This window comes from Telopea speciosissima, chromosome 7 (assembly GCF_018873765.1).
Source record: "Telopea speciosissima isolate NSW1024214 ecotype Mountain lineage chromosome 7, Tspe_v1, whole genome shotgun sequence".
NCBI classification, from domain to species: domain Eukaryota; kingdom Viridiplantae; phylum Streptophyta; class Magnoliopsida; order Proteales; family Proteaceae; genus Telopea; species Telopea speciosissima.
In genome coordinates, this window is record NC_057922.1 from 41,250,723 (window position 1) to 41,322,811 (window position 72,089).

General features: G+C 41.4%; 2 protein-coding genes across 2 annotated transcripts in view; one reads left to right on the top strand and one right to left on the bottom strand.

The window, feature by feature from the left end:
- Window positions 1-30, bottom strand: part of LOC122668570 — a 546-nt gene extending 516 nt beyond the window's left edge. The window contains exon 1 of the mRNA XM_043865114.1: window positions 1-30. This exon is cut by the window's left edge and continues 516 nt beyond it. Coding sequence (XP_043721049.1) covers window positions 1-30 — 30 coding nt within the window.
- A 28,731-nt stretch (window positions 31-28,761) lies between these two features.
- Window positions 28,762-29,656, top strand: LOC122668571 (FCS-Like Zinc finger 8-like). The gene is made up of 2 exons (XM_043865115.1): window positions 28,762-29,007; window positions 29,069-29,656. Exons 1-2 carry the CDS (start codon window positions 28,762-28,764, stop codon window positions 29,654-29,656), a joined length of 834 nt encoding a protein of 277 aa, XP_043721050.1.
- Window positions 29,657-72,089: the final 42,433 nt, after the last annotated feature.

The following is a 72,089-nucleotide window of genomic DNA, read 5'->3' on the forward strand; positions in this document are numbered from 1 at the left end:
ACATCCTAGAAAGTCAAAGGCTTTTTCCATCTCCTTGATCCATTTCACAGGCTACAACATATCCTTGGAAATTCCAGCAAAAGTAAGTGGTTGGATCTTTAGGAATCTCTCCAACAATCGCCCATTTGCATCATTGTTAGGTGTAGGAGGGGCTGTTGGCACTACTGGAGGAACAGGGGCAGCAGGGGCTGCTTGTGGAGGCTGCATTGCTCTTATGGCTGTTTGGAACTGATCAGCCATGGTGGTCATGAATTGTTGCATCTGTTGCTGCTGCCTATCCATAATGCTACCCACTAGATTGGTAACAACATTGATGGTGAGATTAGGAGGGTTTCCCTGTGCACCCTCCGCTGGTGGATCAATATTAGTAGGGTTGGAGGAAGAGGGTGCATTAACACGCCACGTAATATTCATCCTCTGGTAGGTGTTAGGATATTTGAAGCAACTGACAATATAGTTATACTTCATCATACATTGAAATGTCTTCAGGAAGACATTGGAGTATATCCGTCCATCGGTGGATGATACTTTCGATGTGGGTAGTATGGAATTGAAGGTATTCCACCTTTCGATCAATGACATAAAAATCCCTGGTCATCAAGGAGCTACCATCCCATAGAACGGATTGGAGGTACTTTCGATCATTGATGAGTAATTCGAGCTTCTGATTCAACTCATCAATATTTCCACCATTATAATTGTATTCCTCGATCGGCCTCAATATATAACTCATTATTGAGATGCAAAGGCATGACAAGCTGTCATCCCGAGTTCCTAAAAAGAAACATCATCACATATAATACATTCTTTATACTATTATTAGATAAGCAATTAAACACACAATTTATGCATCAATAACAATAATAATAACAAAGAACACATGCTTTAACATTATAATATATCTTAACTATATAAAGTTTTAATATGTGTACAAATTGATATATTATTTTCACGTTTAATCTTATGTTATATTCTATTTTATATTAATACATGCGCATATACATATATTCTAATTTATTACATTAATACATACTTATTTGCATTATTTTATATGATATTTTATATTATATAAGTATATATCATTAATGTATATTTATTGTATTTTTTTATTTTATGTTTTTTATTTTATTTTTTTTTTCTATTTTGATCCAGTCGGATGGAACTGCTGAATCGAGTCATCAAATGAGCCGGACGTCCACTTAGCTAATCAGTAGCTTCACAAGGATTTCGGACCAGCCAGATGGGACTGCCGGATTGAACCACCAACCCAGCCGGACGTCTGCCCGGTGGTAACTGGGTATATAAAACCCATTCGGGTCCCACTCCAAACACAACCAATATCATCCCTTTCTCTTCCCTAGCCCTTTCTAACTTCTCCTAAGACTATTCTATAGTTCTTTAACACATTTGAAGGGTTTAATCTCAAGATCTACCCATCTAATCACATGTAAGTGCTCTACACTCATAAATTTTTCCATTTTCTTCTTTCTTTCAAAAACCTAACTAAGGTTCCACTTTCTTCTTAGGTTTTTATGCAATGTATGTTCTATTATTCCCTTTATATATGTTTCTTTTGTTTCTTTGTTTTGTTTATGTATTTTGTTCATCTTCCTCTCTTCTTCTTAAGTTCTAATCTTGCCCTATGCTTTCCATTCTTGTCCTTTTTACCAAATGTGCATGCCAAACCTTTGTAAAATGTTCCAAAGATATTATTGGGGGTTCATTTTAAACATAAAGTTGTCCTAGAGCATTTTAGTTTCATTCCACTACTTTCCCTTCTATATTTCGATCAATCCTATTGTTTCCTTCTTAACTATTATTTCTACCACTAATGTTTACTAAACTATGTCTATTATGTAATTGTAAAAGAAATGCTTCTATAAGCATTTTTAATCTATTTTTTATTTATTTAAAACCAAATGGATCCTATGGTTTTCTATTTCATTCCTATCTAACTAGTACACATAAACTCATTAGTAAAAGCATGATACCTTACTATTTATTAAGGCTTAGTATTCTTTCCTTAAATTTTTATTTTTATTTTATTTTTTTTATTTCTGTTTTGGTTTTTACTTAACTAATTTTCTCCCTTAAAATTTGTAGCATTTGATCACAAATGGCTGCAACCCAAAGCCATGGAGGGAGAGGGAGAGGGAGAGGTGGACAGGGAAGAGGTGCAGTTGCACCTGCCACTGTGTTCAATCCTAGATTCTTCCAAAACGTGGAAGAAGAAGAAAGATACAACATATGGTTTATGGATAGGAAGGTGGAGGAAGAGCGTGATGTCGTTCTAGCTGATTTAATCCCTTTCAAGGTCCAAGAAAGGTTTGAGAATCTAGGATGGTTGCATATGCTTCAGCCGGAAAGATATTGTCACCCACGCTTGGTTCGGCTCTTCTTGAGCAAAACCTACCGGCATAAAGGGGGAGATTTCATCATAAACTCCTATGTGAAGGATATGCCAATTACCTTCAACACTTCCTACCTGGCTGAGATATTGGGGATTTCCAATGAGGGAGAGTGGAGATACTGTCCTCCAAGCTCAGATGCCTCAGAGTTCCTTGTCGACATTGAGCAGGAGTGGTTGTACTCGGTGCTTATAGATGAGAAGTTTTATGACTGGGTGAAGTCAGAGTTGGATCTCCTTCCTTCAGCTTGAGTACTGTCAATGATCTGAGGGCATAATGTTGTTCCCAAGTCAGGCCACCGCACAGAGCTCTCAACCATGCAGATCCTTACCACCTAGTGTCTCTATACCGGTTATCAGATCTGTCTGCCCTACGCTATTATGCATACTATGGCACATTTACATGACCACCCAGGGCGTGGGAACTTACTCTTCGAAAAGCTGCTCCCAAAGATCTTTCCTAGGTTTAGGGTTACCCTAAGGAATGAGGAACCTTCCACCAATAAGATTGTGAACATCAACCAGGTCACCTTGGTGAAGATAAGCATTAAGCTCAATTCCACCTTTCTCACCTGAGCTTGGTCATCCTGACTACACCGAGGTGGGGCAGCTCATTGATGCAGAGGGAGAGCATGTAGAGGTGCACAGAGACTTACCCATACCTCCTCGGCCTGCAGCATCTTTTGGACATGCTGGTGCTTCTTTATCTGCGGTCCCACCTATTCCAGCAGATGGTACGCCTTGGGGACAACTCTTCAGCCGGTTCGAGGACCTAGAGAGGTCTATGGCACAGGGGTTTGAAGGCATGAGAAGGGACTTTACTCAGGTTAGCGGCCGTGTGAAGGCCGTGGAGACTGAGTTGGGTCAGTTGAGATCCTTCTTCTCCGGGCAGGGAAGACCACCACCACAACAACAATGATGACTTCTCCTTAGTTTAGTCTTAACTTTTGGTTGTTTATTTGAAAGATCTTGTACTTTCCTTTAAGTATGTAAGAAAGGTTGTAACCCATTCAGCACTTGGTGCTAAAAATTTTATAATTAACAACTTGGTTATATATATAATGCTTTATCTTTTATTTCACTTTTCTTTGTGTTTTACAATCAAATTTTCTTTTACTTGTAGCTTTTAGTTGAAGTTTTTATTTCAACCTAGGTAGACTCACCTTTAGATCAATGAGTTAAGAAGCTATTGTACTCTGAATTTTGATTGTAAATAGGAGTAGAGCACGATCACTCTGATACCACTTCAATATCACACCCCGGCCCAGTTAATAAGGGCAAAGTGTGAGTGGATGTCTCTGACATCCACTCAATCGCAAGGATCGCAAGTGCACTACTCAATTTACAAACATATATCACAAGTACAGTTATCAGACGCAGCGGAAACAATTTAAATAATTGAGGTAACATCAGTAATAAGAGAAGTCTAAGTGATATTTCATTTATATAAGGATTTAACTTGTGTTGCAGCTATACAGTTCTCAAAAGTAACACAAGACAAGCTATACAAGAACTAAACTATATCTATACAAAAGTGTTATGAACAAAAAAAAAGTGGGGGAAGAAGCCTAGACTGCCAAGCCAGATTCAGGAGAAGGCACAATCATCACATGTGCACGAGGCCTCGTGCACCAAAAACAGCGGAGCCTCAACTCCAGCACCAGTAGGAAGATCCAGAGTGGAAGTAGCTCCTAGAGAAACACTAGTAGTAGTAGTAGAGTCATCTGAAAAATAAGGATATCCACAAGAGTGAGCTCCACTGAACCAAGCAAGGGAAACACACAAGCAAATGCATATAGTCCATGATGAATGACTTAAATCTAAGTATGCTTCTAGCATCAGATACTAAGTCTCATAAGGGTATAAGTGCTACTATAGTAGTTATGATATCCTCAGTCCTAGAAACACATAACCAGACGTCGGCCACCCGAGCCATACCACTCTACCATGGTGGGGACTAGCCAGCTCAAGTATTACGCATCATCTGATGCCAACAAACCCCCAAATGCTAACCCTACTGAATTACCCATTCCGAAATTACACATCGGACCTAGAACAGTGAATGGCATTCTGGTATTACGCATAGGACCTACCACGGGTTATCCAACATCTCAACCCCTGTTGGTAAGGGTCGTAGCCCTGGGTTCATTCCATAGTTATCAAGCCATCGCCCATGGCATCCAGGCAGTTTCACAAGGCCAAGGCAATAGGACGCCTTATGGTATGTCGCAAAATCGAGCACCAGGGTCTCCAAGGCATCGCCTTAGTCAGCTTAGGATGCCTATGCTTCTGGGCTGTCGCCTTATGTCTTTTTTTTAAAAAAATTTCTGTTTTTAATTTTTTTTTTATGTAATTTAAGATATTCTGATTGACATAATTTCATTGGTGTTATGGTTTTGGTTCCATGCTCTAAGAAGCATGGAATCATATGTTAAAAAAAATAAAAAAAATAAAACCTAAATCGATTCAACTCACCATCTCAAGACTCTCACCCCTAAGTCCTAACCCATTTGACCAAAAAGACAAAAAAGAAGAGGACTGCGATAGAGAAGCAGCGGTGACTTCCGACACCGACTCTGTCAGACCTCATTCCTCAGTCCCTCTCAGTCTCAATGCCCATCCTCCACCGACGTGTGACGAGGCAGCGACATCTCCAGCGGCAGCCTTGTAAGTATTGTTCTTTTTTTTTTTTTTTTGTTCTTTTTTCCTTCTAAAATCTAAACCCCTTCTAAGTTCTAACCTCTATTGTTCTTCTTCTTCTTCTCTTCTCCAACCTCAACCTCCACCGGTGACATCTTTGACTTCCACCGGCGTCCGGCGACATCTCCAGCGTTAAAGGTAAGTCCATGAGCCATCTTCTGCTTTTCTTCTTCTTCTCTTCTATTTTTCATTTTTTTTCTTATGCTACATTGTTGCTGCTGTTCCATGGCCCCCTTCTCCCTAGCAGCGGTGATTTATTCCATCTTCCACCACCTCTTTTGACTCCAATTAATATTCCTCTGGCTACCCCATTTCCAACAAGCAGCAAGGTGAGTAAGTAGTGATTTTTCTGTGTTTTTTTTTTTTTCCCTTATAAACTCTAAACCTCTATCTTCTATTCTTCTAAAGTCTAAAGACTCTAAACCCTTTCTCTAACCATCTCCAGCTTCCACCCCCAGTCTGACAGTCCCCATCGACGACATCCCCAGTCTCCACCCCCACCGGCGACATCTCCAGCTTCCACGGTAAGAGTTGTGCCATTTTTTTTTTTCTTTTCTTCTTCTAAAATCTAAAGTCTAAATCCTGTTCTTCTAAGTTCTAACCTTCTCTGTGACTCTGTGTTTCTTCCTTTTTGGCACCAGTGGCCTCTTACATCTTCCAGCACCGATTGTCTTCCTTTACTCTAGCATTCCACCAGCATTTTCTAGCCAGCAGTAACAGTAAGTGTCTTTTTTTTTTCCGGTCTCAGTTCTTCACTTCTTCTCCTCCTCATTAGTCTAACTCTAAATCTCTAATCAGTGATCATTTCCAAATTTCATTTTTTTCTGATTTTCTTTTCATTTTTTATGCTTCAATGCGTAGAGTTTCAAATTTCAGCAGTGTCTTATTATGTTACTGATTTCTTGCTTCTTATATGCCTTCGGTTGGACTAGCAAACACTTCAATTAATCAATTCTCTATTTTTATTCTCTCTTCTTCAGTTTTTCTCCTCTTCCTCTTCGGTTCTTTTTTCCATTTTTTTTTAAAGCTTCCATGATTGATTGATTCTATCATTGGCTCATTGCTGAATGCTGATTTACTGATTTTAGTATTTTACTCTATTGTGAATCTGTGATAGTTTGATTACACTTTCTTTTGTTATGTTGTTTTTTTCTTTAGATTTTAAGTTTTTATACACTTTAATTCTCTATATTTTTTATTTTTTTCTATTTTTTGTCATTGTAGACAACTAGACATCAGACAAAGGGAGTACAATGGCCAATGTTGATGGTAGTAGTGGGATTGAAAATATAAGTATAGCGGGGTTAGAGATTGATCTAAGCAAGGATCAAAAAAGAAAGGCTAAGTCTAATGATCCGGGATGGAAGTATGGATATTGGCCTAATTTAGAAGACAAAAATTATGTTAAGTGTATCCTTTGTGGGGTGGATACCAAGGGAGGAATAAAAAGATTGAAGCAACACTTGATTGGTGGCTATGGAGATGTAGCCAAGTGCTTAAAGACAACTACAGAAATTGCTAAAGAGATGAGAGAAGCGATCTTGAAATCTTGAAAAACAAGAAGAGTAGGATGGAAAATTTGGATGATTTGGATGTTGGCGGTGGAGATTCACCTGTTGAAGGGTTCGAAGAAAGGCATATAGAGTCTGATTTGGAGGGTGGGGGCTCAAGCCTTATTCCAAGCTCTGGAACAACTTCAAACAAAAAGAAAGTTGTCATTCAGACGATAGTCAAACAACAAGTAAGGGGTCCCATGGATGCTCATGTAAAGAGGCGGACTCCTAAAGAGGTTGTTGTAGAGAGGCACGGTAAAGGTCCCCAACAGACTACAATGGAGAACCGTATGAGATCAGAGGAGGAAAGAGATAAACTTCGTTCTTACTTTGCAAGGTGGGCTTTTGAAAGCGGCGTTCCATTCAATGCATTGAAGCTAAGGAACTTCGAGGAATTGGTTGAGGCAATTGGACAATATGGGCCAGGTTTCAAGCCCCCTTCATTTCATGATTATAGGGTTCCTCTATTGAAGTCTGAGAAGGAGAAAGTTGATGAAATAAAATAGAAACATAAAATCTCTTGGAGGAAATGGTGCACTCTCATGTCTGATGGGTGGACAGACAGGAAAGGAAGGCACTTAATTAGTTTTCTTGTCAACTGTATGGAAGGGACTTTTTTTTTTGGGTCTGTGGATGCATAAAGTCAAATACAAGATGTAAAAATGTTATTTGAGCTCCTTGATAGTAAGATTGAGGAGATTGGAGAGGAGAATGTGGTTTAAGTGATCACTGATAATGCTTCTAATTATATTGCTGCTGGAAGGCTATTAATGGAGAAAAGAAAGAAGTTTTATTGGACTCCATGTGCAGCTCATTGCCTAGACCTTATGATGGAGGAGATAGGCAATATAAAAATATACAAGTCTGTGATATTAAAGGAAAGAAAAATTACTACCTTCATCTATAGGCATGCTCACCTTCTTGAAGCTATGAGGGTACAAACAAAAGGAGCAGACTTAGTAAGGGCTGGAGAAACCAGATTTGCATCTTCATTTTTAACACTTCAGAGCTTATTGAAGCATAAGGATGCTTTGAGGAGATTATTTCTTTTTGACCATTGGGAGCAATCTAAGTTGTCACATACAGAAGTAGGGAAGCAAATTGTTGAAATAGTTATTTCCACACCTTTCTGGAATGGTGTATAGGATTGCTTGAGAGCATCATTGCCTCTTCTTCAAGTATTGAGGAGAGTAGATGGAGATGAGGGGCCTGCATTGCCTGAAGTATATATTGCAATGGAAGAGGCAAAGAAGAACATAAAATCAAATTTTAAGGGTATAGAAAGAAAATGGAAGAAGATTGTAAAGATTATTGATAGGCGTTGGACAAGTCAGATGAAGTGACCAATATATTTGACTGCATTTCTCCTCAATCCAAGCAAGTACTTTAAAGCAATTGAGATGGAATCAGATGAATCTTTAGCCAGCTCCTTGATGCATAAAGCAAATGATGCCATTAATGATATTTTTGTAAGGATGGTACCTAATACAACCTTGCAAGACAAGATTAGTGAACAATCTGCTGCTTATACTGGAACTAGAAGATCTTTTGCAAAGGAGATGGCGATTAGACAAAGGGACAAGTTGAATCCTACTAAGTATTTTTCCTTTTAATTTATATTGTTTAATTGTTTCACTTGTTTGTACTTTGTATTGTAGGTTGATTTTAATTTAAGCTATATTTTTTCTTGTATATATTATATATATTTATAGTCGTTCAGTGGGTAAAACATGGAAGCTCTACACCTGAGCTTACAAAGCTTGCAAGGCGCTTACTTGGTCTTTATTGTTCATCTTCTGGTTGTGAGCACAATTGGAGCATATTTGAATTTGTAAGTAATTGAGTATTTCAGTACTAAGTTAATATTATTTTTATTTTTTGTTTTTTGTGTGGTTTTATGAAAGAATGACTTAAAGAATAAAAAGTAATATTTTTATATTGTTTATTTGTTCTTCAGATTCACACCAAGAAGAGGAATAGGTTAGAGCATCAACGTTTAAATGATCTCGTCTGCATCCAGTATAATCGCCGCCTTCAAGTAAGGTTCCAAGAAATAAAGGAACAAAGCAGAAATTATGATCCACTGGAGCTTGATGAGCTAGATTGGAGTAGTGAGTGGATGACTGGGGCATCAGATGATGAATTAGTTCATCCTGGGGATGATCTCACTTGGAGGACTGTATCAGCAGTAACTGGGGCATCTTCATCAATTTATGGCACTGTAGACACTGAATTTTGTCACCCCCCGACGATGATGACAATATGACACGGACAAACATCGGTATCTCTCTCAAGAAGGACTCTTGTCCCTACATCTGAACCAAATCACCCTAACACCCCTAAAATGACTTATCAGACCCTTTTACTAAACGCTAAAGGAGGTACTATTACTCTAGGTGGGGACGTGTACTTGATTTCTATAGCGCCATGAAGGGGTGTGACATCAACCTGCTGACGTCACCCACGGCACCGTGAAAAAGTCCCCCACAACGCCGTGGACATCTCCACTGCGCCGTAGAGGGCTTATCCGGCCAAGGGTGAGGGTCCCCCCTCCCTCATTTCTGAAGCTTTTCTCAGGTAAGGAGACCCTCTAGGGCTTGTTTTGTCCCCTTTTCACCCTCTTTTCCTCCATCTTTCCCTCATGAGTATGTGAGTGAGTAGAGTTCTTTGACATGGGTAGATCTTTCGATTACCCATCCAAGCATAGAGCGATTTTGCTCTTGGGTATTGTTATCTCGTCAGTGTACGGATAACGAAAAACTCCATTCACAGCCGTTATTCTGTCTGTATATAGATAACAAGAATCCCTTATATAGCCGTTACTCTGCCCGAAGTTTGAGTAGCAAAACCCATCTCATATAGTCCTTACTCTGTCCGACAAGAGAGAGACAAGCCAATCATCCGTCTCCACCTGAGCCGTGGGACATCACATATTCGCACTCGGTGCACTTTCATTTATTTCATGTATTTCTTAACAGGTATCTGTATCTTTCCTTCTTATTATTTTTGGCATAATGTAGACAATTAAAGTAACTCGTTTTAGTGTTCATAGTAAATGATTTTTCTTTCTTTGTCATGATTAGTGCATCATAACTTAGCCTTACATGTTAGTATAGGATATATTATTAAGGGAGAATATTCAAAAACCAGCATCTAGTAGAAAGATTAGTTTATCCAGGCGAGGTGGCTGCCTAACACCTTCCCACCTTCGTAACCTGACTACTTACCCTGAATCTCTGACCAGACCATATAGAATCACATAGCCCTTTCTGCTAACCCCGGATGGGGCTACACCCATTGGGTCCTAGGCCCTAACCCTAGGTGGTAACTCTATTTTTTTATAAAGCATGATCCCAATCCCAATGATGATATATCGGAAAAATACACCATTATTCATCGTAGCCAATCCTTGTCGCCAAGAGGCTGAGGAACCCTCGTCCCGAGGACCATGGTACTTACAGGCTCCAATAGAGCGAGGAGGTCTGGACCATCAACCAGTGGAGCAATTCTAACCCTTGCCTCTTCTTATTTACGGCGTGGTAGGGGGAGGGTTGAGGAGTCTTTAGATGAAGAACTGGAGCTCGGGTTGGAATTGAATGAACAAGATCTACGTGATGATGAAGATGTTGATGATGATTTTGGTATAGAAAGTAATGATGCCGACAACCAACAGGAATAAGAAGATTCAAATATACTTAATTGGGATTGAAATTTGAAGTTGTGAAGTACTTACTGAACAATTTGTTTTGGATTTTGGATGGTTTTGTTTTTTAGACTTTTCTTCACTCTAAGTATTTGAATGTTTAAACTTTAATGATTACTTAATTTTGGCATTTTACTATTTTAGGTTATGTTATGTTTTCTTTTATTGAGTATTGATTGACAGGGTCACATAAGTAGAAATATAGTGGATGACCTTAGGGCCTGCTACCTAGGCACTCATTTTGGCATCACAGAGGTAAGTATACTAATTTACCAACCCTTTGTTCTTTATATTTAATAATTTATAATGTTGTTTTATATTTATATTTCATATGCTATATTGCATTATTTCTATGATAATATGATGAACTTAGTTTGTTAATTTATTTTTTGATGAATATCTTGCATTGGTTTGACTCTTTAATGTTTATTTGGCAAAAAAGTAGAATTATATAATTTTTAATACGCTATTTGTGTCAAATAAAATGGTAATATAATAAAATAGAACAATAGAACACTAGAACGCCTTGTTCGCCAAGGCGCCGCCTTGCGGTCGCCCTATCGCCAAGGTGCTTAGGAAGGCCCTCAAACGCCATTGTCGCCTTGCCAACTTGATAACTATGGTTCATGCCAATCCTAATCATATGCAACTAATCATGATGGCATATGAATCATAATAGATAGTATAGCAATTCTATCCAACAACATCAACATCATAATAAATTTCAAGAATCAAGTAATAAATGCAGATGCAATACGGAAATGCAACCTAAAATCAAGCACAACTAATGCAAAGAAGATAAATCTATAACAAACATGACATGGCAACCATAACAAACAGAAAATTAAATACACAAACACGCCAAAATTAAGGTCAAAATCCCCTTACCTTAGATTATAGAAGAAACCTAGCCAAAAGTAGATTTCAAATCTCACAATAAACTCACCAACAGTACACAACAACCCTATTTAAACATACAACAACATAAATTAAGTAAGAGTCAAACTCTAGGTCAATACCCTAAACAACCCAAACAAAACAAACACAGCAGGGGGAGCCGGATGGAGTCTGGCACAAAGGTCAGACGTCCGCCTAGAACCTGCAACTCCATCCGCTTGCCCAAAATAGAATTGGGGTTTTTGGCTGGGATGCATGGATCTTGACATGCAAGGTCCCAATTTGATGGTAAGAGGTAAAATAAAGGTGGGTTCAGAGTATTGGATTATTTAAACCCAAATACATGTTCCAATTTGGGGATTTACCCAATTATTACCTAAATTTCCTAGGTCTTGGGTTGAATTGAGTTTAATACTCAAAGAAAGAGGGAGAAGGAGAAGAATTCATACCAAAACAGGAATTGGAAATGAGTTCCTAATTGAATTTAGAGTGAAGATGGTAAGGTAGCCCCAAATCCTAGTTTGTAGAAGAATTCCCTTAAGCTAAGCTCCAAGTAGACTCCAAGTTAAGCCTTAGATCTCCTCTTCTCCTTCCTTTCTCTTCTTTTCCCTTTTTCTTCTTTCTCTTCTCTAGAGCTGAATCAGTTTTGGTTTTAGATGGTAGAAAATGAAATAGAAGGCTAAGTATTGTATATATACAAAGTCATGACTAAGGCTTGTTTGCCTTGGTCCATAGAGAAGTAGTTTATTAGAAGTGTTTTTCCAGACTAATTCTTATAGAATTAACTTACTAAATCACCTATATTTAAGTCATATAAATTATGTCATGTGATATAAGTGGAAAACCAGTTAGGGCAAACTACAGGAATCTGGATTCCACAATGGGGATGTGGGTCCCATAAGAGATAATTACCATTCTACCCCTAATACATTAATTAAACAATTATATTATAAATAAACATATAAGAACAAGTTTTTACCTATAATCTGGCCTAGGAAATGGAGAGCTTCTGCATGTGTGTATCCAACCATGGTTGACACATGTAGCTCAGATGCAGGCAGCCGGCTGAATCTCGGACTCAATAATGACTAGCTGTTTTGGCTCCCCGGAATTCTCCATAGGTGAGTTGATGGATTGGTCCAAATCCACCACTGATGCAGCCCACAACATTGAAGCTAACATGGCGCTGAAGCAGAACCTGAAATCACACAAGTTCCAAAGTTCAAATTTATAGTGGATTTCACAAAAATAGAGCTGGCGGTACCTTGAGAGCATCAAAGTTTGGAGCTATGCTCCTCAAATTGTTCCTCTCTTCAATCGAGCGGTGGGATTTTTAAAAGGGTACCCCTAGGCGATCCACAAGCAGCAAACCCCTTCCCAAAAGATGGGAAGATGAGGGAAAAATAGGGGAACCACTCTTCAGCTGGTGGAAAAAAAATTGGGTGGCTTCTAGGGCTTCAATCTTCATCAACAGGTACTAAACTCTATCCATGGTGTGTTGGTTTGAAGAATAAACCACCAAAGAGTGTAGTATGTGTATACTTCACATAGTACAGCCTCTAATGGAACCCTTTGCCCTCTTAGGGTTCCAAAGAGAGGTGAAGGACTAGACAACCAAGCTCAGTCGACTCTCAAACCAGATTACTTAGCTCTGATACCAAGTTGGAACTTAAAGATAGAACAAATTTAGTAAGAGAGAAGAGATTTACAGCAAGAAGAAGAAGGAGAGAAGAGGATGGGAGAATCGACTATGTGTTGAGTAATCCTCAACACACATATTTACTTCATTAAGCACTTCTAAGAATTACATGGACCTCCCTAGGGAGAAAAATAGAAATATAGAAGAAATAACAAAAAAAAAAAACAACTTAGCCATGTTTAATAATAAGATAATGATAGAAATACCCTTATACATTTAGTCTAATAACTCTAACAAGAAGATGGTGATGTCCTAGATGATCCAGTGAAGTATCAAAGGCTGGTAGGAAAACTCAACTATTTGACTATGACTAAACCAGACATCTCTTTTCCTATCAGTGTACTGAGTCAGTTTATGTCCGCCCCTGGGATAGCTCATTGGGATGCAGTTCTAAGGATATTACGATATATTAAGAAGGATCCAGGGCGTGGTCTCTTATATTCTAATCATGGCCATAGATGGCTTCACTGATGCTGGTTGGGTAGGATCTCCGGTTGATTGAAGGTCTACTTCAGGCTATTGTGTATTTGTTGGAGGGAACCTAGTTTCATGGAAGAGCAAGAAGTAGACCATGGTAGCTCGGTCCAGTGCAGAGTCGGAGTACCAGACTATGGCACATGGCACTTGTGAGTTAATGTGGATTAAACAATTGATGGCTAAACTTGGGTTTGGTGATGATTCTCCTATGTTATTATGTGTGACAGTCAGGCTGCTATTCGTATCTCTGAGAATCCTGTGTTTCATGAGAGAACGAGACACATTGAGATTGATTGTCATTTCGTTCGTGAGAAGCTGCAACAAGGGATTATTTCTCCTCGTCATGTTCGTACTGGGGAGCAACTTGCTGATTTGTTTACAAAGTCTTTAGGGAATGTGAGAGTGAATTATATTTGTAACAAGCTGGGCATGATTAACATCTATGCTCCAGCTTGAGGGGGAGTGTTAGAAGTTGATTTATGTAAGGGGAGGAAATTGTGAATTAGAGTTAGCACTAATTGATGATTCCCCAAGTAGGGTTATTTTGGTCCTTTGGTCTTTGTGCTAAAACCTATTTATATATTAATCATTTTGGGAGCAGCCTTTTACTTACAGCTGCAACTCCCAAGTTGTGCAGCAACTCTTCTCTTCTTCTTCCTTCTTTCTATTTCTCTTCATTATTATTACAAGAAGGAATGGCTGAAAAGGCTGAATATCGATGAAGGCATCGTCTTCCGGACCAGGAGAGAAGAAGGGCTGAAGATCGAGGTGTTCGAAGAAAATGTGAGTTCGTTTTTTACCTTTGCTCTCTCTACAACTCTCTCTCTCTCCGTTTTTTGCCAATAGTCTTTTTTGCAAATACAAACCCTAAAACACCAAAACCCCAATTATTACCAATTGAACTAGGGTTTTCTTTGTTTTCAACAGCGCTACCTACCCACACCTAAATCCCTTCTGTTGAAGTCCATGAATATTGGATTGATCAATGTGACCACAACCATGCTTTATTTATAATATGACAGAGAACATTCTAGATTAGGTACAAGGGCACAATTACCCTTAGGACAATTTTACCTTTGAATCCGTATTACGACACTCCCCCTCAAGTTGGTGCATACATGTCAAACATGCCCAACTTGCTAATTATAGGAAAAACAACTTGCCTCTAAGTCCCTTGGTAAGAATATCAGCCAACTGCTCACTAGACTGGACGAATGTGATATAGGTTCCTCCTTGCTCCAACTTTTCTTTGATAAAATGTCGATCAATCTCAACATGTTTTGTACGGTCATGTTGGACCGGATTATGAGCAATGTTGATTACAGACTTGCTGTCACAGTAGAGTCGCATAGGAAGGTTAGTACCTAGAGCCAAATCTTGAAGAAGACCCTTGAGCTAGAGAAGTTCACATACACCTTGTGACATAGCTCTAAACTCAGCTTCAACACTAGATCGAGCCACTACTGCTTGTTTCTTGCTTCTCCACGTAGTTAAATTCCCTCCTACAAATGTACAATATCCAGAAGTTGATTTTCTATCATCAGGGCTGCCTGCCCAATCTGCATTAGTGTGAACCTCTATTCTGAGATGACTATGTGGAGATTATAAGACTCATTTTCCAAGCGAGGACTTCAACAACCACAGTATCCTATATGTTGCCTCCAAGTGAGAGAAGTTAATGTCACACCCGCACCCAAAATATACCCAAATACCCCGAGGCAAGTTGGACCTTACCAAAGGGTAATGCCATGGTGGCAATGGTCAACATCTATGACCTTGAACCTAATATTTTATTATAGGTGCCCCCTCAAAGTCTTGAGAGTACGGGTCAAAGCCCCGTAACTTTTCTTGAAGCTTGGGCCCTGACAACAGCAACGGAGTCACGAACGGACTCACTTGAACTAAATCCGCTCGAGGATCCGCCCATGCTGTTACCTGCCCTTTTGGTTTATTTACCTATGGGACCCACATCCTCGTGTCTTGGACACTGTAATTAGACCCTCGAACAAAATGGACCCCCACCCTTACCATTAATTGGTTAATTAGGCCATGAAAGTGGGCCCATGAGACTTAACTTAAATGAATAATGGGTTTTATACCCCAACTTAAACCAAATAAACTTTAAAGGATAAATAGGTCTTATGAGACTTAGGGTGAACCCAAACATGACCTAACTAACTAAATGGACTTAATGGTTTATGACTTGGACCAAACATGACCAAAGGCCCAAATTAAAACCCATTTAAAACCTAAGGGATTAACTAGTGTTTGGGGGTACCTAAACAAACAAGACCTAAGACCCTTCTAACCCTTAAAAGATAAGAAAAAACCCTTATTCCCTTATCTCTCCCCCTCCCAAGCAAACCGTGGAGGAGAAGAGACAAGGAAAGGAGGAGAAGAAGCAAGGAAGAAGAAGAAGTGGAAGTAGGAGAGGAATAAGAGGGGAAGGGAAGAAGGTGGAAGCCATGACAAGATGGCTAGCTGGCCCACATCTCCTCCTCTTGTTGTCCAAACAAGGAAAGAAGGAGAAGAGATGGAAAGGAAGGGAGGAAGGAAAGGGAGGTGGATCTTCAAGGCTGGTTAGGGCTGGAAGTAGAGCTCCTCTCACCAAGGTATGACCTAAACCCTTGGTACATCCCTCTTTTCCTTTCCATTTTGATAGATTCCTTGAGCTTGAGGTAACCTAGAGTTCCATTTGGGACTCAAGGTGATGCTTGACCCCTAAAGGGAGCTCTAATGGTGATGACCTAACCTTATTAAAGACCTATATGTGCTGCATTGCAGCCATTGGTGCTGAACCTTTGGTTCTAAGCCATGAAACCCTACCTTTGGACCAAACCCTTGTGTGATCTTGGATCCATAAGGTAAGTCTAAGTTCTAATGACCCTAGGGAGACCTAAGACACCCCCTCCATGACCCTGAGTGCAAGGGGTACCCTAAGCTTCAAGCTGGAGAAGAAGCCCTTTAAAATCTCAGAAAGGATTTTCGGTGGACGCACGACTGCATCCACCAATTGTGGTACCATCCGTCAGTCCGCCCAGTGTAATCCCAGTGACTTGACCTGAATGGATGAAGGAACGATTCAATTTGTTGCCTCAGACCGTGGGTCAGTTCCCTTTCAAGCATGTCTCAGGGATCGAACGGATGCAGGGGTGGATTAAGATGGTGCATCCACCCGTGGATCCGCTCACTCTCGGGTGTGTCTCAAGAATCGAACAGATGCACGAACGGATTCAAGTAAGATGTTCCATCTGTGGATCCGCTCCTTGTGTTTGACCCATTGGCCTAAACGGAGTCAGGGAAGGACTCACCCTGTTGCTTCCGTCCGTGAGTCCACTCGTGCTGTCTTGGTTGAAACTTGATTTTAACCTTGGGGGCCTAGCATGGGACTCCTCTATACATCTTTTAATGATTGCTTTTGTGTTTTTAGGCTACCCAACTCGATGGATAGCTGGTGCACTGGTGAGATTCATGTCAACTGCACCAGGTGACACCCGAGTTCAGTGAGTAGGTTTTGGGTGACTGATGAGCACATTTATGTGTGAAATCTTAGGGCATAAAGCATACATTTTACCATATTGGACAGAGTTACTCGGTGCTTTCTTATGCTTTTCAGGTTTTAGGTGAATTCTTGTGAAAATGGAGGAGATGATGCTAAGTAAATGTTTTTGAGGTGTTTAAAGGTGTTAATGGCTTAGATACGTAACCCATCGAGTCAGCTTCGTAACGGTTCAAACGGCACATGATTCCGAGTTGAAACGAAGAAGTTACGGCCGTTTCCGTAACGAAGCACGAAAATGGTCTATAGGGGTTTATTTGTAATTATTGACAGTCGGCTGGGGACAAAGTGAAGCGAAAGTTCAGATTGCAGGGGCCTTAGCAGAATTATTAGAAGTTACATTTCTTGTACCCGAAAGATTCCATTTGGAGGGCTCTGGACAGTCCAACTTCAACTTGAGATATCTTGGGCTCCCGAACTCCAAATTGGACGAAATTTGGGTCTATTTTGGGTGATTTTTCGCAAGGAACACAATGGTGAGGCCTATATAAGCACCCCATGCTCCACGTTTTCTGAAGGACAGAATGGATATTTTATTTATTCTTGAAGGAATCCTAGTCATCACCCTTACTCTCTCTCTCCTCCAACTTCTCAAGGGCACTTCTGGAATTCTACTTGGGATAGACTTATTTTGAAAGACATTCTCACCTATGGAAAGTTGAAAAATCAAAGATGCTTTGATTTTATTGCTTGGAGAAGATATCTACAAAGAAAAGGAAGCACTTGTTAGAATTGGAAGTTTACTTTTCTAGAAATAGAAGGTCTATGTAAACAATCTTCTCTTCTTCTTCTTTCTATTTTTTTCTTTTTTCTTAGGATTCAAGGCATTGTAAAAGAGGAAGGAGAAGAGAATATTCTCTTTTCTTAGGGAATATTTCTCCTACACTTCCCTCTTCTCCCTTCTCTTCTCTTCCCCCTATAAATACCCCTTGCCCTTTGGGTTGTAAGAAGTAGTTTTTTAGTTCAGTTTTTAGTTAGTTTCTAGTTCAATTTTAATTCAGTTTTTTAGTGTAATTTTTATTTCATTCACTTAGTGAAATTTTCTCTTCTTTTCCTATTTTTGGCTTAAGTTCTTAGTTTTGATTTCAAGTTCTTAGTTTTGATTTCATAAGTCTAGTTTAATGGTTGTAATAGTTTTAGTTTAAAGCTTCCTAGTCTAAGTTCCTATGTTGATGACAAGACATGGAGATTTAGAAGAGGAAGCCATGGTGAGTTTATTCAAGTATTCAAGCACATCAAGGTATCTCATTCTCTAAACCCTTAATCTCATTCTCCCTTTCCTCTATCTCTCTCTATCTTCTTCTTCTTCTCCCTCTATTTCTTTTATTTTTTTTATATGGTTGTGGTATGTGGATGCACTTTTATTCCCTTATTTCTTTTTATTTGATTATGAAGTGTGGCTGCATTTTTATTATTCCTTTCAATTCGCTTTAGTTTGATAGGTTAGATGCTCATACGTTAGGACGCCAATTTAATCCCTTAATTTTGTTAGATGCTTATGAGTTAGGATGCATTAATTTTCATTAGTTTAATTAGTTTAATTTAACATTTTAATTTGGTCCACTTTGCATTACTTTTAAGTTAATTAAATAAAGTGGCGTATATCTCCTCGTGTTCGACCCGTAGCTACGATTGACCCGTACGCTTGCGGTATTATTTTAACTCAAACAAGTTTTTGGCGCCGTTGCCGGGGAGATTATTGACCACTTTATTTTTTTTATTTTTAAGTAATTCGAAGTGCTTTAGTTTCTTCTCTTTCTCCTCTTTCTTTTTAAAAAAAAAAAAAAAAATTTTGAAAACCTCCTCTTGTTTCTTTTTTGTTTCAATAGTGTGCGCCCAATCTAAAGTCCTTCATATGCCCAAACCCAACCAATCTTGGTGCCCCTTGATTCGTTGGGTGGTTTGGATTGGCATGTGACTTATCTTTGGAGGTGACCACTCTTGATAACAGGAAAGCGACATAGTGAGAGCGTTGGAAACATAAACGTATAGTAGTCCTCCACCCTACATCAGAATCCATTTGGAGTCGCCCGTAGGTGGCTCGTGAAGACTATACGGGTTCCTTTGCTGTCAACCTATATGGCAACCTTACAGCTTTGGAACCATTGTTTCGATTTCTGAGGGATAGATGCACTATCTACCTTGGGCTCCCTCTTATTTTTAGTATTTTTTTTTTTCTAGTCTTTTATTTTTCTTTAAATTTTTTTTTATGGGAGACCTCAATTTGGGATAGGTGGTTAATTTAGAATAATGGGAGATACACTTCCAAATAAGACTTTGGGGGAAAGATGGACCTATGCTAAGGCAACCATGATTTTGGAGGAAATGTTTAAACAAGTTAGGGAAGCCAAAAGTAGTGAGAGAGAGAACAATTTTGCACCACCCCAGTACAATTTTGCTCCCCAACCCAACTATGGGCTTTCAGAAAATTTTGATTGGTCACTTCCCCAGACAATCCATGTTATGGAAGGATGCCCTAATCTTTATGGGGGTAGCTATGGTGATGAGAATGTGAGTCCTCAATTTCAATACAATTCTTTTGGCACTTACAATCAGGGGTGGAGTGATCATCCCGATTTTTTGTGGGATCAATGGAATAACCAAGTTGGACCACCCAATTTCCAATATCATGGTCAGTTTGGTCCTCCAATGCCCAACCCTCCATTAAATCTCAATGGGCCACCTCTCCTTGAACCATATCACCAACCCCTTGAGTTTCAGAACATGGGTGAGGAGGCCAAACTGAATGAGCTTGAGAAATACATAGACCTTCTCACAACAAGCCAAAATACCATGGAGAAGCAACTCTCTCAACTGATAACCATGGTACAAGAGGAGGAAATGGGTACATTACCTAGTCAGCCTAAACCGCCCCATCCCCAGTTTAATGATATTGAAAGTCCACCACCCCAGTTTGAGGTTAATGAGAGTCATTCCCAACAAGCTGCTTTTCATGATGATTTATTTGTTGAGATTGAGTCTCCTCAGGAAATTAGTGAAGCGAGATTTGATGAGCTACCTGGGGAAGTCCAACTTTTTCCTAAAATTTTTGATTTTAGTGAGCCTAGTGTTTTTATTGATTTAGAATCAGATTTTCATGATAACATAGAAACCCAGGAAATTCGATTTCCCCCTCTCTCTTTGGAAAACTTAGATAATTATCATTTTGAGGATTTCATTGTCTCACATGTTGATTTGTCCAAACCTCCTAGGTTTGACGATTTTATTGAGGAGGACAATGTTAGTCATAATGCCTTTCAAGCATATTTCCATGATCCTTATTTGGCAAACCAAGTTATGCAAAGAGCGGATAGTTGTATTGCTAGAATTGATTTGAGTAAGCCTCTAATTTTTGATGATTATTTAGATGAGGTTATTCATAATCCTTTTTATGCTTATTGTGATCCGTTTTTGATTGGTTTTTCAAAGAATGATAGGTGTTCTACATTGCAAATGGGAGAGAAGGGAATAATTTATGGCCTGAGTTTTAATGCCTTCATTTTTCACTGTCCCATGAGGATAGATTTTTCTATTGGATATTTCTCAGTTGTGCTTAACTTCCATATTATTTCTCGCTTTACTAAAATTCATGGTCGAGTGTTTTCGGTCCAAGCTATTTCTCCATTTCTCGCCATGGATTGAGATTTCTGTCGCTGCTCCTAGCACTTTTTGTAGAGCTCATGACTCTTCATGATCCTCTTTGTTGATTATATCCGGTAAACCCCTTCATCTCCTCCCTTGTCCTTATTCTTTTTTTTATGCATGCATTGAGGACACTGCATGAATTAAGTGTGGGGGGGATGTTGGGCTTAATTGGTGAATTTTGATTGTGACAATAGTTTGGTTTTGTGCATATGTCTCTTTGATTGCAAAGCGAGAGAAAGAGGGAATTAGGTGTCCTAGCATGCGAAATAATAAAAAATCCCTTTTCAAGGATGGTAATTGGTTTGTATCCGGTGAGAGGGATTGAATTGAAAAATATGAACGTTATTTCATTTGATGGCTAGATTCCTCTATGTGTTTTATGGACCCTTTGATCTTTTAGCTAGTAGTTGAGACCAATTTGTTTATGGCAAGGCAAGGCATGAAAGTGGAAGTGAATGAGAAAAAAGAAGAAGCAAGGAACAGAAAAGAAAGTGGAATTCCTTGGGACTAGACAGGGCACTGTGCCTCATGAAGCAGGGTGACTGGATCGAAATTCCTTGGAAAGAAACTAAAAAAAAAAAAAAAAACTCTTGCATCAATGTCTCAATGTCTTATGGATATATGCAAAAAGTGAAGCTATCAAGTATTTGGGTGTCTGGTGTATGCTCCACCATGTCATTCATAGAACAGTAGTGGAGTAGAAATAGAGTTTGTGGTTGAGAAAGAAAAAGACTTTTGCCTTAATGCCTGAAAAAAAAAAAAAGTATGGTCAACAATACTCAATGCCTAAGTCTTTGGTTCCATCGATGCTATGGGGGGTTTACTTGAAGGTGAATAGTATTCAAAAAATATGAGGAGATCCCTTGAACTTGATGCATACTTGTTACTTGAATTGATGTGGGGTGATAAAATTCAAGTGTGGGGGAACCTTTGGCTCATTGATCTTTAGTTGAACACTTTTTGGGATTATGTACACTGTCCTACTTATGCTATGATTAAAATTTGCAGCATTCATTTACAATTGAATTTTGGGTGTATATTCACTGCAAACACCCACGAGACACAACTCGTCCACTAGGGGTAACCTAGGGGTTCAAAGGCTTGTTGCACATGCTAAGTGCAACCGTGATTCCTACGAAAGTGAGTTAGGATTTTCTGCATTCTAGATTAGTTTTTCTTTTGCTTTACTTGAGGACAAGTAACGTTCAAGTGTGGGGGAATCTGATGAGCACATTTATGTGCCCAGACGTGCCATTTTTTTCTTCTAATCTATCACTCAACAACTAAAATAAAAATGAAGCTCTCTGTTTACTCTATCGATCCTTTCTTTGGCCACACCAAAACTAGAGAGATCTTCATCCCTTTTATATACTAGCTAATATTCAGTCGTCCCTCAAAGACCCAAAATAGATAAGAAAGGAGAAAGGTGTAGGGATCCTCAACTAGGCTTGCTTTCGGTGGTCCAAGTTCTACGTACCAGTGCTAATTAGACGTATATTCTTTTTTTAATCTTTGGAGGAGGTTTATGAGTCTTTCCTTGATTTCTCAAACAGATATCCTTGTGTCCATGGTTCTAAGTATCGGTATTGGATCGTCTGTATCAGGCGATCCATACCGGTTTTGCACCTTGCCGATCCTGATATCATACAAATACCGTATTGGTGACACGGTACGGACAAGGGGTAAATCGATCAAAAACACCTATTTTTAAAATAGGATTAGGAGTAAATTTGTCTTATATGGTCAATCCTTGCCGATACTAATATGATACCGTTTTGGTTTCCAAGTTGACCGATAACCATTCTAATACTGTGCACTAAAAGCATGCTTGTGTCTCCTTACCGATGGCCAGTTAGAAATGAAAATATCTATCTTTCCATGTGATATAGATGGTTCCTTAGTATTCGATTCTCCTCCAACCATGGCGGGAGCTGGAGGATCAAGCCTAGAAAAAACAGGGGTGTTTGGGTCATTTCATGGGCACCCCCTATGAAATGACCAAACCCCCCCCCTTCCCCTTCCCCTTATTTTTGCTGGGCTAGATCCTCCAGCTCGCGCCACGACTGGAGGAGAGCCAGGTCTCCAAATTTGACCCATATCAAATAATTTTAAACGAATCTGGAACCACACTTCTTCTTTGTGATGTAGAAGGTTCCCAATTTGACTGTAGACTCTCCCTTTCCTTCGTTGAAATCTTGAACAGAACCCGAATCTAGATTGGTTGGAGAGATAAAAACATAAGATATGATCCTGGAAAGATCCTACAGGCTTGAGATTTGGATAAAGACCTCCACATGTTCCTCAGTTGTGGATATGGGTATCAAACACAGCGCTTCCACACATTGATCCGTTCTCATTATATTAATATTAAGTTTTCTTTCACCCCCTGTGAATCAAGAATCACTTCACCCACAACTTTTATGACGGTTAGCTGAGACTCTTGAAAAGATTGAGGGCATTCAGACTTTGTGCCAAAGGGAAGGGGGTAGGGGAGTAAGGGTTCTTGAAGAATCTTTTCACTATGAGTGAAGAAACTGTCTCCTTATATCATTGGAGGGTGCCTTAGTGTATGCTTATGGCATTGGATCTCCCCATCCTACACATTGGGTAGTCCCTTTGCTTCATATTGAGGGGCCCACTGTATTGAGTGACTGAATATTATAGAAAAGAGTTCTATGGAGGAGTGTATGGTCAAGCCCAGACACAGTGGGGTGCACTCCCATTGACTCTCATGCACGCTTAGGAACTAATGCCCCCCAAGAGAACGCTCCCCCAGATATTGATGACGGATTCTTTAGGATTTGGGGGATCACCCTTGTTGCCTTGCATGGGTGAGCACCTATTTTGCCATCCGAAGAGTTGTGGCCAATCCCAAAAGAACACTCTTAATTAGGACTATCTAGCTACTTGTCAAATTTGTGAGTGAATTCATTCAAGTGGTTCATCATCTAATTCAGTTATTTATTTATTTATTTTTGTTTAACATCTAAGTATTTTTCTTACCCTGCATTTTCTATCTCCAAGCCAATGGAAGGCCATTTGTTTGTATCGCATGCAGGACAATCAACAATGTACCACTCGGAAAGAAAGCTTATGTAACTTAAGTAGGATTGGGGACAAAAAGTAATTAAAGATGAACCTCTCTAATCCTCCCATTATATAAGATTTATGATATTCCACCACCATCATTATCATAAATAATTGGGTAAATTACATGTCACCCCTTGATTTTCAAACGAAACTCAGATCACCCCCTGATTTTTGAAAAAACTTAAATCATCCCCTTTACAGTAACAGTGTTAGTCTGCTATTAGTTATTGGTGTGAAAAGACCATTTTACCCTTGTACTAAAACATTAAAATTAAATTTACAATACTACCCTTTCTTCATCTTCAACATTGATCAAAGGTAGTTTAGGAATTTAAATTTATTTAACTGACTGACATCATCACTTAAAAGCATAAAACTAATGGTAGGGACTAATTTATCATATTGGGGTCTAAACCAAGGGAAGATTTGAGTTTTTTCAAAGACCAGGGGGTGATCTAAGTTTCGTTTGAAAACCGAAAGGTGATGTGTAATTTATCCTAAATAATTTATACAAGTATTGGCCTAGATATGGATTAACTCAAAATCTAACGGTCATTATGAGAGACAAGCCAAGATTAGATAGAATAAAGAAAAAAAGGGAGAGGGAGAGCAGAAAAGACAACATTCACAGGCATCTTTAATGGTGGAATCATATTCTTGACATGTTCACCTTTAACCCACCTCTTTACTCTTCTCTTCTAACGACTTCCTTGGTTCCCTGGAGATATGCTGTCATCGCTAAATGCTGGTCAAAGTGATTTCCACAGTATAAAAGGACCTCTATAATTGGAGAGGGCATCTGATACTCTCTAAGGATGTAAATGGATCAAATTTGGTTGGATAGTGACATTATCATATTTGTATTCGATTATATTTGGATGGATTAGATAATATCCTATTAGTTTTTGGATGGATTCAGGTAGTTTTCAGATAGTGATTTTTTGAATAAGGATTCTATTAAATGGATATGAACGTAGATTAAATATGAATTTTTGACTATTCTTTGACATCTTTACCATTTTGTTGATGAGGGTTAGAATTGAGACTTTAGAGTTCAGCAACTACCCTTTCTTCCACTCTTCTTAGTCTTTGATTTTTTTACGTTTTTTACTTTGGATTTTATCGTGTATTTATTTTAATAGAGATGTGATTCCATGTATCACAGTGCATAAAACAAAATATATAAACAAATTGAAAATTTAGAAAAAGATCACATTACCTTAACTTATAAAATTATAAAAATAAGAAAACAAAATCCAATAAGGTAGCTTAATCGGATAGACGGACACAAAGATATATTTCAAACATTTTATTACCATTGGATTGCTAAATGAATTGGATAATAATTAGTCGTATAGGGGGATTATTATATTCCTACCCGATTATTTTTTGGACGGATTCAGATTCTCCTAAACGGATAAGAACGCGGATCGAATTCAAATTTTCGAATATTCATTAATATCCTTACTACTTTCCCATGAATATAAAGGCCACATTGCTTTTACATAACTTGCAAAAGTTGAAATTGTTGGAAATATAATGTAGGCAGTAGTAGTATAAGACCTATCTGTTTGTATGACAGTTTATAATGTCACCAAAATATCCTTGTAGAAGTTGGAGAAGGGATTGACGACACCGTCCTCTTGCATCACTTGAGTCGGCAAAGCTTTGATGTATGTACAATGGATTTGAGTCGTATTAGAATATTCTCCTTAAGGTATTTGAACGCCCAGACTTTGTGTAGATCGGGTTGATCGTACGTTCTCACCTCCAAGATAAAAACAACTACTCCCAAACACATAAGGCAACACTTCAAATGTAATTATAATCAGGTAATGTCCGAAGGTTATTCTCACTAACTCATTGACACAGACACATTACAACATAGAGGAAAACAGAATTTAGAATTACTTCCAAAAAAATATAATGTTGTAGAAAAATAGACAAGACCTCTCTTTATATAAGAAAAGAAGAACCAAACATATTTTGAATCTTTAATTTTAAAATATTTAATAATATTCCAACAGAAACAAACAAGCCCAGTTGAGTTTGATTATTGCTAGTTATGTATTTGCTTGACTAGAAATAGAAATTAAAATGGCACATTGTGCAAATATTGTGAAAATAGGGAGAGACGCATTTGATGAAATAGAGATTAAAAAGGTACATCCAATGGATCTTGCGAAGCCTTTGAAGTCCTGGACAAGCTAATTTGTCGACGGAGCTCGAGCCCGTCATCATGCTCAGACATTGCTTATAACTTTTACACACAGTTAAGGTAGGATCGACCTTCGGTGTCTTCATATACCAATTAGACCTTCCACCGAATAGTTTCAGCTTTTAAGTTGGACACTTCAATTCCAACTTGGTATTCGAGGCTCGTTTGCCTTTCCACATGCATGATCATTCTGCATGTCTGATTACTCCACCTAAACTCCTTATATTCATTATTCGCTAGTTCTATGTTGTATACATCTCTCTACTTTCATGTGTCTTCACCACATACATATGCGTATTCATTTAGTTTGATGACAATCATTATTGGTACACAATTGAAACAAACTTAGCTATTTAGTTATTTTCTTCTATTTTTCCTCGCTTTCCTTGGAAAAAAACCAACCCCACACTAATTTATTTTCAAATTAATAGCTGATCCCCAAGTAAAAGTTACCTCAGTATTCAGTATGAGGGTTTGAATGATCATAACGCGAACTATCATAAAAAATGGATAAGGGTTCCTCGTATGCTACACATGGCCTTTATTTTCCCATCAGTTGCTACTTGTGTCCGAAGTTTCTTATAGTATGCATTTTTGTTTTTGTCAAACAAAATGTCATATACTATATACTCTAAAGTTAATTAATTTGGTTTGATTTTCCTACAAACATGCTCTCACTCAATGGTTGTTCTTGACTTTGAGCCAAGATGTCGCCTTTATAGAAATCGCATGAAAAAAAAAAAACACACAATTAATTCTTTGTCAGTTGAGAAATAGATTAACAGTGGTTTTTAAAAAACAAAAACAAATTGGGCAACAAAAAAAAACCCAACTTATATGGTTCACTCTCCACCGCCACCACCACCACCGCAACAGAACAGGAGTTATACTTCTATTAATAAGCATTCCATACGTGTTTCTGTTCTTTTTTCAGTGGTACAAATTCCACCCCCCCGCCCCCAATTTTAGCATATAATATTTATTAGAATAAAAGTATCCCAATTAATAGAAACACAACAAAAAAAAAGTATTTCTAACTCAGAAATACTAATTTGGAACAAAAACGTAATCATACATAAAAAATATAAGATAGCCCACAAACTTGAGGGTCCAACATGGATATGGCCTATCGGTATATGGACGACACCCAAGGTCCTAGACTTAACTAATGTAGGATTATTCCCAACACACATATAATCAGGAGAGAGAGAGAGAGAGAGAGAGAGAGAGAGAGAGAGAGAGAGAGAGAGAGAGAGAGAGAGGATTATTTTTTATTTACATCTTCTTACTATAATTACTCCTCGTAATATATTGATACAAAGTATCATGTATAAGAGGGAGCTAGGTATATAAGGATGTTACATTACAAGCTAGGCTAATATTTACCAAAAAAAAAAATTTACAAGGCTAATACTTATAATAAGCTGGCTTACGGGATGATATTTTAGTTCGGTGTTCAACAACCAAAGTTCCACCAAACATTTGGGCTGCTTGGTAGCTATCAATTGCTTCAATTCTTGGGGCAATTTTCGTTGCAGATGGAAATTGAGGATTTGGAACATGAGGCTGGTACTTGCAAAAAGACCTCCCCTTGCTCCTCGCATACTCCTCTAATGCAGCTATGTCTTCCATCCCAACCCAATTAGTACCACGTTCACACCCCAGACGTGCCATCTTAATCTATCCCCTCAACAACTATAAACAGCAAACACACCTTAATTGGAAGAACTAAATGAAGCTCTCTTTACTCTTATCTTCTCTAACTACACCTAAGCTAGAGAAGCCTCATCCCTTTATATACTAACTAAGAAAGGGAAAAAAAAACACACAAACAAAAAAAAGGGTGAAAATCATCTCCCTCCCTTCTAAGTATCCATAATATCAAACTCCATCCCCAAGTTTTGAATAATGATAATGTTCTCTTCTACTTTTTCAAGATTCTATCGACTGTACCTTAACGGTTAAAAAACTGTCATTAAGTGATGACATAGACATGTACAAAATTTTAAAACCCCAAAATACCCTTAACTTAATTCTATTCCAATTTTGCCCCCCCTAGTTTTCCTTTTGCGTCTTCTCCGTGCGTTTCTTCTTTTTCTTTTGCCAGCACCACCACTGCCGCCTCTGATCCTCTTTCACCGTCACCACTACCACCGCCGCCAAAACTCCTCTACCGAACCCCTCTGCTACTTTCCGCCAATCCTCCTCCAAGGTAAGAAGATTGCATTTGGTTATCAGGAGAGGGATGTGATCTTATGCGCGGTTTCAGCGATCTTTAAAAAAGTTTTTGCCTGCATTGGAAGAAACTTGTCCATTTGGGTTTATTAAATTTCGACTTTTTATCATCAACATCCTTATGGGGTTTCGGAGCTTTTCCTGTTGATGTTTCTCATGTAGCAATTTGAAGCTTTGGACTTATGATCGCTGCAGATTCCCCCCCCCCCCCTCTCTCTCTCTCTCTCTCTCTCTCTCTACTCTACTCTTCAATCCATGCAAGCTCCATGCCTTCTTTTCTTGTTGAGAGCAAGAGGATTCTCATATGGTTCGGCAAATCTATAGTTATGTTTCTGGTTTTTGTGCTGTCTATCATTCCATTGTCACTCGAGGCCAAACGATTTCATTATTTTCTTGTTCCTATTTATTGGTCCTCTCTTTGAGTCTTGATTCTACTTCTTTCTCCTCATTTTGTTAATGTCAGATTCTGATTTTCCAATGCAGTAAGAGGTGTTTTCTTTGGTGGGAGCTGAGATTTTGATAATACTGAGGAAGAGGAACCGATCTTCAATTCAGAAAGATCAATACAAGGGTCATCAATGTCGGATTCTGCTTCAGAGACTCGCGATTTTCTGGGGCAGAAGCTCAAAAGCGGTTCTTTTTTCAGCTTCCCTGGTTTGTTTATAGGGTTCAACACAAAGGGTTCATCAGATTCTGACTCTTTTAGAAGCCCTACTTCTCCTTTGGATTACAAGGTTTTTGCAAATCTAGCCAATCCTTTTATGTCTCCCAGAGCAAGTCCCAATGGTCCTCAAAAAGTTGGGATTGCAGTAAGGTCGGCCTTGGCATTGTAGATTCTCTCAAAGATGAACTCAAACCATTTTCTAAGGGTCTTAAAACTTAGAGAGTAAGAGTATTCTGTTCGGATCGCAGTTCAGAAACCCTTCTTCCCCAAAACATCTGTTTGATTCGGTTGATTCTTCTCTCCCTAAGGTCCATGCGGTTTCTTCAAATTCCCAGCTCGATTCTCCCTGTCTGCAACTAGACAACTCGGAGAATGTGTTTGGAGTCCGAGAAACCCGATTAGAGCTATCTGAGGACTATACTTGTGTAATTTCTCATGGTCCAAACCCAAGAAAAACTCACATTTTTGGTGACTGCATTTTAGAATGTCACGGTAGCGAGTTAACTTTTTCTAAGAAAGAAGAGAGAGTGATGGAATTGTCCCCGAAAGTTAAATGCTTGAATGGTTCTGTTCTGTATCCCTCTGATGATTTTTTGAGCTGTTGTTGTGCTTGCAAGAAGAAGTTGGAACAGGGGAAAGACAGCTACATGTACCGGTTTGTTCAATATCTCTGTTTTTTAATACTCTATCTATTGCTTATCTTATTAATCATGGCTATTGATATACGAATGATTATTCTAAATCTGGTTTGGTTTGAGTATGAGTTTTACAGAATTAACTTACGTTGGAAGAGGATCGGCGGAAAGTAGTAGAGGGGTTTCGATGGTGGTGGTGGTGTTAGGGATGGAAGAAGATCGGAGGCGGCAGTGGTGGTGATGATGGTGGTGCTGGCGGAAGAAATGGGAGAAGAAGATGCACAACAGGGAAAGTAGGGGAGGGCAAAATTGGAATATAATTAAATTAAGGGTATTTTGGGATTTAAAAAATTTGTACATGTCCACATCATCACTTAATGGTTGTTTTTTAACAGTTAAGGTACGGTCAATAGAATCTTGAGAAAGTAGGGGAAGGCATTATCTTGGGGGTGAGGTTTGATATTATGAATACTTAGAGGGGAGGGGGATGATATTTACCCAACAAAAAAATGTGAAGAGATGCTCAATTGGGCTACCTTTCGATGGTTAGATAGAAGGTTGGTTCCCTTCCTTGAAGTCTTGAACAGAACCCAACAAATCTAGCTTTCAAGCTTTAGATTTGGATAAGACTTCCACATGATGATGATCCCTCGTTGTGGAGAAGGGTATCAAACACCCCACTTCGATCTTGACTGGCTTCTCATAAAGACATAATATTCTAAGGATCCCACACTCCCATTGTATTGCGTGGCTTCATATTATTGAAGGCTTCTTTAGGCTCCGATTGTTTGACGGGGACTTAGGTGGGGTGGGAGAATTGGGGTATGAAAGTGCTAATGTGGCACATCAAGATCCCACTCTATCCTTGTTTGTTTAACATGGGGTGGTAAACTTACAAAAGCTCAGGGAATAACATTAAATGCTTTGTCTGCCGATGAGGCACTTGAAATTCTCACCCCTATGCTATCCAAAGTCCCCCAAAAACAAAGGACTTTAGTTTCTATTAATGAGAAAAGTAAAATTCTCACTCTTGTTCCCCAACCCACTACACTATGGGACCCACACCCACAACATTCTCACCCCATCCTTCCAGTCAAACAAATGGGGCCTTAGGGGTTGAGCCATTGGGGTGCTTGGAAGGAGGGTTGTGGCAATCTAAACAGAACAATATTTGGGGGCGAAAAGTTTCCTTTACCCAATGTGAAGATAGAATCTCTTCAGCCATATTGATCTCATGGAATAGTGAATGTCATCTTAACTCCATCCCCTAGTTGTGAATGTCACACCTCAAACCACCCTTAGGAGGATTGGGTAGGTGATCCGAATTGCATAACGATAATCCGTCAAATCCCACGGATCTAGAAGCAGTGCTTACGATTATGGAACCACAACCATCTCTTTACCATAGGAAAGATCAGAGTGCAGTAGATAAACTACAGTTCAATAATAAAAGGAAGCATAGCAATATGGGGAAACAGTGATAATATATACATATAAAAGTTTTACATTTTTCATCAACCTACACACAAAGAAAACAAAGAAGCAAAGCTGATAAGTACGGTACTACATACAAAGACATGTACAGGGGGAGCATACTCAACCCCAAAAAGAGAGAAAGGAAAAACTACAAGAATCAAGTCAGAACGGGGATAACTCCAGATAACCCAAAAGGAGTCCCCAAGTCAAAAAGTTGTCACGAACACACTTCAATGGTCTTCATCAAAAACCACCGAAAATGTGCGCAGGATCGGTATGACCTCCGTCGGGGTCCACACCAATATCATCGTAACAACCAAAAGTCTCCTCCTTGAAATGACCCACCATGCCACAACATCATCCACCTACAAAATCATCTAAGAAAAACGTTGCATAACAGAGTGTGAGCTCCATTGAGCTCGTGAGCAAATAACATCATCATGTATGCACATGCAATCACAATTCACAGTTCATATGATCCTACATGATATGCAAGTTCAGTTTATTATTAGCCATCTAACAATACAACTAAGTTAGGTTAGTGCTCCTACAATCCCCAATACATGTATCCCTGGTGCGGGCTTCTAACCCCTTCCCGCAATACACCCATTGAGTTGTCAGAGAGGACCAGTCAGCTCCCGCATCAGTCACTAAGGTCAGCCCGACCAGCCCTCTGTTATTAACCCGTGGGACAATCCATTTCTTTCTTTCTTTTCTTTTCTTTTCTGGCTTAAAGCCCATGTGCACCATTCCGGTGTTCTATTCATTTCTTTTTCTCTTTTCTCATTTTCTGATGGTCGTCCCCCACAGGAATCCAACACCTAAACCCCTGTTGGCAAGGGTGCGTAGCACGGGTGATGAAACTCTAACCCCATGTCTATATGGCATCGTATGAGTTAGGTGGTGTCAACCGCATCCCATACTACGGGCTACCATAGCCCTCATTTCCAAGCCGACTACGACGTCTAGTCTAACATTCACAATCATCATTAAGGAATTCACAGTGTTGATCATCAGACAATCATTATGCAGTGATTTGAGTAAATTGGACAAAAGTAAATAACACAACAATTATATTCAATTCTTATTAGCTGACATCAGATCATAATTACACATACACATATGAGAGTATTATTCACTCACTTGCACTTGGCTCTAGGTACTCAGTCACAATCTCAATTCCAGCAGTTGTCTGGTCGTTGACCTCGAGCACGAAATTAGGTCCTAGATGTAAATCAAAAGTTATTATGTTAAGTTATCAGTCTGTCACTAGAAGTCCTAGGGTTACCCTAAACTTACTGGGTTGACCCGGGATTCAGTTGGTTCTCACTTGGAAACATTGGGCCTTGCACTAGGCTTTAGGTCATGTCCCAGTGCATCAACCAGTGTCAGTGGCTCAAAGGGTAAAATAGTCATTTTAATGGTAGTACCTGACCCTAGGTCAAAATATGTTTACAGTGCTGTCCACAGCTTGTCTGTGCTGTAGGACCAAGCACAGTAGGGCTTCCTTTACTTGCGGAGCCCACTAGGGTTCCAAAACATTTCCAAATAAGGACAGATATGGGGAAGGGCTTTTTGATAATTTTCCAGCCTTCCCACAGTGTCTAGGGGTCAAAGGGTGAGGTCCCCCAAGTCTGTTCATCAATCCAGCCAATTTTCCTTCAATGGGCGTTGCCAGTAGCTGTAGGATCGATGTGGGCTGAGTTTCCGAGGTGGAGCCTTATGGGCTGAGGTCAGATTGGATCTCCTGCATGTCAGGGGGGTTTGGTAGCCCCTGAGATGGCCCACATATTGGTCCAATTGGATCCTCCATCAAATCCACCATCAGGCTGCCAATGGCTGCCCAAGCAGTCCTAGTAAATAGTGTCACAGGGTTTTGCCAAGCTTGGGAATCTGGTTTCAGCCACATGCAAGGCTGGAAAAGCCTGAAAAACAATGGTTCAGGGCTGCAACCACTTAGAGTTTGGTCTCTGCAACCCTAGCTTGCATCCAGGACTCAGATCAGCTCATCAGAAGCAAATCTGGGCAGTGCAGTAGGGCACAGCCAGATTCGGCTCTCAAGAATAGCATAACAGCCCATTAAATTTTTATAAAAATCACAGATCTTTCATGCACAAGGTCTGCGTGGAAGATCTGGAGCAGTTCTAGGCTAACCCCAGCTAGTTTGGGCTACCTAGAGAGCATAAACACAGTGAAAGCAAGGAAGTGATAGGGAACAATAGCATATAAGGGTGTTTTTATACCTGCACAGAGCCAAGAGAGGCTCGGTTCCAGCCTAGATGAGGGTGGTTGCAACAGCCCTTCTTCTTCCTTCTTTCTTCCTTCTTCTCCTTCTTCTTCTTCTCCTTCCTTTTCTCTCTACTTCCATGGTTTCTCCAACAGATAGAAAGCTCTAAATGAGCTCAGAACCCTCCTATTTATAGACCCCCCCTTCACTGAGGCATGTTTGCCTGTGAAGGCCTCTTTTAAAAATCAGTTTTTAAACTGATTCTGACTGATTCTGGGCACACTGGTGAGGTCCACAGTGAACCAAGGGTATGAGGTGGTCCCTCAGACTTCCCTTTATTAGTGGAGGGTGCCCAAGTCCATAATGGGTGGTCCCCATATTTAAAAATCAATAAAATATACAGAAACATCCACTAGGCGATGTCACTGGGCTTTGCTGCATCGCCCAGTGCCATCGTCCAGAGAATTCCTGCAAGCTGAAATTCAATGGGCTTGCACAGGGGTTCAACCCTTGGTCAGGGTATTGTCCCCACATGCCAAATAGGAGATTTTACACACTTTTCACATAGGTGGGTCCCACTATTTGGGGAGGAGAGAGATTACCTGGGATCTAAACCATATATCAAGCTGTGAGCTGCACAGTTGCAGGGGTCTGCTATCCATCTCCTGACAGGTATATAGGGAAACCTGTTCAAAGTATTCTCATTGATCTCATTAAGTGGAGTGATGCTCCACAGTGATCCTGGTTGCCTGGTCAGGGGTTCCTGCCCTTCAAATCACAAATCCCACCAGTCAGGAGTAGGGTTTGACATTTCTCCCCACCTTTCAAAAATTTCGTCCTCAAAATTTGCTTACCTTGTAATTCAAAAAGTTGGGGATACTTCTCCTTCATTTCTTCTTCACATTCCCATGAAGCTTCTTCTACTGGATTATTTCCCCATTGGATTTTCACAAAAACGACGGTGCGGTTATGGAGGTTATGCTCCTTTCTGTCCAGTATCTCCGTGGGTTGTTCTTCGTAGGTCATATCCACATCCAACTGTTCAGGTTCAGTTGATAATACATGTGTCAGGTTGTTAATATACTTCCTCAGCATTGACACATGGAAAACGTCGTGGACGCCTGACAAAGATGGTGGTAGAGCTAGTCGTTATGCTACGGGTCCCACTTTATTATGAATTTTGTATTAATCGATGAATCTTGGGCTCAGCTTGCCTTTCTTGTTGAAACGTAGCAATCTTTTGGTTGGATATACTCGAAGGAATACTTTTTCTCCGACCTCAAATTCAATATTTTTCCTTCGATTATCCGCATAACTTTTCTGTCTTGACTGCGCTATCTTGATCTTCTCCCTTATGACATCCACCTTGTAGCAAGTCGCTTGAATCATTTCGGGTCTGAGATATTTTCGTTTGCCAACTTCATCCCAATATAATGGAGTTCGGCACTTCCTGCCATAGAGTGCTTCGAACGGTGCCATGCCAATGGTGGAGTGATAGCTATTATTGTATGCAAATTCCACCAAAGGTATTTGAGCATCCCAACTATCATTCATTTCCAAAACACAGGCTCGGAGCATGTCTTCCAGAGTCTAAATGGTTCTTTCTGATTGTCCGTCCGTTTGCGGATGGAAAGCAGTACTAAGATTTAGTTGAGATCCCAATGCCTTCTGCAAACTTTTCCAAAACCTTGAGGTAAACCGCGGATCTCTGTCAGACACAATACTGACAGGCACGCCGTGTAAGCGGACTATGTTTTCAATGTATATCTGGGCAAGCTTCTCCATTGGATAACTTATTTTGATTGGTATGAAGTTTGCTGCCTTTGTCAGTCTGTCTACGATTACCCATATGACATTCATCCCTTTCTTGGTGTTGGGCAAATTTGTCACAAAATCCATAGTGATTCTTTCCCACTTCCATTCAGGTATGGGAAGTGGCTACAACAATCCATATGGTTGGTGTCTCTCTACGTTTATCTGTTGACAGGTGAGGCAGTTGGACACGTATATTGCTATGGTTGCTTTCATTCCCACCCACCAGTAATACTTCTTCAAATCTTTGTGCATTCTTGTACTTTCGGGGTGGACTGAGTAGGGTAAGTTGTGTGCCTCTTTAAGAATTCGGTCTTGGACGTCAAAATCATCAAGCACGCACAATCTATCTTGAAACTTCAATGTACCATCCTGGGCCAATAAAAAATTCGGGTCTCTATGGTCACCTTGTTGTACTTCCCAAATTATTCTGGCCAGCTCAGGATCTAATGGTTGCTTCGTAATTATTTCTTCTCGTATCGACGGCTGTAGATCCATAGCTACTAATTGTATACCCGTTCCTTCGATCACGAGTTTCAAATCAAATTTCTGAGCTTCTTCTATTAATTTCTCACTTACGACCAAGGATGCGAGGGACATAGTCTGAGATTTTCTGCTTAATGCATCCGCCACAACATTGGCCTTACCGGGATGGTACTGGATTTCACAGTCATAGTCTTTCACCAATTCCAACCACCGCCTCTATCTCATTTTTAGCTCCTTTTGGGTGAAGAAATACTTTAGACTTTTGTGATCGCTGAGGATCTCACTCTTTTCACCGTATAGGTAATGTCGCCAAATTTGTAATGCGAAGACTACCGCCGCCAATTCCAAATCATGAGTGGGGTAGTTCTTCTCGTGCTCCTTTAGTTGTCTGGAGGCGTAGGCAACCACTTTACCTCTCTGCATCAGGACGCCACCTAAACCTATTCTAGATACGTCCGTGTATACCACCATTCCTCCAGTGCCGTCCTGAATGGTTAGAACCGGAGCTGACACTAACTGGTTTTTCAATTTCTGAAAGCTTTTCTTGCATGTCTCATTCCATTCAAATTTAGCACCCTTCTTCGTGAGTTTTGTCATGGGTGCCGAGATGCGCGAGAAATTCTTAATAAACCTTCGATAGTAATCGGCCAATCCTAAGAAACTTTGGATCTCAGTGGCACTCTTCGGAGTCTCCCACTCGAGAACCGCTTTCACCTTGTCGGGGTCTAATTTGATGCCGTCTTTAGTGATGATATGTCCCAGGAAACCAATTTGATGAAGCCAAAATTCACATTTACTAAATTTGGCAAAGAGCTGGTGCTCCCGCAACCGCTGCAACACGAAAGTAAGGTGTCGTACATGTTCTTCCTCACTCTTAGAGTACACCAGAATGTCGTCAATAAATACTATGATGAATTTATCCAGCACATCATAGAACACTCTATTCATCATATCCATGAATGCTGCCAGGGCGTTGGTCAATCCGAATGACAAAACAAAAAATTCATAATGTCCATATCGAGTTCGGAACGCCATATTATGAATGTCACTGTTCTTAATCTTCAACTGATGGTATCCTGATCTAAGATCAATTTTGGAGAAAATTCTTGCTCCTTGTAGCTGATCAAATAGGTCGTCGATACGTGGCAATGGATATCGATTCTTGATTGTCAGCTTATTTAACTCGCGGTAGTCAATACACAGTCGCATGCTACCATCCTTCTTCTTTACGAACAACACGGGTGCTCCCCAGGGTGATACACTGGGTTGTATAAATCCTTTCTTCAACAGGTCTTGAAGTTGAACCTGCAACTCCTTCAGTTCGATCGGCACCATTCTGTACAGTGCCTTAGATACTGGTGCTACACTAGGAATCAGATCAAATTGTGAATTCTATATCTTGGACAGGCGGTAGCTGCGTCAGATCTTTTGGAAGAACATCAGGAAATTCTCTGACAACTTCCAGTTCTTCTAGCGGTTTTATCTTTGCCTCCGTGTCTATTACCGTGGCCAAAAAGCCTTGGCATCCGTCGTCAAGCAACTTTCACGTCTGGAGGGCTGACAGAGTTATTCTTCTGGATTTCTTCCTAGGTTCACTTTGATAGGTGAAAGTTGACCCGTCTTTCGAGTTGAATCTTATCTTCTTCTCTGCACATAGGACGTTTGCATCATAGGCAGACAACCAGTCCATGCCTAGTATTACGTCAAAATCCTTTATATCCAACTTTATCAATCGTGCGGTTAGATTCTTCCCACAAATTTCAATATGACAAGGGTCGTAGACCTCCTTCAAACGCATGACACTTCCTGTTAGTGTGCTGACTACTAACTCGTGCCTGATGTCTCTTGGTTGATCTTCCATCTTACTCGCAAAGGTTGAGGAGAAGAAAGAGTGGGTTGCGCCCGAGTCGAATAATACTCGTGCGGGTATGGTTGAGACATTTAGGGTACCTAGAGTTCTTAGGTAATTTAGGTTACATGAAGAAAACTAATGATTCCCTATAGTTAAGTAGTGTTCAGCAGCTTACCTGTCAATACGTCGGGGTTCGCCTCAGCTTCTTCGTTTTTGGCAAAGCATACACTTTTCCCCGCATCTGATTGTCCCGTGGTTGGTAAGGCCTAGCGTTGGGCTGGTTTGATGAGTTGTTGCCATACCCACGCGATCTGTAATCCCTGGCCATATGTCCTTCCTTGTTGCACAGATAGCACTTAAAGGGTGGAGCAACAGGCGTTGAGGCTTGGCTCACTTGACTTGTTACTGGTCGAGCTGGTGAAGCTACTGTTGTGGCTTGACTCGTAGCAGGTTGAGCATATATGGTAGATGTGGGGCGAAAAGAATTCTAACCCACGTTCAGCCTACGATACAGAGTCGAGACAAAATTTGAGTTAGTTCCGCGGTAAACTTTATTTGGCCAGCCAAAAGTTTGAAAATTACTTGATCTTTTGTTTAAACCAGGTGATGTCACAGTCTTTTCTTTCTCTTTCTCCTTAAATCTATCTTCCATGGTTTTTACCTTGTTGACCATTGAGCATAATCCCTAATGTCCATGATTGACATTAATGACCCAATTTCAGTTTTGAGTCCTTTCTAAAATTTCTTGGCCTTACTAACTTCTCCTTTCAAATGCTCTGGAGCAAAATGGAACAGATCCTCAAATCGCTGTTGATAGTCCAGCACTGGCTTGGTTCGTTGCACCAGTGCGATAAATTCCGCTTCCTTCCTGTCCTTAAAACTCTCAGGGAAGTAGTTTTTGAAAAAGACCTCTTTGAATTGCTCCCACATGGGGTTTGGGTGAGCAGCTTCCAAATTAGGTCTAGTTGCCTTCCACCAAGCTTCAGCTTCATTCTGTAATTGATAACCCGCACAAATAATCTTTTGTGCGTCCGTGCACTCAAGTACTTCAAATGCCTTTGCTAGGGCATTGATCCATCATTCTGACTGCATTGCCTCAGAGGTTATTTTCAAAAATGTAGGCGATTGGAGTTTCTTGAATCTCTCCATAACCTTGGCAGTGGAATTTTTTGCTAAATGCTGAGGCATAGGTGGTGGAAATAGCATTGGTCGATTGGGTGGTGGTGGGGGTGCTGCGCGCTCGTGCATCATGGTTGCAAACTGTGTAGACATTTGACCAAGCAATTCCTGTTGTTGTTGCATGGTCAGCATCATCTTGGTCATGAATGCAGTCACGTCGCTGGCTGCCACACTTGGCTGAGGTGCTGCTGCAGTAGCTTGTGCAGCCACTGGTGCTCTTGATGAAGCAACCGATGCCTTAGAGTTTTGAGCCTCAGTTCCGTTGGGTAGCTCAACCTTCGGTACAACTCTAGGTTGTTTACCTTTACGAACTCCACGAGAACTTCTAGTGTTGACCATTGTTGCTTCTCTAAAAAGAGGAGCGTGTTTAATATTCCCAATTTCATCTATATGGATCAATTGTTGTTTCCTAACTAAGCAGGTACAAATCCAGTCCACAGTTCCAATGAGTATCAGGAGTCATACTAGTAAGGTGGATTGTTAGATTTATTATCTTGGTTTATTAGGTGACATGTCTTATTGAATGCTTTATGTTCCTCTTTCTTATGCATTTTATGTGTCAGTATGCTATGCATGGCACTAATGAAAAATTTCAGATTTTTAAATAAAAACTTTTAATTATTTACTTGATCTAGCAGGCAAGCATCTCCTGCTTCTTCCCGGTCACAAACTCCATTGCCAGTAGAAATTCTATGTCAGCTCTTACCTCTCCAGCTAAACTCATAAAATACTCCCGTTCCTTAGGTCTACTAATGGCAGCAATAGCTAAGTAAAAGTCCAGTCGATTCTCAGCTCGGGGTAACACTAACTGTATCCGTCTCAGTCTCTCCCGTAGATGTCTAATGTAAATCATGATGCTGGGGTCTCCAGCCTCAGTCAAGGTAATAGGTCCTGTCACATTGAATGGTTCTAGACAGTAGGGCATACTTAATTAAAAGAATTAAGTACACAACTACTGAAACTTAAATAACTAAAGATCAATGAAACAAATTCTTGGGTTGGCTCGAGGTACCTTAGCATCTAGGTGTTTGATTTACTACAAACCCTATTAGGTCCTATTCTCAACTATCCTAGGCCTTGGTTAGGATAAGATCTACGCTCCCCGTACTTACTAATCCCTTATTACAACATACCTATATATCTAAGTTCTGTTTGCATAGCAATACTCCAATCAGTTTGTACATCACAATATTCAAGCATATAGTAGTTAGGTAGTATTCACCATAATCCTATAATTATGCATACATGTACATTCATATTTATATAAATATATTAATTCCTTAGATTAATTATATCCACAAAATGTTCCTAGTCCCTATGTGTTCTACTAAAACCGCATATAGAAATTTCATCCCTTTTGACCTTAAGAAGACTAGGTTGGGTTGAACTCTTAGGTCATTTAAATATTATTATTTTATTATTATATATATATTTTTCACATTAATAAAAATCTTGTATTTTAGTGTTGTCTAAGGTCACTCTAGGTAATTCCCAATTTTCATAAGTCAAAACAAAAAAATCAGCAAGATTTCCTTACTAGGCAATGTCTCTGGGCGTTGCCACATCGCCCAGTGCCATCGCCTAAAGAATCGAGTGCAGGCTTTTTAAGTTCGAGAGGGGCCCATTTTGGTTCTGTTCCTCTCAAAACACAACTAAGCACCTAGGAGAAGCTCTTGGAGGGTAGTGTGACCCATTCCACACCAAATCCTCACTATTCCCCAAGGTTTCCACGAGTCTACACTTGCCTAGGTATGCTTTCTTCACTACATTACCTAGATAGATGTTTATTTCTTTAAATCCTTCCTTGGGTTAGGGTTTCTCTATTCTTCCTTGCCCTAACCTAATTATTTTTGTTATTCCTTGTAGGAGATGTCTACAAGTCACCATACTGCTAGGAAATCGGTGGCCCAAAAGAGGCTACGAGTCGAATCCGAGGAATCTTCCTATTCTTCGGTACCACCATCATCCCCTAGAGATGATTCATCTTCCGAGGAACCAGCTTTCGACCACCATCTTTTCTCCAGGTATGAGCACACTAAGGAGTGGAAGAATTTTGTTTCCGTAAAGATAGTGAATGGCCGGGTGGTGCGAGTAGAGGACTTCGACCAATACAACCTCTTCGCCAGGTTTAATGCCCTAGGTTGGGCATCAATGTTATCCCCTACCTACCGAGCCTTGTTAGCCCAACTTGGTTCGGTATTTTTATTGTAACTTGATGCCATCTGGGGCACAAGAATTCACACTATTGAGTAGGGTAAAGGGAGTGGATATCAGGCTGACCACTACCCTTCTAGCAGAGATTTTGGGCTTACCAGACACAGGAGAGAGGGTTTACTATCAGCCCCGCATGGATATTTTGGATAGGTTTTCTTTGGAGACCAGGAGGATGGTCTTTGAGGCTTTGATAGGTTTAGGGGACACACCTAAGTCTAAGACTTCTTACAGACCTAGTGCCAGGGTGATTAGTAGGTGTGTAACCTACAATATTTACCCAGAGGGTGGGAACAAGGGCAGTATATCTATGATGAGAGCGTTCATAACCTACTACCTTTTGGGAGCTGGTCAGGGGGGTCCAGTCATCAACCTCCCGTATCTGTTTCTTCAGGTGATGCTTTATCATGCACGGAACCCAGCTGATGGGAACCTTCCCTATGGGAGATTTCTCACCTTGGTCTTTCGATATTTTAGGGTGCCATTGGAGGGTGAGTACATTGATAGGACTAGATCCAGGCCCATAGACAAGACTTCCATTCTGAAGATGAAAGTCCCAGGAGAGGGTCCACCAGAGGATGAAGGGCAGATGGGGATGTAGCAGGGAGAGGAGCATGGAGTGGAGCATGGTGATGATGTGCACGATGAGGAGGTGCAGGGAGACATTGGGGTAGCTACCTAGGGCATACATGTAGAGGAGTAGGGTATAGGTCCAGGCGACTTCGAGGGTTTTGACACTCAGTTTACTGACTTACCTGCATATGAGATGATCGGTGCCACTAGCTCTCAGGTTCCAGGACCTCCAGAGTGGGCTCAGACATTGTCACATTTCCAGAGTCTTGGCACTTAGCTCTCTAGCTTGGCGACCAGGGTGGACTAGGGCTTCACCTCTTTGGAGACGAGAGTGGGGTCTATTGAGCAGCATCTAGATTTCTGGGATAGGTTCTACAGAGTTGATTCTCGCCATACTCAGCCTCCTCCTAGTGATCTACCTCCAACTGAGTAGCTCCAGCAGTTCCGGACATTCTTGCTACGTGGTTCTAATTATTTTTTTTTCTTCTTCTTTATGCTTATGTACTTTTCTTTGTTTGGGATGAATCTGGTTTATTGCATTTTAATCCATGTAATTAAAGCTTACATAATGGCTTAGTTATAATTATCTTTTAGTTAATGGAATTTATGCACCTTTGTTTATTTACATCTACCCCCCTTATGGCTTTTAGTTATTACGTGTTTTATGGTTTATAACTTATTAGTCCTAGTCTGCAATCCATAATCGTAAGAAGAGCCTCACACTCTAATACCAAGCTCTATCACACCCCAAACAACCCCTTAGGAGGATTGGGTAGGTGATCCGAATTGCATAACGACAATCCGCCAAATCCCACGGATCTAGAAGCAGTGCTTACGATCATGGAACCACAACCATCTCTTTACCATAGGCAAGATCAGAGTGCAGTAGATAAACTACAGTTCAATAATTAAAGGAAGCATAGCAATATGGGGAAACAGTGATAATATATACATATAAAAGTTTTACATTTCCCATCAACCCACATACAAAGAAAACAAAGAAGCAAAGCTGATAAGTACAGTACTACATACAAAGATATGTACAGGGCGAGCATACTCAACCCCAAATAGGAGAAAGGAAAAACTACAAGAACCAAGTCAGAACGGGGATAACTCCAGATAACCCAAAAGGAGTCCCCAAGTCAAAAAGCTGTCATGAACACACTTCAATGGTCTTCATCAACAACCACCGAAAATGTGCACAGGATCGGTATGACCTCCGTTGGGATCCACACCAATATCAATGTAACAACCAAAAGTCTCCTCCTCGAAATGACCCGCCATGCCATAGTGGCATCCACCTGCAAAATCATCTAAGAAAAACATTGCATAACAGAGTGTGAGCCCCACTGAGCTCATGAGCAAATAACATCATCATGCATGCACATGCAATCAAAATTCATAGTTCATATGATCCTACATGATATGCAAGTCCAGTTTATTATTAGCCACCTAACAATACAACTAAGTCAGGTTAGTGCTACTACAATCCCCAATACATGTATCCCTGGTGCGGGCTTCTAACCCCTTCCTGCGACGCACCCATTGAGTTATCGGAGAGGACCAGTCAGCTCCCGCATCAGTCACCAAGGTCAGCCCGACCAGCCCACTGTGATAACCCGTGGGACAATCCATTTCTTTTTTTATTTTCTTTTCTTTTCTGGCTTAAAGCCCATGTGCACCATTCTGGTGTTCTATTCATTTCTTTTTCTCTTTTCTCATTTCTGATGGTCGCTCCCACATGCATCCAACACCTAAACCCCTGTTGGCAAGGGTACATAGTCAGGGTGATGAAACTCTAGCCCCATGTCTATATGGTATCGTATGAGTCAGGTGGTGTCAATCGCATCCCATACTACGGGCTACCACAAGCCTCATTTCCAAGCCAACTACGACATCTAGTCTAACATTCACAATCATCATTAAGGAATTCATCGTGTTGATCATCAGACAATCATTATGCAGTGATTTGAGTAAATTGAACAAAAGTAAATAACACAGCAATTATATTCAATTCTTATTAGCCGACATCAGATCATAATTACATATACACATATGATAGTATTATTCACTCACCTGCACTTGGCTCTAGGTACTCAGTCACAATCTCAGTTCCAGCAGTTGTCTGGTCATTGACCTCGAGCATGAAATCAGGTCCTAGATGTAAATCAAAAGTTATTATGTTAAGTTATCAGTCTATCACTGGAAGTCCTAGGGTTGCCCTAAACTTACTGGGTTGACCCGGGGTTCAGTTGGTTCTCACTTGGAAACACTGGGCCTTGCACTGGACTTTAGGTCATGTCCTGGTGCATCTACCAGTGTCAGTGGCTCAAAGGGTAAAATAGTCATTTTAATGGTAGTACCTGACCCTAGGTCAAAATATGTTTACAGTGCTGTCCACAGCTTGTCTGTGTAGTAGGACCAAGCACAGCAGGGCTTCCTTTACTTGCGGGGCCCACTAGGGTTCCAAAACATTTCCAAATAAGGACAGATGTGGGGAAGGGCTTTTTGGTAATTTTCCAGCCTTCCCACAGTGTCCAGGGGTCAAAGGGTGAGGTCCCCTAAGTCTGTCCATCAATCCAGCCAATTTTCCTTCACTTGGCGTTGGCTCTGGGTGATGCAGCCATCGCCCAGTGGTTGTAGAATCGATGTGGGCTGAGTTTCCAAGGTGGGGCCTTATGGGCTGAGGTCAGATTGGATCTCCTGCATGTCAGGGGGGTTTGGTAGCCCCTGAGATGGCCCACAAATTGGTCCAATTGGATCCTCCATCAAATCCACCATCAGGTTGCCAATGGCTACCCAAGCAGTCCTAGTGAATAGTGTCACAGGGTTTTGCCAAGCTTGGAAATCTGGTTTCAGCCACATGCAAGGCTGGAAAAGCCTGAAAAACAATGGTTCAGGGCTGCAACCACCTAGGGTTTGGTCTCTGCAGCCCTAGCTTGCATCCAGGACTCAGATTAGCTCATTAGAAGCAAATCTGGGCAGTGCAGTAGGACACAATCAGATTCGGCTCCCAAGAACAGCAAAACAGCCCATTAAATTTTTATAAAAATCATAGATCTTTCATGCACAAAGTCTGCATGGAAGATCTGGAGCAGTTCTAGGCTTACCCTAGCGAGTTTGGGCTGCCCAGAGAGCATAAACACAGTGAAAGCAAGGAAGAGATAGGGAACAACAGTATATAAGGGTGTTTTTATACCTACACAGAGCCAAGAGAGGCTTGGTTCCAGCCTAGATGAGGGTGGTTGCAGCAGCCCTCCTTCTTCCTTCTTTCTTCCTTCTTCTCCTTCTTCTTCTTCTCCTTCCTTTTCTCTCTACTTTCCCACGGTTTCTGCAATAGGTAGAAGGCTCTAAATGAGCTCAGACCCCTCCTAGTTATAGACCCCCCTTCACTGAGGCATGTTTGCCTGTGAAGGCCTCTTTTAAAAATCTATTTTTAAACTGATTCTAACTGATTCTGGGCACACTGGTGGGGTCCATAGTGAACCAAGGGTATGAGGTGGTCCCTCAGACTTCCATCTATCAGTGGAGGGTGCCCAAGTCCATAATGGGTGGTCTCCGTATTTAAAAATCAATAAAATATATAAAAATACCCACTGGGCGATGTCACTGGGCCTTGCTGCATCGCCCAGTGCCATCGTCTAGAGAATTCCAACAAGCTAAAATTCTATGGGCTTGCACAGGGGTTTGACCCTTGGTTAGGGTATTGTCCCCATATGCCAAATAGGAGATTTTACACACTTTTCACACAGGTGGATCCCACTATTTGGGGAGGAGAGAGATTACCTGGGATCCAAACCATTTATCAAGCTGTGAGCAGCACAGTTGCAGGGGTCTGCTATCCATCTCCTGATAGGTATATAGGGAAACCTGTTCAAAGTATTCTCATTGATCTCATTAAGTGGAGTGATGCTCCACAGTGATCCTGGTTTCTTGGTCAGGGGTTCTTGCCCTTCAAATCACAAATCCCACCAGTCAGGAGCAGGGTTTGACAGTGAATGTCAAAAATGCCATTGTGGATTAAGAGATTTTTGCTTCACCCACACCATGGGTGAAAGAAAACTTGGTCCTCTTTAGAGTACCTACTAGTAAAAGAAAAAATTATTCAACTCAACCATGTGGTGGTTCAACATATAATTTGTTTATTTATGTTAGTTTAACAGCTACATTGATCAGATATGAGATTAGAGAAACTTCCTTACATGAAGTGACCTACCCAAGGACTAAGGGTGTCAGTTAATTGTGTCGGTTTGGTTTTGGTTAGGTTTAACCGACTTTGGTCTAATATTAGGACAAACCAAAATCAAACGGTTGTGAGGAACCGTTCTCGGAACCACGCGTTCCAACGGTGTAACCCTGTGAAGGGCTACAGGACTTCGTTTGGTCTGGTCAAAGATTCAAGGTAAGTGGTTAGGTTACGGGTTAGGGCGCGGCGCTGTCAGACGACGCCGTAACTGGGCACGATGCTGTCGTGCAGTACTGTTGCCAGGTGCGGTGCTGCCTTGCAGTGCCGCGGCCGTATGCGATGCTGCTACGCAGTGCCACGGCTACGCGCCATGCCACCGGGTCAGGGCTTTAGGCGAGGGCATCGTGTAGGGTCATTCCGGGGATGCAGGGGGACCATAGGTGGAAACGAGGTGGAACAAGGGGTGTCCTAGTCACTCCAAAGGGAAAGAGTATTTAAGGGCATTGCCAGTCTTTTGCGTTCGATTGTAGTCATCACTGGGGGGCTGGCAAAATCTAGCATCTACAGTTTGACCCTCTTTGGCTGAGACCTGTGCCAATAGCCGAAGGGCAAAGTCAAAAGACCGCTTGATTTTGTCACCAGGAGCATGCATCACCGCCACTTTGCTCATAGGTGGCGGAGTGGTATGATTAAAACCCCATCTCAGTAAATCATTTGATAAATCTTTTGAGGAACTACTACCGTCGCTTTGCTCTTAGGCAACGGTGTTCCCTCAGCAAACTGTTCAGTGAGCCTCCATGGGTCGAGCAACTACTCCATTACTTTGCTCAATGGTAATAGAGGTCCCTTAGTAAACCTTTCGGTAAACTTCCTCGGGTTGAGCAACTACTATCTCCACTTTGCTCATAAATGACGACGTTTCAAACGATAAAACCTAATTAAGAAAATCACTCGGTGAAGTCTTTTGTTTTGAACGATAAAACCTACCTTAGCAAACCTCCCAATAAAATCTTTTGTTTTGAACGATAAAATCTATCTTGGTAAACCATTCAGTAGAAACTGGTGCTCAATCAGTAAATCTAGAGGATCGGGTGTCAACGGGAGATCGAAGATCTGATGGTAGCAAGCGATCAACAGATCGGATGACAACGGATAATCACAAAGTCAAATGGCAACGAGCGATCCAGGGATCAAATGGCAACATGTGATCAACAGATCAAATGGCAACGGGCGATCCGAGGATCAGATGATAATGGGTGATCAACAAATCAAATGACAATGGACGACCCAAGGATCGGATGGCAATGGGTGACCAACAGATTAAGTGGCAGCAGGCAATTCAAAGATCAAATGGTAACAGATGATCAACAGATCAAACAACAATGGGCGATTCAAAGATCAAATGGCAATGGGTGATCAAAAAGTCAAATGGCAACGGGCAGTCCAGGAATCGGATGACAATGGGTGACCAACATATCAAATTGTAATGGGCGATCAAAAAGTCAAATGGCAATGGGTGATCCAGGGATCGGAGGACAACAGGTGATCAATCGATCAAATGGGGTAATGGTTTTGAGCAACGCTCTATTGAATTCTGATTTATGAGTGACGCTCAATAGGAAACCTGACCTTGAGCAACGTTCGGTTGGGATTTGACTGAATCCCCCTTGGAAATTTACAATGAGATGGTACCGCGACAGAATTTTAAAACGTGCAACGATGAGACGACATCGCGATCAAATTTTGAAATGTGTAACGATGAGACGGCATTGCGATCGGATTTTGAAATGTGTAACGATGATACAGCATCGCGATCGAATTGTAAAATGTGTAACAATGAGACAGCATCGCGATCGAATTTTGAAATTTGTGATGATGAGATTGCATCGCGACCAAATTTTGAAATGTGTAACGATGAGACGACATTGTGATCGAATTTTGAAATGGTGTAACGATGAGATGGCATCGTAACCGAATTTTGAAATGGGTAACGATGAGACGACATTGTGACAAAATTTTGAAATGTGTGACGATGAGACGGCATCGCGACCAGATTTTGAATCGTGTAATGATGGGACGACATCGCGATCAAATTTTTAAATGTGTAATGATGAGACGTCACTGCGACTGAATTTTGAAATGGAATGTACGATGAGATGGCATCGCGACCAATTTTGGAAAAACATGCGATGAGATGGCATCGTGACCAGTCTTTTAAAAAATGCACGATGAGATGGCATCACGACCTGTTTGGAAAAACACGCGATGAGATGCCATCGCGACCAGTTTTGAAAAATGTACGATGAGATGGCATCGTGGCCATTTTTTTTTTAAAACATCCAGATCGTCTAGAGTGGAACATCTAGAGATGAAAAATGCAACAACATACAAGGATTTCTTAGGGTTTCCTTCTTTGACACTTAAATAGCCCCATAGAGTATGTGCAACAGTGCAAGGGTCCCCACATGGTTGGTTTATGGTTTGGTACTATGATCCAACTTTGGATCGTGACACTGGATCATCCGGATGAGCCAGAGACAAGGACAACAACAAGGCTATAAGAGATAAAGGGTCGATATGTTATTTAGTCCTAATAGCCATTAGAGACATTGATCAAAGTCAGATGGGGTTTGGGTCAAGGTTTGGCCTAAAAAACCTACACTGGACGATCCTTTGGATCTTCCAGAATGTCCAGAGTGGATCGCCCAGTGCCTATACAACATGAGAATTTGAATTTCCATAGGGGTTCTTCTGTAGTTTTGATCCCAAATCGATTTGGGAAGATGATCAGTGATTAGAAAAACATTCAATTGAGGTTTTATAATGAGATTATATGATTCCATCATTGGTTTCATTACATTTAATTGGAGTTGGTTCATGTTCACACTAAATCAATCATGCAAGGCCAAGGTTTGGTATCTTCTATACACAACTACCATATCAGATAAGAATGGTGTAAAAATTATAGTAACATAATAGCAGATTCATGAATTTGATTGAGGAAATCAACATGCATGCATGTGGTTATGGTTCTATCCTACCAAGCATCACCCACACCCATCGTTTGGCATATGGATGGCCATGCTATAGAAGAAACATAACTCATGGTAATTCTGGGCTTAGGAAATACAAATGGATAAACCAAAAAGGAAATTCTAAGCATGCATGTAAGCAACCATGATCCTAAGCATCCAACCCAACATTCCATTATATGGTAGCATGCTAGGAAGGAGAACTTGGATAAATTTTGTAATGGTTCTCTATTTCAGAAGTTCAAGAGAGCTCAAAGAAATGGGAAGGACTGATCTAGGGTAAGGGTCACCTTAGAATTCTATATGGGAAACAAGTAAACTCTCTAGCTCTCTTCCGTTCTTCTTCTTCCTCTTCTTCTTCTCTTTCTTCGTTTCTCTTCCTTTCTTTCTCCTCTCTTCTACATTTTGAATAGTAGGGGGTCTCCTAAGGCTGGGTTCTCCTTATATATTTTTAGCTCACTAAGGCCTGTTTGGCTAGGGGCTGTTTTGGGTAAAACATATTCTTTTCCTAGTTCTTCATGTATAAGGGAGGGTAACCGGGTCCCACATGGTTTCTTGGTTGGGTGATCATCTCTACTAGGTATTGAGAAATATGGTGAGGGGATTCCTGATGCGAGACACTAGGCCCCACATCATTGGAGTGGAAAATACTCAGTACAAACACTCTAGACGATGGCTCTGGATCATCTAGATCGCCCAGAGTACCAAACTTTGCTGTTTTTGCATTTTAATCACCCAATGGCTAGGGCCATTGTATGGCCACTCACCCCACATGTCAATTAGGTCAACTCAAGTATGAAATTTGGTAGAGCCTCGGGTATTCCAAGAGAGTTGTTACCTTGGGTTGTACATCCGGTGATGTATGGAGCAGTTGTATGGTTGTGGGATACGCCTCCTTACTGGTATGTAGGATGTTACTAGTGGGGGCACTTCACTAAACTCAACCACTGGGTTGATATACCACAAGGTACTAGTGTTTGTGACCTCAGACACTAAACCTAAGAGCAAGGATTCAATCAGATTGGGGCAGGTATAATAGTCTCCCCACCTAATAAAAATTTTGTCCTCAAAATTGACATACCTTGTTGTCCAAGAAGGTGAGGATACTTCTCACGCATTTCTTCCTCATACTCCCAAGATGCTTCCTCAGGCTGGTGATTTTCCCATCGTACTTTGACGAACGCAAAGGTATGGTTGAGAGGTTATGCTCCTTTCAATCCAGAATATTGTTGGGTTTCTCTTCATATGTCATATTAGTCTCAAGCCGTTCTGGTTCAACAGAGAGCACTATGTCGGGATGGTTATGTAGTTTTTTAACATCAACACGTGGAATACGTTATGGGCGCCTTCCAGGGATGGTGGTAGGGCCAGTCAGCACGCCACTAGTCCAACTCTTGTTAGAATAACATACGGTCCAATGTATCTAGGGCTCAGTTCTCCCTTCTTGTTGAAGCGCAAGAGATCCTTTGTTGGTGAAACTTGGAGAAATACCTTCTCGCCCATCTTGAACTCAATATCTTTTCTTCGGTTTTTGGCATAGCTCTTTTATCTGGACTGAGCCGTTCTAATTTTCTCCTTGATCACATCAACCTTCTCACAAGTGGCCTGTATCAACTCAGGGCCCAAATAACGTCGTTCTCTGACCTCGTCCCAATATAGCGGCATGCGGCATCTTTGGCCATACAAGGCTTTGTATGGTGCCATGCCAATGGTTGAGTAATAACTATTGTTGTAGGCAAATTCTATCAAGGGGATGTGAGAATCCTAACTAGCCTTCATCTTCAACACACAAGCTCTGAGCATATCCCCCAGAGTCTGTATCGTCCTTTTGGATTGTTCGTCCATCCGGGGATGGAAGGCCGTGCTGAGATTTAATTGTCCCCAGGGCTTGTTGTAGACTTCTCCAAAATCTGGATGTGAATCGAGGATCTCTGTCGGAAACAATGCTGACCGGTACTATTGTACCCGCTCCCGAAATCCTAATTAATTATCCTTTTCTTCCCTATGATGTGTAGATACCGCTACCCAGTATGTTGGTAATTTGTTCGCGATGGTTGTCAAGCCTAGCTACAAGGTCATCAACTTTGACACGGGTTTGCCTGTCGAAGAAAAGTTTCTAAATCGAGAATGGGGGGAGATGCATTGATGATGCCTTCATCGGCTTTCCTACTAGTACAAACCCTAAGAGTGAGGCGTACCGGAAGGTACACCCTATGTTGAGCCATGTTGACACTTCATTCGCTGATGAGGTCAGCATCGCTATTGGGAAACTCTTCGGGATCACGAGGCACACATTATGATGGACGAAGGGTAAGTTACTGACCATTTTGATTGCTAGTATTACCCTCTCTAGGTCCTTGAAGTGCGGGCCAATGCCCAGACCTTTTTCTAGATTATTAAATGCCCTGTTCTTGCCTCGGGTAGGTTAGTGTTCACCCGAGGGCATTAGCCTTTAGAATTGAATTCTTCTATTCGGGCAGATCGACCCCTGTTCAGTTAAAATGACATAACTCCACCATCCAAACCTTGTTTGCCTTGATTCTTGATGTTTTTAGAAACTAGACTCATAGACTTCATTTTGTTAGAAGAAAACATTTTTTGATTCTCCCTCCAAGTGATCTGAAATACCACTTCAAACCCAAACTTCCTGCTGTTGCTATCTCTGGTCTATCCATATCAACTAGTGCTGCTATTGTGTGTATTTTTCATCTCTGATGTATGGGGCCTGGTGTCGCACCCCTTAGATCACCTTCCCATGTTCCAGCTAACCCGAGGAAATATTACCCCGCCAATATGGCCATGTGGGGCCCACTTATAAGACTATGAGCATAGAATAGGGAAAAAGAATGTGTTTTTCATGAAACCTAACCTAGCCAAATAGACCCTAAGTCTACTACCTATATAAACTAACTTAACCTCTTGAAATCATTCCTGTTCATTTCATTGAGAAGAGAGGAGAGAAAAGAGAAGAGAATAGAAAGGAGAAGGAGCTTGGATTTTCTTCCTTGCACTTGGATCATCAGGTAACACTCCATAGGTTCTTTTCCTCTATTGTTTATGTTGTAGTCTTGATCAGATCTTAATCATTCTACTAATTCCTTTTATCTAGCCATGATCCACCATGTCTGTATGGTGTAATTCATGAGTTTACCTACTTAAGAACTAGGATCTTCACATGCATGTTGATTTATACCTTTCTAGACCTTTCACATGTTCCATCCTATGCTCAGACTTCACTAATTACCTATTCCAGCCTAAGAATGGCCATCAACCATGCCATACAGTAAGCTTGGGTTGTAGCGCCATGAAGTAAGACTTGATTTCCCTCATTGCATGTTGAATCCATTACCAAATACCTAGACCAGAACTGTTCGGGAGTAAGTTAAGCTCTTTCATGTTTGGATTCGATAATCTCTCATGTGAGAAACTCTTTGATAGCCATGCATAGCCACCTTTAAAATGCGTCCATGTATACTACCATGCCACCGGTGCCATCCGGAATAGTCAATATCGGGTCTGTCACCAACCTATTCCTCAACTCTTAGAAACTTTTCTCACTTGCGTCGGACCATTCGAACGTTGCTCCTTTCTTTGTTAGTCGAGTCATTAGTGTTGATAAGCGTGAAAAGTTTTCAATAAATCGCCGATAGTACCCAGCCAGGACCATAATGCTACAGAATTTTATGGCACTCTTTGGAGTCTCCCACTCGAGAACCGCCACTACTTTTTCTAGGTCAACTTTAATGCCCTTCTTGGTAATGATATGTCCCAAGAAGCCTATCTGATGGAGCCAAAATTCACACTTACTGAATTTGTGAACAGCTGCTGTTCCCTCAAACATTACAGCACAAACCTTAGATGTTGGGCATGTTCTTCTTCATTCTTGGAGTAGACCAAAAATGTCATCTACGAAAATGATGACATACTTGTCTAGTACATCCTAAAATACTCTCTCCAGCATATCCATAAATGCAGCTGGAGCGTTGGTTAATCCAAATGGCAATAGCAGAATTCGTAATTTCCATAGCGGGTTCTGAATGCCATCTTGTGAATGTCATTGCCTTTGATCTTAAGCTGATGGTATCCTGATCTACGATCGATCTTAGAGAACATACTCGCACCCTGTAGTTGGTCGAATAAGTCGTCAATGCATGGCAATGGGTATTGGTTCTTGATTGTAAGCTTATTCAACTCCCGATAGTCGATGCACATGCACATATTGCACATACTTCCATCCTTCTTTTTCACAAAGAGCACAAGTGCTCCCTAGGGAGACACTCTCGGCCAAATGAATCCTTTCTTGAAAAAATATTGCAGTTTAATTTGCAATTCTTTTCATTCCATGGGTGCCACCCTGTATGGTGCCTTGGACACAGGGGCAACCCTAGGAATTAAATCAATCGCAAACTCCGTTTCCCGGTCCGATACTAGTTGGGTCAAGTCGTCCGGAAACATGTCGGGAACTCCCTAACAACATCTAACTATTCCAATGGTTTGACCTTTGCCTCGGTGTCCATTACCATGGCCAAATACCCTTGGCTTCCCTCATCGAGTAATTTTTGTTCTTGGAGAGCGGATATTATTACCTTCTTAGGTTTCTTCGTCCGTTCACCTTTGTCGATGAATTTTGCTCCATCTATTGTCTTAAATAGGATTTGCTTGTCTGCACACATGGCATTTGCTCCATATGTGGATAACCAATCCATGCCTAGGATAATGTCAAAATCCTTTATGTCAAACTTGATCAAATGAGCTATCAAGTTCCGCCCACAGATTTCTATTGGATAGGGTTCGTAAACTTCCTTTAAACTTACAATACTCCTAGTTGGAGTGCTAACTACAAGCTTGGTCCTATATCCCTCGGCCGTATATTCATTTTATCCATAAAAGTGTTTGAAACAAAGGAGTGGGATGCACTGGAGTCAAATATAGTTAAGGTACCTATAGTTTAAGGAAAGATAATGATGCAGTCAAACTTTTGCACATGTTTGAATCATTTATATATTGATTCATAGTCTATCAAGTAGGTGCTTATCATTACTTCTGGGGTCGCCTCTGCTTATTCATTGGTCAGCACAAACACTTTCCCTTGAGTTCTATTGTCTTGGGGTTGGAAAGGCCGGGCATCAAACTGGAATTGTGGAGGTGAACTGAATCTCCAACAGGCACATTCTCTTACTATGTGCCTGGGGTTGTTGCACACGAAACATCTGATAGACACAGTGGGTTGAGAAGAGTCTGACTTGCTTGGCTTGATGCCGGTCGTGGTGGTTGGACAGTTGTTGCAACTTGACTTTGAGCAGGACGGGCATATCGAGCGGTCCGACTGAAAGCTAGGCAAAAATGTTGAGAAGTTTGGCCTACTTTTGGTCGTCGATATTGTATCAGACTGAGGCTGAGGCGGTGTCACACCCTAAACCACCCCCTGGGAGGATTAGGTAGGTGACCTGAATTGTACGATAGCAATCCGCCAAACCCCAAGTATCCAGAAGCAGTTGCTAACATTCACAAACCCACACACCCATAACAATGGATAAAATAGAAACATCAGAGTGCAGCGGAGGCTATTAATTATTCTAAGCCATCAAGGCCAAATATATATAAACATTGTTTTTGTTCTTATTCTCTCACATCACACAACTGGCAGTCCCAACACTTCCAACCAATAGCTTTACAAAAGAATCTAAAAGGGTAAGACAACATATGCCCCAAATAAGGCTACACAAAAAGGGAAAAATTTAGTAGATTCCTATCTACATCAAAAGAATCCCTAGGTTAGAAGAAATCAGCTACCTGCCCTTCAAGGGCCATCTTCAACAGTCACTATAATCACGCACTCCAGAGGGACAACCTCCGACCGGGTCCAAACCCACACTCATAATCAGCATGATTTTCCTGCTTGAAATGAGCCTCCCTGCCATCATAACATCTACTGCAATATCATCTAACAAAAGACTTATACAAGAGTATGAGCTCCACCGAGCCCATGAATGAAATACAACCATGCATGCACATGCAAGCACAACCAAATGAGTCCTACATGCAATGCGATTCATTTTATTATTTAGGCACCTAGAATCACAACTAAGGCAGGTAAAAGTGCTACTACAATCCCCAATACATGTATCCCTGTTGCGGGCTTTTAACCCCTTCCCACTATATACCCATTGAGTTGTCGGAGAGGACCAGTCAGCTCCCGCATTAATCACCAAGGTCAGCCCGACCAGCCCTCTAAGATTAGTCTATAAAATCACGCTTCACCATTCCGGTATAACATTTTTCTTTCTCTGGCATTCAGCTAAGTAATCACCTTTTCGGTGTAACATAATTCTTTTCCTTTTTCTCTTGATATAGGTTCTCCCACAGACATCCAACACCTTAACCCCTATTGGCAAGGGTTCATAGCACGGATGATGATACTCTAGTCAAATGCATTCTATATGGCATAGTATAAGTCGGGTGCTATCAATCGCATCCCATTCTACGGGCTACTATAGGCCCTTATTTCCAACCGTCTACGGCATCTAATCTAGCATTTCCACAAGTACAACATTAACATTCAATTCCAATAGCCATCAGATATGTATCAGAGTCAATAAGAATATAAAGCAATTTAATAAGTAAAATAGTAAATAATGTTGTTGTTGTTGCCATGACTCATCAGTCATGTTACACCTACACCCATGGTGTAATTCTACCACCTTGCACTAGTCCCGCTTGCTCTTTAGTCAGCTCGGTCCTAGCCGATATCTGATACTGCACCTCGAGCTCGGGGTTATAACCTAAGTTAACTGGACCATTAAAATATATCAAACATGATTTAAAAGTAGGTTAATGTCCTAGAGTTGGTGTAGGTTTGATTGGATCCAGCTTTGCATATACGACATTAATTATAATTCTTTGGGACTTTACACTGGGCCTTTGGGTCAAACTCCTAGTGCATCACCCAAAGATGCAGAGCTCATCTTTTATGAATTTTAACAGCAAGGTTTGCCTACTTATAGCCCTATCAATCATATAAACCAGTGCCAAGGTCTTCAGTTCAGGTTTGGCTTAGCCTGTGTGTGGGTTCCTAGCTATGTGGGGTCCACTTGTTCATCTAAGGTGTGGATATCAGGAAGGATGGGTGGGGGAGGGTTTTTAGATCATTTGTAAGTTCCACACATTGTTCTAGATCTGTGGATGTTGTTCCAAAAGATAGGAATCAAATCAGAGGTCAAATGGCATCACTGGGCGTTTGGGCCAAACTCCCAGTGAATCGCCCAATCACTGTTTAACACGAGTTTTGGCTCCAAAATTAGAATTGGCTGCTGGTTTGGCCATAATTCGACCATGGATGATCTCAGGGGGGTTATAACACTTGAATAGAGCTGAATGGGATGGAGTTAAGGGATTTAAAGCTTGGTCAACCATTTGGGGGTTGGTTTGGGTTCAGACATCACAGAGATCAATCAAGCATGGCTGGAATTAAGCATGTAACTACTTGGATTGCTATATTTCATATGAAAATAGATCATAATCTGTTACACCCGCACTCAAAATATACCTTTATACCCCGGGGCAATTTAGACCTTTACCAAAGGGTAATGCCATGGTGGCAATGGTCAACATTAATGTTCTTGAACCTAGTATTTTATTATAAGTGTCCCCTTGAAGTCCTGAAAGTATGGGTCAAAGCCCTGCAACTTTTCATGAAGTTTGGGCGCTGACAGCAGCACTGGAGTCATGAACGGACTCACTCAAACTGAATCCGCCGAAGATCCACCCGTGCTGTTACTTGCCATTTTGGATTATTTTTCTATGGGACCCATATCCCCGTGTCCTGAACACCACACTTAGACCTTTGGACCCTTGGACTAGATAGACACCCACCCTTACCATTAAATTATTATTTGGGACATAAACGTGGGCCCACAAGACTTAACTTAAAATAAATAATGGGTTTTACACCCTAACTTAAACTAAATGAGCCTTAGTGGACAAATAGGTCTTATGGACTTAGGGTGCACCCAAACATGTCCTAATTAACAAAATGGACCTAATGGTTAAGACATGGGCCAAACATGCCCCAAGACCCAAATTAAAACCCATTTAAGATCTAAGAGACTAACTAGTGTTTGGGGGCACCTAACCAAACATGACCTAAGGCCCTTCTACCCCTTAAAAGATAACCTAAACCCCTTATTCCCTTATCTCTCCCCCTCCCAAACAAACTGTCGAGGAGAAGAGACAAGGAAAGGAGCAGAAGGAGGAAGGAAGAATAAGAAGTAGAAGTAGGAGAGGAGTAGGAGGTGAAGGGAAGAGGATGGAGGCCATGCCAAGATGGCTGGCTGCCCCACATCTCCTCCTCTTGCTGTCCGAATAAGGGGAGAAGAAGAAGAGGAGAAGAAGAGATGGAGAGGATGGTTGGAAGGAAAAGGAGGTGGGTCTTCAAGGCTGGCTAGGGCTTGAATTGGAGCTCCTCTCACCAAGGTAAGACCTCAAACTTAGTACTTCTCCATTCTCATTTCCATTTTGATGAATTCCTTGAGCTTGAGCTAACCTAGGGTTCCATTTGGGACTCAAGGTGATGCTTGGTCCTTAATTGGAGCTCTAATGGTGCTGACCTAGCTCTAGAAATGGTTCCTATGAGTTGCTTTGCAACCAATGCTGCTAAACCTTTGGTTCTAAGCTAAGAAACCCCACCTTTGGATCAATTTGAGACCAAACTCTTGTATGATCTTGGATCCATAAGGTGAGCCTCGGTTCTAGTGACCCAAGGGAGGCTTAGACACCCCTTTCACGACCCTGAAGTGTTGGGGCACTCCAAGCTTCAAGCTAGAGGAGAAGCCCTTTGAAATCTTGAAAAAGATTGCCAGCGGATGCACGATCGGATCCACCAATCGTGGTACCATCTGTCAGTCCACCCAGTGTAATCCATGTGATTTGATAGGAACGGATCCAATCTGTTGCCTCTGCCTGTGGGTCAGTTCACTCTTGGGTATATCTTAGGGATCGAACGGATGCAGGGGCGGATTAAGATGGCGCAACCGCCTGTGGGTTCGCTCGCTCTCGGGTGTGTCTCAAAAATTGAATGGATGCACGAACGGATCCAAGTAAGAAGTTTCGTCCGTGGATCCGCTCCTTGTGGTTTCACCTTTTGGCCTGAACGGAGTCAGGGACGGATTCACCCTGTTACAACCGTTCGTGAGTCCGCTCGTGCTGTCTTGGTTGAAACTTGATTTTAACCTTGGGGGCCCAGCATGGGACCCTTCTATACATGCTTTAATGATTGCTTTTGTATGTTTAGGCTACCCAACTCGATGGATAGCTAGTGCACCGGTGAGATTCATGTCAACCACGTCGGGTAACACTCGAGTTCGGTGAATGGGTTCTGGGTGACTTTGTTGGGTTTGAATATATATATATATTTGACAATCTTAAGCATGCTATTATATAATTATAAGCATTGTGCATATTGCATTATTATTCAAATGTGAACTGCTACGAATGTGATAATATTCTCACCATTGTATCGGGCTACGGTGCTTGGTGTGCCGGTATCAGAACCCCAATTTATTTAATTATGAAAACTGTTATATGTCATCCTGATCTATATGTGCCGTGTCGTGCTGGTACCCGGGTACTAGATGGAATGGGACGTTGATGCACTCGGAATACCTCTCGGGATGATAGGACTTGCATATAGTATATCTGTGGCTAGGATGCTTGCACCCTTATGCTACCCTTGCCAACAGGGATTTATGTGTTGGATAATCTGAGCACCTGTGGTCTGTGGAAGTGGGACAGGCCAGGACAGGGGTAGTGATGGCTATCGGGATTTACTACTAGGTGAACGGATGGTTTCTACCGGTGTAAGCTCCCGTGTGATAATTGAGGTTTCACTGGGGTGATAAGTTAAGTGACCCTTAGTGTCTCCCGAGTTATCACAATAGCATACATTTGACCTATAGAATTGTGTGCTAGGTGAAAAATGAATCTAACATCAGCATGCATCATTCTGCTTGAAATTGTTTGAGTGTATGTGTGTGCATTCCCCTTTGCTCCCTCACTAGCTGGTGTAACTAACCCCGTTGCGCAACCCTTTTTAGTTGATATGCATGTAACTTCTTGATGAGCACCGTTGGATGCAAATCAAGTGGAGCCGGTGGCTATGACTTGGATGTAGATGTACACCTAAGAATGGTGCACTAGTGGCGATTATTTATTATTTAATTTCTGTATTCATCCTCAATCATGTATAAACTTATTGTTTAATTATAAGGAGAGATTGAATGGTTATATTTATGAAAATTGTACTATGTGTTATCATTAGAGAATCGATGCTCTATAATTTCACATGATTTAATTTAATTTCGCTTCCGCTAACTCTATGATTTGAACGATTTATTCCATTTGGTACGTTCCTTGCAGTTATCACGATTGACGACAGGGTGGACTGTGGCTCGGGACACTGTATCTGTGATCCTGGTAGGTATTGGGATGACGTGTGTTGTCCCAGTCACCCCCTATTTGAGGCAAAAAATCTACATCAGGATGGGGGCGTGACATAATCTCTATTACAGCAGCTACCCTAAGCTATAACATCCTAAATTTAGCATGCATGTAAGGATCCAAGTCTCTAGTTCACCATTTACATGATATACATACATATTGAGTATGAAACACCTATCTAACATGGCTGAAAGCTAAAGTAATGGTCTAATAGATTTATATTTAGTGTAGATATGAACAAAACATGAGTTACAGAACATTATGGATCCATGGCTATATCAAGCTTCTAGATGGTAATTCCTAAGCAACCTCTCAGAGACAAGGCCACAGAGATCAGATTTTTGAGTTCAAATACATGGTACAAATGTGAGTTAGGATGAGGGGAGTGCTCTGAGCTCAAGTTTGATTACCTAGGTTGTGGATGATTCGATCCTAAGCTCCAAGCTCCCAAATTCCTCTTCTTTCCTTTGCTTCTTCTCTTTTCTTCTTCTCTTTCTCTTTCTTTTCTTCTTTCTTCTCTTAACTGTTGGAAATAGTAGGGAAAACGAAATAAGAGGGCTGGACCCTCCTATTTATAGGCCCCATAGCATTTAGGTCTATTTGGCCCTGCTGTCCCAAGCTCAAAAATGCATTTCTTTTTACTAAGTCTCCCTCATTTTAGCCACATAGGTGGGGCCCACATGGTTGGGATGATGGGGAATGGTTCATATAATTCCTAAGAGGTGTTTTGGGGGTGTTTGGTGACAATGCCCAAGGTCATTATATATCTGAAATATAAAAATGTAGTTTCAGATACTCTGGGCATTTCATTGGGCGTTTGGGCCAATCGCCCAGTGCATCAGCCAAAGAAGGAATCTCTGCTGTTTTTGCTGTGGCCTTTCACATGGGTTGAGGCCTCCACTAGGGTACCTCTCCTACACCATTTCCAAGGTAAATAAGCATCTGTATGGGCATGGCCCCCATGCACTTATCAGAGAGAGATTACCTGGGGTTGGGGCTGTACATCAAGCAGTGGCCCGAGCAGCTGTATGGTGTTGCAACCCATCTTCTCATAGGCATGGAGGATATCATCAGTGGGGGTTCCCTGTTGATTGTAACCACTGGGGTGATACACCATAGGTCATTGGTGTGGGTGGTTGCTGATCCCTGCCTTTTAAGCAAAAATCTAAGTCAGATTTGGGGCAGGTTTGACATTTCTCCCCACCTAATAGAAATTTCGTCCTCAAAACTGTCATACCTTGTGGTTCAAGAAGCTAAGGATATTTAGTATGCATTTCTTCCTCACGTTCCCATGAAGCTTCCCCCGGTGGGCAGTTTCCCCATCGAACCTTAACGAATGCGACCATGCGGTTACGGAGGTTATGCTCCTTTCTGTCTAGTATCTCCATCGACTGTTCCTCATAGGTCATATCAGCATCCAACTGCTCTAGTTTGGCCTAGAGTACATGTGCCAGGTTGTTGATATATTTCCTTAGCATCAACATATGGAATACATCATGGACACCTTCTAAGGATGGCGGTAAGGCCAGTCAATATGCTAGTGGTCCAATCCTCTTCAAGATTTCATATGGGTCGATGTATCTTGGGCTCAGTTTACCCTTCTTGCCAAAATGCAGCAGTCCCTTTGTTGGAGAAACTCGGAGAAACACCTTCTCACCGACCCCAAATTCAATGTCTTTCCTTCGGTTGTCATTGTAGCTCCTTTGTCTGGATTGAACCGCTCTGATCTTTTCCCTGATCACATCTACTTTTTCACAAGTTGCTTGTATCATCTCAGGACCTAGATACTTTCGTTCCCCGACTTTGTCCCAGTACAATGGTGTTTGGCATTTTCGATCATATAGGGCTTCATATGGTGCCATGCCAATGGTAGAGTAGTAACTGTTATTGTAGGCAAATTCCACCAAGGGAATGTGGGCGTCCCAATTGTCCCTCATTTCCAATATGCAGGCTTTGAGTATATCTTCCAAAGTCTGAATGGTCCTTTCGGATTGTCTGTCTAACTGGGGGTGAAAAGTTATGCTAAGATTCAGCTGGGAACCCAAGGCTCAGTATAAGTTTTTCTAAAATCTTGATGTGAATTGGGGGTCTCGATCGGATACAATGTAGATGGGCACGCCATTTAGGTGGACTACATTTTCAATGTAGAGCTGAGCGAGCTTTCCATGGAGTAAGTTGTCTTGATGGGAACAAAGTGAGCTATCTTGGTTAGTCCATCGACTATCACCCAGATTGCATTCATTCCCTTTCTTGTGTTGGGTAAATTGATCACAAAATCTATGGTAATCCTTTTCGACTTCCACTCTGGAATTGGAAGTGGTTGCAGCAGTCCATAAGGCCTGTGTCTCTCTGCCTTTATCTGCTGATAGGTGAGGCATTCTGACATATACAAAGCCATGGTCTGTTTCATTCCAATCCACCAATAATATCTCTTCAGGTCCTTACACATTTTTGTGCTGCCTGGATGTATTGAGTAGGGTGAGTTGTGTGCTTCCTTGAGAATCCGGTCTTATACATCATAGTCATTTAGCAAGCACAGCCTATCCCTGAATCTCAACGCCCCATCATTGGCTATCGAGAAATCGGGGTCTTTATGAACTCCTTGCTTTATCTCCCATATGATCTTTACCAGCTCGGGGTCTCTGGGCTGCTTCTCAATTATTTCTTCTCGGAGTGACGGTTGTATGTCCATAGCTGCCAGTTGTATAGCCATCCCCTCGATTATGAGTTCTAAATCAAACTTCTGAGCTTTCTCTATTAACTGTTCACTAAAGACTAGGGAAGCGAGGGATGTGGTTTGGGATTTTCTGCTTAGTGCATCCACCACCACGTTGGCCTTGCCAGGGTGGTATTGAATATCACAGTCATAGTCTTTTACCAATTCCAACCACCATCTCTATCTCATGTTTAATTCCTTCTAGGTGAGGAAATACTTCAAGCTCTTGTGGTTGCTGAAGATTTCGCTCTTTTCACCATAAAGATAGTGCCACCAAATTTTTAAATAAAAAACTACCATAGCAAACTCTAGGTCATGAGTGGGGTAGTTCTTCTCGTGTTCCTTCAACTGCCTCGAGGCATAGGCGACTACCTTTCCTCTCTGCATTAGTACACTGCCCAATCCTGTTCAGGACTCATCTGTGTACACAACCATGCCACCGATGCCATCTGGAATGGTTAGCACTGGTGCCATCACCAATCAATTTCGTAATTCTTGAAAACTTTTCTCGCAGGTGTCGACCCTGTCAAACTTCGCACCCTTCTTTGTTAGCTTTGTCATTTGTGCCGAGATGCATGAGAAATTTTCAATGAATTGACAATAATACCCAGCTAGTCCTAAAAAGCTACGGATCTTTGTGGCATTCTTTGGAGTCTTCCACTCGAGAACTGCCTTTACCTTATCTGAGTCTACTTTGATGCCATCCTTGGTGATGACATGTCCCAAGAATCCAATCTGGTGGACCCAAAATTCACACTTGCTGAATTTGGCGAACAGCTGGTGCTCCCATAATCGCTGCAACACGAACCTAAGGTGTTGAGCATGTTCCTCTTCACTTTTGGAGTAGACCAGGATATCATCAATAAATATGATGATATACTTATCTAGTACGTCGTGAAATACCCTACTCATTATGGCCATGAACGTAGTTGGGGCATTAGTTAATCTGAACGCCATCTTGTGAATGTCGCTACCCTTGATCTTCAATTGATGGTACCCAAACCTAAGATCAATCTTAGAGAAAACCCTTGCACCTTGCAATTGATCGAATAGGTCATTGATGCATGGCAATGGGTATCGATTCTTGAATGTGAGTTTATTTAGCTCCCGATAGCCGATGCACATTCGAATGCTTCCATCCTTCTTCTTCACGAACAACACATGTGCTCCCCAAGGAGACATGCTTGGGCGACTAAGTCCCTTCTTCAGTAAATCTTGCAACTGAATCTACAACTCTTCTAGCTCCACAGGCGCCATTCTGTAAGGTGCCTTGGATACAGGTGCTGCACCAGGAACTAAGTTGATCGCGAACTCCATTTCTCGATCAAGGGGTAGCTGACTCAGATCCTCTAGAAAAACATCAAAAAACTTTCTAACAACATCGAGTTCCTCTAATGGCCTGATCTTTGCCTCTGTGTCCATTACTATGTCTAAATAGCCCTGACATCCTTCATCTAACAACCTTCGTGCTTGGATGGCAGATAAGATTATCTTTTTGGGCTTCCTCGTCGGTTCACTTTGGTAGGTGAAAACCGAACCATCATTCAACTTGAATAAGATTTTCTTCTCCGCACATACGATGTTTACCCCATAAGCGGACAGCCAATCCATGCCTAACATTATATCAAAATCCTTCATATCAAACTTGATCAAGCAGGCTGTTAGGTTCTTCCCGCAGGTTTCCACTAAACAAGGGTTGTAAACTTCTTTTAGACTTACGACGCTTCCAGTCGGAGTACTAACTACTAAATCATGCCCTATGTCCTTTGGTTAGACGGTCATCCTATCCGCAAAGGCAATAGATACGAAAGAGTGGGATGCGCCTGAGTCGAATAACACTCGTGCGGGAGCAGATGGTATAGTCAAAGTACCTAGGGTTTGTATAAGATAATGATGAAATCAAATTCCCTACACCCATTAGTTTGTTTCCTACAATTTAGTAGTGTTAGGCGCATATACCTGTCATTACTTCTGGGTTCGCTTCCGCCTCTTCATTGGTTAGTGCGAACACCTTTTCTTGCGTCCGATTGTCCCATGGCTGAAAGGGCTGAGCGGGGGACTGGATTGACGAGTAAGAGTTATATCCGTGGCTCGCATAATCTCTAGCCAGGAGTCCAACTTTGTGGCATACAAAGCATTTGTTGCATAGTGCAGAGGGGGGAGAGGCCTGGCTCGCTTGGCTCATCGCTGGTCGAGGTGGCAGGGCAGCAGTTGTTGCTTGGCTAGGAGCAGGTTGAGCATACTGAGCAATCTGAATGTAAGCAGGACGGAATGGTTGAGGAGTTTGGCTCATTTCTTGCCGTCGATACTGTATCAGATTATGGCTTGAGCTAGTTCCCCAAAATGCCTTGTTTGGCCACCCAAAATTCTGATAGTTAATTGGCCTTTTGCCTAATCCAGGTAACGCGGTAGTCTTCCCCTTTAATCTATCCTCCAAGGTCTTTACTTTATCAACAAATTGTGCATAATCCCGAATGTCTAGTACTGACAGAGTAGATCCAATTTCTGGGTTGAGTCCTTTCTCAAACTTCTTTGTCTTGCTAGCTTCCCCCTTCATGTGCTCCGGTGCAAAATGGAACGAATCCTCAAATTACTGCTGGTATTCCAGCACAATCCTCAATCCTTGTATGAGGGCAGAGAACTCAGCTTCCTTCTTGTCTTTGAAACTCTCAGAAAAATAATTCTTAAAGAAAACTTCTTTGAACTGATCCCAAATAGGGTTGGGATGAACCGCCTCCAAGTTGGGACGCATTGCCTTCCACCATGCTTCTTCCTCATTTTGCAACTGGTACTCGACGCATATCAATTTCTGAGTGTCAGTATATTCAAGCACATCAAATGCTTTCTCCAAGGCGCTAATCCACCTCTTCGGTTGCAACGCTTCAGAGCTGATTTTGGAGAAAGCCGGTGGCTGAATCTTCTTGAATCTCTCCATTACTTTAGCCATGGAGTTGTCCACCGCGTGTTGAGGCACAAGTGGAGGAAATTGCAGGGGCTGATTGGGTGGTGGTGGTGGCATCGCTCGCTGTTGCATTATGGCTGCAAACTATGTAGTCATCTGGCCCAACAACTCCTATTGTTGCTGCATGGTCCGCATCATGGTGGTCATGATGGTATTCACCTCTCCAGCTGCCATACCTGGCGGGGGTGCGGTTGCAATGGCTGGGGCAGTTGCTGGCACAGGATTTGGGATGACTTGGGGTATTCTTTGTGACGTAACTGACACCTCAAAGTTCTGAGCTTCAGCTCCATCCTATAGTCCAATTTTCAGAATGATTCGAGGGCCTCTTCCGTGACGACCACCCCGATTAGATCTTGTGTTGACCATGATTATTTTTTAAAGGAAGTTTGTATTTAATATCTCTACATCTCTTAGCGAGGGGAAAGTTTTAGTTCAACTTAGGCATGTAAGCTATCATTTTTACATTTTTGGTGTAATATCATCAATGTTGTATCAAGGAAAAGCAACTACTAAGGATAACATATAGGATGAATGATATCAGATGTAAGTTTCATGACTAAGAACACTCATTTTTTTTTATACCTGCCTCGAGAGAGTAAACTGCTCCAGCCTTCTACTTGTAAGGTAGGCCTATCGGTCTAAGTAGGCTAGGTCACTTCTAACCTCGTCAGCTAAAGCAAGATAGATGAAGCGGTCCTCCGCCTGGCTGGTGTCAAGAAGTGCTAGGTATACTATCAGGTACTTTTCTTCTTAGGTTTTAATCCTCTGGATTCGAGCTAGCCTCTTTTTTAGTTGTCTAATGCGGAGCATGACGTTGGGGTTTACCGAGTCCGAACAACACAATCAAACCCTACCATGATGAAATTTTGGGCATTAGACTCCTATAGTTGCTTAAACTTAGGGCAAACATCTCAGATCAGTTCTCACTGGACACACAGAGAATGGTGTTCAAGGCCCTTATAGGAATTGAAAGGACTCCAAAATCTGAGGGGGACTACAAGCCTATAGCTAGGATTTTGAGTAGGTGCATCTCCTATAGTATCTATCCCAAAGGTGGAAATCGGGGCAGCATTTCTATGCTATAGGAATACATCACTTACTATTTGGTGAGGGCAGGCAAGGAGGGTCCTGTAGTCAACCTACCCTATCTACTTATGCAGGTCATGCTTTACCATGCCTAGAATCCTACTGATGGGAACCAGCCCTATGGGAGGTTTCTTACCCAGGTCTTTGTGCATTTTGGAGTTTCCCTAAATGGGAAATATGACAGTAAAACCTCCATCAAGGCGATGAAGATGCTGGGTGAGCCTAAGAATGCCTTAGAGGATGAGGATGATGATCTAATAGAGGAGATGGAGGAGGCTGAGCGAGCTAGAGTTGGTGATGATGAGGATGAGACTAGAGATGCTGCTGATCAGGAGGGCAATCTGATGGATTCAGTTATATAGCCAGAGGATCTTCCTACATAGGGTTTCATCGGGGCTTCAGCTTCATATGTACCACCTCCAGCACCAGGGTCCTATAGTCAGGAAGAGCTGATTGCATAGTTTAGTGGTATTCGTACCCACCTTACTCAGGTGTCATCGAGGATGGAGAGTGGTTTCACTGACCTGGGAGGAAGAGTGGGTGCTATGGAGCAGCAATTGAACTTCTGGGATGTTCACTTCCAGGTTAACTCATCTCAGCCACAACCCCCACCAGACGATGATTCAGCATAGGGATAGCTCAGTCAGTTCTGAAGCATTTAGTCTAGGAGTTTAGGTTTTATTTCTATTTTGCTTCAAGTATTCCCTTTTATTAGTTTTGCCTTTATTTTCCCTCTAAGTTGTAATCAAAAGTTGTTCCTCTAATAGAAACAAGATGTAATGGCCTCCGCCAAATTTTGGAACTTATAGGATCTTGTTTTGCTAGTGTTATGTCAGTCTTTATGGTGCATTATCCACAATTTATATCATTTTTTTTGAATTTTCTATTTGTTTAGCTGTCTATTATTGGTTGCCCTATTCCGCTGTTTGTGAATGTAGAAAGAGCTTCTTGCTCTGATACCAAGCTCTGTCACACCCCAAACTACCCCCTGGGAGGATTAGGTTGGTGACCCGAATTGCATGGTAGCAATCCCCTAAACCCCAAGGATCTAGAAGCAGTTGCTAACATTCACAAACCCACACACCCAGAACAATGGATAAAATAGAAACATTAGAGTGCAGCGGAGGCTATTAATTATGCTAAGCCATCAAGGCCAAATATATACAAACATTGTTTTTGTTCTTGTTCTCTCACATCACACAACTGGCAGTCCCAACACTTCCAACCAATAGCTTTAGAAAAGAATCAAAAAGGGCAAGACAACATACACCCCAAATAAAACTACACAAAAAGGGAAAAAGTCAGTAGATTCCTATCTACATCAAAAGAATCCCTAGGTTATAAGAAATCAGCTGCCCGCCCTTCAAGGGCCATCTTCTATAGTCACTGTAATCACCCACTCTAGAGGGACAACCTCCGACCGGGTCCAAACCCACACTGTCATAATCAGCATGACTCTCCTGCTTGAAATGAGCCTCCCCACCATCATAACATCTACCACCAATATCATCTAACAAAAGACATATACAAGAGTGTGAGCTCCACCAAGCCCATGAATGAAATATAACCATGCAACCACATGCAAGCACAACCAAATGAGTCCTACATGCAATGTGATTTCTTTTATTATTTAGCCACCTAGCAGCACAACCAAATGAGTCCTACATGCAATGTGATTTCTTTTATTATTTAGCCACCTAGCAGCACAACTAAGGCAAGTAAAAGTGCTACGACAATCCCCAACACATGTATCCCTAGTGCGGGCTTCTAACCCCCTCCCGCTATACACCCATTGAGTTGTCGGAGAGGACCAGTCAGCTTCCGCATCAATCAACAAGGTTAGCCCGACCAGCCCTCTTTGATTAGTCTGTGAAATCACCCTTCCCCATTCTGGTATAATATTTTTCTTTCTCTAGCATTCGGCCAAGTAATCACCTTTTCGGTGTAACATATTTCCTTTTCTTTGTCTCTTGATATAGGTTCTCCCACAGACATCCAACACCTTAACCCCTGTTGGCAAGGGTTTGTAGCACAGGCGATGATACTCTAGCCCAATGCATTCTATATGGCATAGTATGAGTTGGGTGGTGTCAACCGCATCCCATTCTACAGGCTACCACAGGCCTCATTTCTAAGCCAGCTACGACATCATTTCCACAAGTACAACATTAACATTCAATTCCAATAGGATAATCTTGTTGTTGTTGCCATGACTCATCAGTCATGTTACACCTACACCCATGGTATAATTCTACTCACCTTGCACTTGTCCTGCTTGCTCTCCAATCAGCTTGGTCCCAGCCGGTATCTGACACTACACATCAAGCTTAGGATTATAACCTTAGTTAACCAGACCATTAAAATATGTCAAACATAATTTAAAAGTATGTTAATGTCCTAGAGTTGGTCTAGGTGTGATTGGAACCAGCTTTGCATACACGACATTAATTATAATTCTCTAGGACTTTGCACTGGGCCTTTGGGTCAAACTCCCAGTGCATCACCCAAAGATGTAAAGCTCATCTTTTCTGAATTTTAATAGCAAGATTTGCCTACTTATAGCCCTATCAATCAAATAAACCAGTGCCAAGGTTTCCAGTTCAGGTTTGGCTTAGGCTGTGTGTGGGTTCCTAGCTCTGTGGGGTCTACTTGTGCATCCAAGGTGTGGATATCAGCAAGGATGGATGGGGGAGGGTTTTTAGGTCATTTGTAAGTTCCACAAATTGTTCTAGACCTGTGGATGTTGTTTCGAAAGATAGGAATCAAATCAGAGGTCAAATGGCATCACTGGGCGTTTGGGCTAAACTCCTAGTGAATCGCCCAGTCATTGTTTAACACGAGTTTGGCTCCAAAATCAAAATTTAGCTATTGGTTTGGCCATAATTCGACCATGGAGGATCTCAGGGGGGTTGTGACACTTGAATAGAGCTGAATGGGATGGAATTAAGGGATTCAAAGCTTGGTTAGCCATTTGGTTGTTGGTTTGGGTTCAGACATCACAGAGATCAATCAAGCATGGCTGGAATTAAGTATGCAACTTCTTGGATTGCTGTATTTCATATGAAAACAGATCATAATCTCTATTACAGCAGCTACCCTAAGCTATAACATCCTAAATTTAGCATGCATGTAAGGATCCAAGTCTTTAGCTCACCATTTACATGATATACATACATATTGAGTATGAAACACCTATCTAACATGGCTGAAAGCTAAAGTAATGGTCTAACAGATATATATTTAGCCTAGATATGAACAAAACATGAAATACAGAACATGCATGGATGATCCATGGCTATATCAAGCTTCTAGATGGTAATTCCTAAGCAACCTCTCAGAGACAAGGCCACAGAGATTAGATTTTTGAGTTCAAACACATGTTACAGATGTGAGTTAGGATGAGGAGAGTGCTCTGTACTCAGCTTTGATTACCTACGTTGTGGAGCAATCGATCTTAAGCTCCAAGCACCCACCCAAATCCCTCTTCTTTCCATTCCTTCTTCTCTTTTCTTCATTTCTTTCTCTTTCTTTTCTTCTTTCTTCTCTTAACTGTTGGAAACAGTAGGGAAAACGAAATAAGAGGGCTAGGCCCTCCTATTTATAGGCCCCATAGCATTAAGGCCTGTTTGGCCCTGCTATCCCAAGCTCAAAAATGCATTTTTGTTGGCTAAGTCTCCCTCCTTTTAGCCACATAGGTGGGGCCCACATGGTTGGGATGATGGGGAAAGGTTCATATAATTCCTAAGAGGTGTTTTGGAGGTGTTTGGTGACAATGCCCAAGGTCCTTATATATCTGAAATATAAAAATGCAGTTTCAAACACTCTGGGCGTTTCACTGGGCATTTGGCCTAATCACTCAGTGCATTGTCCAGAGAAGGAATCTCTGCTGTTTTGCTGTGGCCTTTCACATGGGTGGAGGCCCCCACTAGGGTACCTCTCCTACACCATTTCCAAGGTAAAATAAGCATTTGTATGGGCATGGCCTCCATGTACTTATCAAAGAGAGATTACCTGGGGTTTGGGCTGTACATCAGGCAGTAGCCTGAATAGCTACATGGTGTTGCAACCCATCTTCTTACAGGCATGGAGGATGTCATCAGTGGGGGTTCCCTGTTGATTGTAACCACCGGGGTGATACACCACAGGTCATTGGTGTCTGTGGCTACCAATCCCTGCCCTTTAAGAAAAAATCTAAGTCAGATTTGGGGCAGGTTTGATGGGTGCGACCCTCTTAAAGTGTTGTTGGGCTAACTATAATTCTGGAAGGTGTTAGGTCTTTTCCCTATTGTCTTTGCCTTGTCAACCATCTGGGTATAGGTCTGGATGTCCATGACTAGCAAAATAGACACAATCTCATACCTTAACCCTTTTTCAAACTTCTTGGTCTTACTAGCTTCATCCTTCAAGTGTTCTGATGTGAAGTGGAATAGGTCCTCAAATTGTCGTTGATAGTCTTTTCTGTCTTTGAAACTCTTTGGGAAATAGTTCTTGAAAAAGACCTCCTTAAATTCATCCCAAGTAGGGTTAGGATGAGATGCCTCTAAATTTGGCCGTGTCGACTTCCACCATGCTTCAGCCTCGTTCTATAACTGATACCCGACGCATATTAACTTTTGAGTGTTGGTACAATCCAATATGTCAAAGATCTTTTCCAACACACTAATCCACCTTTCAGGTTGTAGCACCTCTGAGCCGACCTTGGAAAAAGAGGGCGGCTGAAATTTCTTGAACCTCTCCATTATCCTAGTAGTGGAGTTCTTTGGTGCAGCTTGAGACATCGGTGGTGGAAAGGTTTGAGGTCGAGGGGGTGGAGGCATTGCTCGCTGTTGCATCAAAGTCTTAAACTAATTGGTCATGTGGGCTAGCAGCTCTTGTTGTTGCTGCATGGTTGCTTCATATTGGTCATGATGGTATTCATCTCGCCAGTGGCCATAATCAGAGGTGGAGTGGCTACAGGAGCCGGAGGGGCCGCAGGCATAGGATTAGGAAGGTACTCGGGCACTTTTGCCGAAGAGACTGATACTTCAGTGTTTTGAGCCATAGGCTCATTGGATGGTCCGACCTCCGAGACAAATCGAGGGCCTATCCCGCGACGAGCACCCGGTTGGATCTTGTGTTAACCATGACTGTTTTCTAAAAAGGACTTTGGGCATGAATAAACATACATTGTTTGGATGAGGAAGACTTAACTTGATCTTATGCATGTAGGGACAACATCTTAGACTAGATTATAATGTAATACAGTAAGCAAGGCATGTATATGAAAATTTATAATCTAAAGATACAGAGTTCATAAATGATGCACTTGGATGGGCTTCCTAAGGGGTAGAACGGAGTGAATTATGTACCTGCAGCTAAAAAGCAAATTGCTCAAGTCTCTTCTCAGTCGTGTATAGGTCCAAGTCAAGGTGATATATGTCACTCCTAACCTCGTCTGCTAGTGCAACAAAGTAATTGCGTTCTTGAATCCTACAGATATCAGCCTGTGCTGAGTATACTTATAAATATTTCCTAGCTCTGGTTTTGATTCTCTAGAGTCGGGCTAACCTTCTTTTTAGTTGCCTAAGGTAAAGCATGTCGCTAGGGAAATATTAAACCCAAGCAACATGACCATTCCCTGTCACAAGAGAGATAGGTCATTAGTCTACTAAGGGTAGTTTAAGCTATGACAAGTATACTTAAAGTTTCATGCATTCGGTTAGTGTGTATTGGGGTCATGGAATGGAATGACTCGAGGATGCATGTATATAAGAATAATATTTGAGATTTAATCTAACAATCGGGTATGGTCAATGAAACTCTTGAAGGCAGGGTCGACTAGTATATTTACCTGTACGTCTTATACTAGGCATTGAATTTGGTCTGACCACCGGTTTAGTATGCCCTCAACACAGGTGATGTGGTATTGGAGGAAACCAACAATCCCTTTGATAACATAGAAGTCTTGGCCATTAGGTTTCTGTTATGACATAGCTGGTCCTATAGGTACCTACGGTCATTAATCATAATTCCCAATTTCTGGTTCAGCTCGTGTATGTTGCTATCGTTGTATTGATATTCCTCAATTGGCCTTAGAGCATACTCCATTGTGATTTTAGTTTCTGAATATGTGTGTCGACACGTCGCTCCCAACACCTAAGAAATATTCTGGTTAAATTCACAAGTGGCTTTCCTTATCCTTACATAGCTATGTGCATGTCATATTTTCTTTTCACACTCACATGTTCATACACGTATAATTATATACACATATAAAATCATATATTTTTTGTGGGACATGGACTAAATATGCCCTCATGCCAATGCAAGTGTTTT

Bases quoted from the DNA above. Each gene is read 5' to 3' on its own strand.
- LOC122668571 (XM_043865115.1), top strand. From the start codon at position 28,762: ATGTCGGATTCTGCTTCAGAGACTCGCGATTTTCTGGGGCAGAAGCTC. The intron at 29,008-29,068 runs GCATTGTAGATT...TAAAACTTAGAG, and splicing joins TTGCAGTAAGGTCGGCCTTG to AGTAAGAGTATTCTGTTCGG.